Source organism: Netta rufina (assembly GCF_964035555.1).
Source record: "Netta rufina genome assembly, chromosome: 2".
NCBI classification, from domain to species: Eukaryota; Metazoa; Chordata; class Aves; order Anseriformes; family Anatidae; genus Netta; species Netta rufina.
The window spans coordinates 49,139,455-49,195,707 of NC_140124.1; the positions used below are offsets into that span (position 1 = coordinate 49,139,455).

Genomic DNA, 56,253 nt, shown 5'->3' on the forward strand with positions numbered 1-56,253 from the left:
CACTGCTACAAAACTAGCCAGGGCTGTTACGCCACTAACCGTGGTAATTGAGATGTATATAAATTTGTATCCTGTACTCCGGTCTTCTTCTCAGAGGATCAGTGGGGTTATGAAGGTTACCTAAAATAGCAAAAGCCAACATTATGTCGGTTCTGCTAGAGCTATAGAGAGCAGTATGTGACTGCAGGTTCCATCTTAATTTTCAGTTTAGATCAGGAACACGGAAGGAACATTTGTAGTGTTTTTTTCTCTCTGAATGTGATTCATGACTTCCTTTTCTAGGGTAGTGATCATCAGATAAAAACATTTGTTTTTAAAAGAGGTTTGCAATCTAGCAGTTGTACTCAGCTGTAAACTAACGTGACAAATCTGTGCCCTGTGGGATGCAGTGTTCTCTGTATTTACATGAAAGGTATGATGTCTGCAGGGAAGTCCAACCTTAGGTTGCTTCTGTAATGATGAAAGTACTTCTACTTTTTAACATCTAAATGTCTTTTAAAGACCTCCAGGGATGGTGACTCCACCACTTCCCTGGGCAGCCCATTCCAATGCCTCACAACCCTCTCAGTAAAGAAGTTCTACCTAATATCCAACCTAAAACACCCCTGGTGCAACTTCAGCCCATTCCCCCTCGTCCTGTCACCAGGCACATGGGAGAACAGACCAACCCCCACCTTGCTACAGCCTCCTTTAATGTACTTATAAAGAGTGATGAGGTCGCCCCTGAGCCTCCTTTTCTCCAGGCTGAACAAGCCCAGCTCCCTCAGCTGTTCCTCGTAGGACTTGTTCTCCAGACCCCTCACCAGCTTCGTCACCCTTCTCTGGACTCGCTTGAGCACCTCCATGTCCTTCTTGTAGCGAGGGGCCCAAAACTGAACACAGTACTCGAGGTGCGGCCTCACCAGAGCCGAGTACAGGGGGACGATCACCTCCCTAGCCCTGCTGGCCACACTGCTTCTTATACAAGCCAGGATGCTGTTGGCCTTCTTGGCCACCTGAGCACACTGCTGGCACTTGGACCCTGCACTTAACCTTGTTGAACTTCATGAGGTTGGCTGTCTCTTAATCACCTCTGTGTCTTCTGTATATTTCCACTTAACTTCCAAGAGGATCTGTTCCATGATCTTATCAGGCACTGAGGTGAGGCTGACCGGTTCCAGTAATGTGATTAGTCCCACCAAGTTTCAGCGATAGCAATTAGGTCACAGCTTTCCATCTGCACAGTGGCTGCCAACTCCTACTTTTTGTTACCTATGCTGCATGTATTGATATACAGGCACTTTAGTTGTGCTGTTGACAATGTCACCTTTTTAGAGGAACAAGCCCTAATTCCATTAAGGCATTTCACAGGTGTTTCTCTGTTGGTACATAAGAGTCAGGGCATGTTAATATGTTCTCTTTTACTCGAAACTCCATCCCCTTCCCCTGCGAAGTCATGCTGCCAGGGGTTGCCCTGCTGGGCAGAGAAGACATAGATAATTCTGACCTCTAGGTATAGAAGTGAGGTATACGGAATTAATTCTTTGCTCAGAGGGTGGTGAGGCACTGGCACAGGCTGCCCAGAAAACTATGGGTGCCCCATCCCTGGAGGTGTTCAAGGCCAGGCTGGATGGGGCTTTGGGCAGCCTGATCTGGTGGGTTGGAAGGGACCTCTAAGATTGTCTGATTCCAACCCCCTGCCTCTTAAGCTGTGATGCATGGCCACCATTTTCTTTCAGCAGGTCACAGTCTCCTGGAATTTCAAACTTCTTAAGAAACTTTTCTGTGTTCTTTGAACCTGAAGGGCATTAATTGCTTCTGTTGCAACATCTTTCTCATATTCTTTGTGTTTCTTCTGCAGGAGCTGGGAACCCGAATACTTGACTGCAGTAGATCTGATCTCCCCACCAAATGCTGAGATCCAGGGCTTCACACCACATACAGGCCTCTCACATACTACAGGAATACATTCTTCTTACAGTAAGAAGACTCAACGGGACAAACTTCAGACAGCCCTTAATATTATGTTCTATATTCTTTACAGCTTTTTCTTCCACAGCATCTTTTCTTTACTGCTTCTGCTAAATATCTAGTGTGCCTTTGTCTATGAACTTAACTTTTAGTACATGTCAGCGCAGTCAGCATCCTTCAGTTTTATGAAGTCAGTCACTTGTGTATTGGGTTTATTTTATGTTTTTAAAGCCTGGTGCTGAAGCCTAGGAGATGATTCTTTCAAGGAATTAAAAAAAATTTCTCCCACATGGACACACTTACTGTGGGCTTCAATCTTCAGATCAGTGGCAAGCTCATGTACCGTGAGAATGTCTGCACAATTTGTCCAAATATTTCTCACTCTTCACAAGTAAGAAGCTAGTCTAATGTTTCTTATTGCTTAAAGCCTTACCAAGTTGAAGCTGCTTACTGAATTCTGTTCTCTAGATGACACTTTGACGTTTTAGTGGCTAACAGTATTTTTAGCTGTGTTTTGAAAGCTGGATTTTTGAGCAGCTTCTAGTTCTACTGGTTTAATTCTTCCATATCCTTGGAAGGAAAAGTCTTTCATCATACATAATACCAGGCTTACTATTAGTATGAAACTTGCACCAAAGTTTAAAATAACAGTTTCTGGCTCTACGAATTTGTGATATCACATTAGTTTCATTTGGCCAAGCATGATTTTGTCAAGAATTTAGGAGTGTATAAAGCAAGCCTTTATCTCGATTCAGTGTAGTATTTATTTCTAGAAATATTGTTTTCCTAGACTTTCCTAGAGCATGTCAGGTAGAAGGAAGGGGTAGGAAAGTTAACTCTTAAGCTGAAAACACTATGGCAGAATTCAGGACTGCTGCTAGCTATCTGTTTTGGGTTATGATGGTTTAAGCCAATACTCAGTCCTCACATTTCCACACAATTTTCTTTTATGCACAGATTGCTGGCATCCCCTTTCTGAAATAGGGATGTACTGCATCCCAGCAGTCTCCTCTGCTCTTCTGAGATACAGCTCGATATGTAGGGTGCAAAGTCCATTGAAAATAAAGAATAAATTGGCAATTTAGCACTGGTAAGATGCTCTCTTAGTAGGTAGTGTGCCAATACTTAGAGTGCATCATAGCCTTGGTGCAAGTACTTGATTTTCACTTGCGTCTTTGTTCTGTGTTTATAGGTGCTGATACATGCACAAGTAGAGGTTGTCCAGCTATGTAAAAAGGCTGACTTCATTGCATTTTCAGAAGGGAATATATTTGGAAAAAAACTTCCTTGCCATTACTGCCTGACGAGTTAATCATGTTCAGTACTCAACACTGCCATGCTGCAGTTTTGTGTTTTTAATTTTTCTTAACCAAAATACAGCTGCTGTACAAACTGAAACTTACTTGGGCAAGTCTGCTGAAGTGTACATACAAAGCCTCTTATCCTCTGGTTCAACCATTCATTTTAACTGAGTAGACTGCTGAGAAACCCAAGCAAAATGTGAAGTCTAGTTATAGAGGCGTTTACTTGGGGAGGGGAAAAAAAAAAGGTTGTTACAGTTTCATGTGTGAGAATACACTTTCAGCTGCATTCTTTCAGGTAAACAGGAGTTGAGCATCTCCCTCTGACAGACATACAGCTACTCATCAAGTACCTGTTCTGTGCTGTCGGATGTGGTTGCTTTTATGATTTTTTTTTCTTGTTTTGTTGCAGCAAACAAAAGGTTCAAGTTCATCATGTGTGTATTTCTTAAGACTGTAATAATGTTCTTGAAATAATTTTCTTAGGCAAATTTCCTATTACTCTTTTAAGTCTCACGTGAAACTAGTTTTGCCCCTCAATATACTGATAATGGGCTGTAGTCAGCTGGAGCATTCAGATGGCAGTTACAAAATGACAACTACTTTAGTCTTTTGAGCCATTTTTATGAGGATTCAGAGAGGAAAACCTTCCTATGAAAGAAGGGAAACAGGGTAGAAGTGAATTAGTTTCTTAACATCAGCTATGGCCTAGTATTGGTCCATAACTAGAATACTACTCCCCTGCCTCTGCAGCAAAAACAAAACAACAAAAAAACCCTATTTCATACAATTTTTAGGTCCTGAACTCCCTGTGGCAACCTTGAAGCTGAGAAATAAAAATGAAAACAAACAAAACTTTATTTTGCATAGGTTGCATATCAAGTGCAGATGAGCCACAAATCAGTAGTTTGTCTCTGTATGGAAGCACTTCTCCCTGTGGGTGGATGGGTGAGCTATTGCAGATTTTATATGAAGAATCTGTTTCTAGAAAGTGTTACTTATTGCAAATGAGAATTTATTGTAACTGGAACTATTTCTGAGCTGAAACTATTACATTTATGTAACTATTAGTTAAATAAAAAATAAAGTTTTGTCTCTCCTTCTGAGAACTTGTTTTAGATGTGGTGTTGTGTATTGGACTAAACACTCAAGCTGGGCTAAGAGAGACAAGCTTCATAGCATAGGTTAAATCTGTATTCACAAAAGCAGTGTGATATCTGATCCTTTGCCTTGCTATTGACATATAGGTATTGACATATAGGTATCCTTTTGCAGAAAGATGGCATAATTCAGTACATCAGGGAGCAGAAAAGTTCTTTTACTGCAGCTCCCAGAGTTCCCACGTTCGGCTCGTCTTTGGTGTAATTGGCTGTACATGAGTATTCACCAGCTGTCTTGAAAGTGTGGCAGGTTGAGCAGTCTTGCGGTTTATTCTGTAGCAAATGCAGTGCTCCACTGTAAGTACAGTGGCTGCTTTGTGGTAATCTGTGGTGCTAGCGTGCAATATAACCCAAAATATCCCTGCAAGCTAGGGGTAGATTATGCTGCCTGTTCCTGAATGAGAAAAGAATCTATACATTGGTGTCTGTAAAGCTTGTGCTAAATCGTGATGATACAAGGTACTGTGAGATTCAAGTGTCCCTCCCTAAGGAGAAACACAACATAAAAGCAACTTTTATAGTGCATTTGGATACATAGTGTCACATTGCATTTCTTACATTCATAAACTTGACTCCTACAAGGGAATACCAGTTGCTGAATAGGTTGAGATGCATCATGTCCTTTACTGGAGAATGGAATCTGTCCATTTGTTATTGGGGTGTAGGTTTTAGTAGTAGCAGCAGCTTCCCCCTTCCCCTGAAGTAGGCTGGTGAAGGCCTCGAATGTGTGCAACAGAAAGCACAGCAGCAGCTCTGCTAAGGTGCTTCAGAAGTCAGTGGCACAATGAAAAAACTGTTTGCTACATGCTCACACCAACTTCTTGTGACTTCTTGTGTCTTGGAAGGCCCTAGACAGAAGTTCTGACAAGGAACACTAAACAAGTGCTAAAATTTTACTTAAACCTTCTGACAGCTGTATGTAAATCTTTGTAAGCTTTCTATAAGCATTAGGGCTAGGATAAAGGACACGATCAGTTACACACAGAACTGCCAGTTAGTGAGATGGTTACTTCAATATGAAGTTAACTGGATATTATTTTTTTTTTTAACTTGCAGGATTGCCTGACTCCTAATACTATGTGCCTGTTGGTTTTAGAACAGTATAAACTATTTTACAGTTTGCAAACCATTGCATTCTGCAACGCTTGATTATGATAACATTTAATTATACAAGCATAAAATGTGTTTTTAAAAATTGCCAGGGACATTTAATGGACCACACGATGCCAGCCTGCTTAAGTGTTTACTTAAATGCCACAATCTTAGTGATAAGTGGTAATGAAGAACAAGAACCAGCTACTCAAAATTAAATACTAGATATTGGTCAAACTTTAAATACTTTTGAAGTACTTCTGAGTAGCACTGGGTTTTTGTTTGTTTTTTGTTGTTGTTGTTGTTGTTTTTTTACCTCTACTGGCTTGGTGTTACATCTGAAGAACATCTGGATGCTAGGAAGTCTTTTTTTTTCCAGTGCTAAAGTTGGCACAACAAAACTTCTGTAGAAATCTGAGGGTCTAAATGTAATGTAGCTATTGTCACTGTCAGTTCAACAATAAACACGGTAATGAGCGACACAATCCAGTGCTTTCACAGAAGTTATTTATTAACTGAAAATATTTTTCCATTGCAGTTTTAGTATCCAGAAATTGCTGAACTATCACAAATGTAATCAACATAACTGAGGTGTAAGAATTCAAGTATACGTTTTGTTAAAGAATCACAGCTTTTGCTTTGAAGACAACTTCAAGATTATTCTGTGCTTACTGATGTAGACGTTACTGACACAAGGATGCTATGCTGGAATCCTACCACAATTCAATCTAGACAAAGGCTTTTTCAAAGCCTATATACATTATTAATTACGTTTTGTGCTTGTTATCAGGCATAGTAAAAAAAAAAAAAAAAAGCTAGGAAAAAAGTAAACATTTACTCATTAATTTTAACAGTGCTATTCTTAGAAATACATCGAGATTTTAAATGCACCAACGCATCAGATCACTAATTTTTACAATTAATAGAGCAGCCAGCTAAAAAGCTTATCCTCCAACTGCACTGTCCCAAGAAGTACACCTACATTCAGAACTGCACTGTCATATAGCATTAAATGAGATTTCTTTGCCCTCATACTGCAGATCACATGCAGACAATTTTAAGTCTGTGCAATTAAAGTGGCAGATATTCCAACCTGTGTAGAACATCCACAACTTTGCCTGAACCATTGTGTTATTCGTACCCAGACACCAAGTTATGGCCTTTTTCAGACTCGTTACACTTTCCAGTAAGAAATAAAAAATGTATTGGCAGCCAAAGCTGGCGAAGAGCTCCCCGTCCCACATCCTCATATTCTCTAAATTCAGGTAGCCTATGTGCTCAGTAGTGTAGTCTCAGAGGCTGGGTGGACATTTTCTTGCAATTAGTGTAGGTAGAAGTTGGCTATCCTTTTTTGTTCTTGGAAAAAAAGACAAATGTACTGCAACTGGTAACAGTATTAAATCCTTACTATCTTAAACATGCATTTATTTTTGGTGCATTGGAAATGCTTGGAAGGGCAGTAAGTGTTCTCTACCTGTCCTTCAACCGGCAGGATGCACATATACTCATTTACTGACAAGTAATGTCTTACATACAAACATCCACCTGGTCTCAAGTGTTAGATAAATATAAACATAAAAAAATATTTAGAAATAATAAGCACCAGTCAATGCTACCTCATGTGCGCTTTAAAAAACCCTGTGAAACTCAGCTCTGGATCTTCTTTCATCAAAGTCTTATTTTTGCTTCATTGGATAAAATATCTTAAAATAGCCCGTTTCATAGGGTACATTCATTAGGAAGAAGTGGTATGTCATCTTCCATTTTTTTCAGTAATTAATGGTTAAAATCACACCCTATAATTTAAGTACAGGAAACAAAATTTCTTCTCCTTAGTCTCTGCAGCATTGATTTATTTGCCAAATTAGCATTGCACTTTTTTTTTAAATCCTTAAAGTCTCATTGAACTAATAACATTTAAACAGTACTGTTTGTTTCATATTAAGGATTCTTTAAATTATCCTTAAAGATAACAAAGTAATGAGGTTATGGGTGAAAGTTTCACCTATAGTCATTTTTAAGTCCTCATTAGACGACAAGTTAGCCAATTTTAAAGGTTTTTGTACCTACCTCCTTAAAGGTTATTTTCCTGTGTGACCACAAATCTGATTCAAGGCACAAAGCCCAGAGGAACTGAACCATCTATCTGCTCCTGTCCTTTGGAGGTGGTGGGTAACATTCTAGACACCGAGCAACGTTTACATCAGTGACCTTCCTTTTACAAAAGGACATTCTTTTCACAGAAGGGAGTTAAGTGTATCATCATGTCACCACTTGGAATTCATTCATACAGCCCTTTCAGTGTCCCCTGACAATTCTGTAAGTTATTCCTGCAACCATGCATCCTATCTTCCTCCTACTAGTTACTAACCCAGCAACTCTTTTGTCCTTTGCTGATGTTTTCCCAGGACAGCTAGAACACTCATACATACCCGACAAAGGCATTCGATCCCAAACCTGTAAGCTGTTAAGCACAAATTACAGCTCTTTGCTCAGAAGCCCAGAGCTTAACAGCTGGCAGCTCTGCAGCCAGCATTAACACGCACTGACAAAGCTGTACTTTCACCTGCATGAACTCCTAGCAGTAGCTAAAAGACGCTCCTCACCTTTCAAAAGCATCAGATTATCCCACAGTTAAAAAGAGACATGCCTGCTTCTAAAAGAAAGTTACATAACCACATTAGAAAATGCTGGTGTTTACACAAAACTCTAAAGGGACTCTGCCATCCTCAACGCTTCCCACATCCTACACACACTCAAGCAGGCAACAACAAATGGTAGTCAGCTTTCCCCTTGACACACAGGCTATGATCTATTTTCATAACGCAGAAGTCTCCAAGTCCTGCCAACTACACAGGGGTAATCTAAGGGTAACAGATGTGCATTCCTCCCTGCTCCTTGTTAGAGATAATGGGCACTGTGATTACATTGCTGAAAAACAACGTAGAAACCTGTAAAAACGTGGCAGCACAGAATGTTGTATCTCTACACATACATAACATGGTTACTTAGTTTTGAAGAAGGTAAATGTTGCATTCGTAACATATTTCTGGTTCAAAAAGCTTTTAAAACTACAAGGCTTTTCCAAAATGTTGAGATTGTGCTTTCTGAAGATTTTTATAAGCCTCCGAAGCAGACGTATTTTATTTCTAAGTATTCATCAATGCCATACTTCGAACCTTCTCGTCCTAAGCCAGACTGCTTTACTCCACCAAACGGACTCTCCACTGAGGAGACTATGCCTTCATTTACACCAACCATTCCAACTTCCAGCTGCTCAGCAACTCTCCAGATCTGAGCTGGATCTTGGGAGTAGAAATATCCTGCCATGCAGAAACAGAGGTACAGAATAAAAAAAAAAAAAAAAAAAAAAAAAAGTCAGAAGGAACAATTGCAGAAGACTGAAAAAGATACTTCTTGACACTATGTCCAGCATTTCATTAAAAGTTGTTACCCCCTTAACATTGAATCTTACCAAAAACCTCGATAGTGTATTTATCTAAAAGAGTGGCATACCTGCTAAACCCACATTGGCTGCATTTGCTATGGCAATAGCTTCTTCTTCAGTCTCAAATCTGTCAATATAAAGAAAAAAATACAAATGAAGCCTGCAGTTCATCTACCATCTTGCTCACTTACTGCGAAGAAGCAGCTTTATCAGAAATAAGTCAATGTGCAGTTTTTTCCAAAAATGTATTTTCAGTATCTATTTTAATTTTAAAGCAATGGAGGAGTTTCTACCACTTACTTTAAATTAAAGTAGTTAAATAATTAGGATTGCCTTTATCCTCCATAGATACTGGTAGCTAAACCTTTACTTCCTATGGGTTAGCTCACTCATTTCCTCAACTACATAAGCACTCTCAGCTACGACAGATGACCTACCCTATCATGTTCTTCTGTCATATCCAATCATTCTGGATGGAGGCAGGGAAGGTTTTAAGGAGCAAAAAGAGCTACAGAGCTATGTCATCCTCAGTCAGAAAAGCAGGGCTAGCAAATCATGACAAATTGCAGGCTCCTGCCTCCCCCTTCATTCTGCAAAACATGAAATTTGTGAGAGTTCTGCTGTTACCTGCCCCAGCTTAATTGCTGATGCAATTTAAAAGAAAACCATTTTTGAAAAGCTGCAGAGACTTAAATCAGGTCAAGAGAAAAATAAACAGGCTAGGTGTGCACAGTAAGTTTCCACATATTTACCACAGTCTTACATTACATGACTTAGCTTAGTGATATGGTTTAGTGGAGGACCTGTTAGTGTTAGGTCATAGCTTGGACTAGGTGATCTTGCAGGTCTCGTCCAACCTAGATGATTCTGTTATTCTTATTCGGCCTCAGAAAAATAACTTGTGGCAAGCAGTCATTCAACTCTTATTCATTCAAAACAATATGTCATTCTTTCTTATTGCTGTATCTTAATCTGGAAAATGAATGGTCTTACTTGATAACCGGTGCTAAAGGGCCAAATGTCTCCTCTTGCGTGCAAAGCATTTTTGTTGTAACATTACTCAGTAATGTTGGCTCAAAGAAATTCTTCCCCAAGCTGTGTCGTTTCCCTCCAGTCACAATTGATGCTCCTTGAGAAACTGCATCATTAATATGTCTCTCAACCTGAGGTATGCAAAACAAAAATTTCAATGCTAGGACTTAAAAATGAATATCAATATATTTTACACTGAATAAATAATACTCTCCAGTATTAAAGAGAAGACTTTGAAGAGAGGTTTATACATTGCAGAAGACTATTTGCAATGTTACTTAAAATTTCTCTTGAATTAAACTATGAGTATGGCCCAAGCGTCACATACATTCACCTCTTCTACTGAAATGAAAGGGTTACAAATAACGTGAGAAAAGTCTTTGCAGGACTGAGCAGTACACCTGATATCCATGATCAGGGACTGTCCAAACAGAAGTACATGACTGTCATTTAAAGAGAAAGACAACAGAAGTAAACTTTCAAGATGGTACTGGCAAAATCATTTTCCACTCCTGTACATCTACAATTGAAAAGTAATGAGAAAACTAAATAGTCTCAGTGTAAAATACAGTCCTTTGAAGTAACAAAAAGGCAGTTACGTGACTACAGTGCTTGCTCCGTGTGCACAGACATGTGATATACACAATACTTTTGTGATGCACATAGGGAAGGAATTTCATTACATCCATGTGTTTTATCCTTTGTCTAGCAAACAGTTCTGAGTATTTTCACATCCCAGTATTTTATGCACAGGAAGAGTCTGACAGCATTCATGTATAATGGGATTGAAATCAAACCAGCATATAAGCAAGCCATAGTATCTTAGCAAGTATGAACCACATAATTCAATAATCTTTAAACTTAGGAAGGGTGAAATATTATAGAAAATGTTACTTATTACTGGAGTCATGAGTCATACAAACCAGAAAACCCGAGACATGCATAGAAGATTTCAAATGATTACAGCATTGAGTGCTCTGGTATTTTTAACCTCAGTGTGTGATTTTGCTTAGCTTTTGCTAGAGGCCCTGGTCTCCAAGGCCAGTTCTCAATCACAATGCTTCAGAATTGTAGAATCACCACCAAACTCTCATGGTGTATCACATTTCAGTAAATGTTCTTCCTGAGAACAGACAGGAAATAATTAGGAAGAATCATTCCCTCCTAAAGGAGGAATCTCTTTTACATTAACTGGCCACATCTGTTCCTCTACATACACACGTGGGTTTGGAGGAGGCAACTAGCTCCCAGCCACACTGCTAATTCTTTCTAACAAAAAACTTGAAAAAAGTTAAATACAGTTCCAATGTTACCTTATGGATCATGAAAAGGAAACAAAAGTATCAAAATGAAATCTTTTATTTGTACCTTTTCTACTGCTTTTTCATTAATTAGTGGCCCTTGGGTAGTATTTGCATCAAATCCATTTCCAACACGTAGCTCGCTCCTTATGGCTTTAGCAAACTTTTCCACAAATTTGTCATGGATTCCCTTTTGCACCAGGAAACGGTTTGTACAAACACATGTCTGAAAATAAACATGAAAAGGAAAAGCAAACAGTAGTTTATATTGTATTTCGTTATGAATTCATTCTGGCCTTCATGCCACAATGTCGGGTTACTACAGTTACTGCAGCCTATTTTGATTACTACAGTCTCTCAAAAGTAACAGCCATTTATCTTTCTATGTCCATGAAAGTATGAAAAAAAGGGATTTTACTACATTGTTATTTGGACTTAAGTGCCCAGAGCCATGTGTGGCCCCAAGCATCTCTCTCTTCACAATGAATTGTTCTATGCTTTCCCTTTACATAAGATAGTTTATTTATACAGCTTAAACTATATGTACAGCTCTTCTCCTTCCAGAAACAAAGACAAAATGGTTACTCTTACCTGTCCTGAATTTCTAAACTTAGAAGCAAGGGCTCCTGCCACAGCACGGTCCACATCGGCACTGTCAAACACTATAAAAGGAGCATGCCCTCCAAGCTCCATGGAAACTCGCTTCACGGTGCCAGCTGCATGCTTCAGCAGTATCTGAGGAAACATGGAAACCTGTACCTCTACCAGAGGTAAACTATGGAACCACAGAGCTTACAGATAGAAGACAGTGAAAAGCTACCTCTGGCAGGAAGTTAATCTGCATCTTCTCTTTAATGCTAGGCCATCTTTTTTGTCCCATCACAAATACAAGGACTAATTTCACTCATTAAAATCTTGAGAGACCACATTCTGGCCAAGAAATAATGAAGAAAAGGATTTTCATCAACTTCAGGTCAGGCTTTTATACACTAATATTGTCACTTGTTTGCTTGTTCACTTCCTTTTCATGAATAGAAATCTTGAGTACTCTTACAATTTTCCAATATATGACAAAATTTGGGATTAAGATTTGCCTTAGGTATCACAGTTTTTCTTACAAGAGATGCAAGGATGCAAAGATATGATATGTAACGCGAGCATCCTATACAGAACTGTTCAGGTTATAATTTAATGAGGGACAATTATGCAGAAGTTGCACATAGACATCCTTCTATGAAGTACTGACACCAAAATAAATACAGTATCTCAACAAATACACACATATTTAGACTGTCTGCATACAGTAGCCAGAGGAGAAGGCTCTATTGGGAAGCACACATTTTACCCTACCTTTCCAGTACAACCACAGTAATAATCTTCAAGGATATTCTGCGCACTTATGTACCTTTCCTGTTTCAGTGGAGCCAGTAAAAGATATTTTGGCTACCAATGGATCAGTGCACAAGACTTCCCCTACAGCTGCTGCCTGTTGTCTGGAACAAGGAACAACATTATACACTCCTGCAGGAATTCCAGCCTGGTTTGCAAGCTGCAACAAGAGAAACAGAATTTGCATTATCAGTGCATTTTGTATTAGGAAGAGTTCCTTTATGTTTATTGTTTTGATGAAATCAGTCTGCAAGCCAGTAAGAACCCAAGGTGCACAGCACAGCTAACAGACGCCACGTGGTTAGGAGCACAGCTTCACTCACGTTTAAGCCAAAGGAAGGATATGAAGATGTTTCTTGTGGCTTAATGGCCAGGTACGCGTTTAGGCTCTAGACCACATTAGAGGCAACTTCCAAAGATTTCTAATGAACTAAAACCTCTGAATCAATTCAGCCAACTTGTCTTTTCTTCATATATGCAGTTGGCTACAGTTACCAGCAAAGGCCATCTGACTCCCTGTTTATGGGCTCTTATTTACAGCTTCAGTCCGTTATTAACGTAAAGCCTAGCATAAAAAGCTCACCTCTCCAAGAGCTAATGCTGATAAAGGTGTATCCTCTGCGGGTTTCACTACTACTGTACATCCAGCTGCCAGAGCTGCACCAACCTTCCGGGTAATCATAGCACTGGGGAAGTTCCACTAGGATGAGAGAAAAGAACAATCAAACTTGGGGACATCTTTCCTCCTGTTTTTGTGGAAGTAATAGGTGTTTTATGCAGTTAGATGGTTGCCTAAACAGACCTGCATGATGTGCTTTGTCCTAGGTGAACATTTGAAAGTACTGCCAATTCAGGAATAAGCAGGCACAGGGATAGAAATGAAACTTTACAGGGATGTTTCCTGAGGCAAGAGGAGCCATAAAGCCCCATGCCGTGGGCTGAGCTGAAAACCTCTGTATGATCTGCAAAAATCAGCTGTACTTACTGGGGTGATAATAGCTGCCACTCCCACTGGCTGTTTCAGCACCAGGATTCTTCTGTCTTTTGCAGATGCTGGAATGACATCACCATAAACTCGGCGCGCTTCTTCTGCAAACCATTCCAGAAATGAGGCAGAATATAGGATTTCCCCCTGTGCTTCTTTCAGAGGTTTTCCCTTTGATTAAATCAGATTGAAGATACACTGTAAGTGGCAGACTGAAGCAATACAAATAAATTTAGGTCATTGCAGAGTTCTTTTCAGAATGCTTTATAATCCTGTGTCATATATACTGCAGTCTCCGGAAAGGACTTGATATGATTTCACCACCAATAGTTATGTGGTTTCAACATACAGTCATTACATAGCCAGTGCTTTGACTGTGGTGCCCAGATTTGTACCTGCACTAGATGAGGAGCTGGGACAGCACATTTTACAACCTTGTGAAGTGTTATTTACACACTCTGCAGTTAGCTGCTACCACCATTCTGAAGACGATACAAATCATGGCAAAAGTTACAAGTTTATGTCAGGGACCATTGTTTTGGAGTGTATTACTTTGCAGCACCCACCTCCAGGTACGGTCCTGTGGACTGAGCGAGCATTTGCTGTTGGAATGTAACAGAGAAGCTGCTGTGGTACCTTCCAGCATGGCTTTACTCAAAAGGATGCCTGCCTGTGAATTTGCAGACTGCTCTGTGATGCAAAACAAAACACGTTAAGTGACCGGGAGATTTGCTTTAATGGTACGGTCACTCTGATACAAAATAAGATGCTGATGCAGACATAACTCTTGTCTTACAAGTTTCAGTGAAATCACTTTCACTTGAAGAGGCCAAGCCACAGACGCTGTGCATGTTTAACAAGGGATATTGTCATTATTGCAGTTATTAATTACTTGTCAGATGGCTTCCCGGTCCTTAATAGAGAATGCAGTAAAAAGAAGCCTCCAAGAACCACAGCCTATGATCCCCAGCAATCCCAGCAATGCTTGTCCTGCCTTATTTTCAGGACTGTATTTCTGGACACATCCTTTCTAGCTACTTAGTAACCTTGTTTCGCTACATATGATTAGGCATAAACTATAAAATCTAACCATTAATTTCAAGCAATACAAGAGAGAGAAAAAAAAAAAAAAAAAAAACCTTTTATTTCACATACTAAGGGACAAAAACAGTATTTATGCTACTTTCCCTTTTTAAATGCATGAAACTGAAAAAACAAAACAAACAAAAAAAAACAAACAAACAAAAAACCAAACAAACAAACAAAAAAAAACATGATGATTTCTGCCCTGAAGATGAGAGTTTAGGTTTCTGTATGCCTCTGCACAACGTAGGTCTGATTCCAGCCACGTTTCTAGGTACTGTTATTTATCAAAACGTAAGTGTGGTGTAAAAAAGGTGGTGTTTGAAACATTATCCATCGGCCTAAGAGAGCAGCGTGAGTGCACAAGGAATAGTCTCGGCTCAACTAAAACTTAAAAGCAAATAAGGCCTTTGGGGCTGTTTAGGGGCACTCATAACCTAAGGAGAAGACCAGAACCGCTCGGCTGTGCGGTTGTAGGCACAGCTGTAGGGCAACGCGGCCCCTCTGCAGAGGGACCCCGCGGCTCCCCCTCCCTCTTTCCTTCCCTCCCTCCCTCCGTCCCTCCCTCGCTCACGTTCTCCGCCGTTATGATCGCGGCCAGCTCGTCCTTCCTCTCCACCATCAGCTCGTACCACCTGCGGAGGAGGCCGCTCCTCTCCTGCGGGGACACAGGGGCTGCGCTGTGCCGCGGCGGGGCGCTCCGGGCCGAGCCCGCTCCCCCACACAGCGCTCCCCCCCCCCCGGCCCTCCCCGCTCACCTTGGCGGCCAGGCGGCCCCAGGCGGCCCCGGCCCCGTGCGCCGCCCTCACGGCTTCCCTCGCCTCGGCCGCGCCGCAGTCGGCCACGGGGCCCAGCTCCTGCCCGCTGGCCGGGTCCCGCACGGGGAAGGCCGCGGGTGCCTCCAGCCAGCGGCCGCCCACCAGCCCGCCCCGCCGCACCAGCCCGCCGGGCAGCGCCCCGCCGCCGCTGCCGCTCCGAGCCGGGACCGGGACCGGGACCGAGGACACCGGGGTCCGCAGCAGGAGGAGGCGGCGAGAGGCGAAGGCAGCGGCGCGGCGGGGCAGCAGGCTCGCCATGGCCGCACGGCTTCGGGGGAGGAGCCGCGGAGCAGCGGGGCGGGATGAGGGGAGGCGAGGGCAGGACGGGCCCCACAGCCTCGGCTCCTGGCCATGGCAGAGCTGGTGGCGAGAGGCAGGTGTGCGGTGAGGCGCACCTCCTCTGGGAGGATGCCCATCAGCGCTGTGCTGCACAAAACTTGCCACTGCTGTGTGGTGGTGGCAGCTGCACTGCCCAAACCCCCAGGGAAAGAGCAGAACACCTACAACTACCTCGTATTTATGTATAAATTACTTGAAGTAAGATATAAAACGGCCTTCCCGCTACTGCAGTAGTTTACTCGCTGTGTCAGCAATGTGTCTGAAAGACCAGGCATGTGCCGTAACCTCTGTTCCAAAGGTCACAGTGCTGCTGCTCCAGGCGTCCCAAAAAAACACAGCCTGAGCCAGCGTATCAGCATCATGGCTGGTCTGCAGGTCTGGTCTGTTTTGGTAGTTACACTGTGCAGTTTCTGCCAAAGATGTATTCCAAGTGGGATCTCAACGCATGTTGAAATAGGTAAGGCGCGTTCAGAATGAATTTTCATGTGCTTTCATGAATTGCTTGGGAAGAAAAGTAAACTCAGTTTTGTCAGGAAGGCAACGGGAGGGAATAATGTGAAAGTAATGAGCGTTCTACATATTTTTCTTTATATATTTATATATAAAATATATATAAACACATGGCATGAATGAGTAGTTTGGTTTTGGTGTTTGAACCGCAACTGTACAATTTTTGCAAGCAGAATGCTTGAATCAGTTTAGTTGCGTATTTTTCTGTCTTCTAAAACACAGACATTATGTAACTTGAATGTTTGTGTCTCCAAGTCTTACACAAATGTGTTTTTGTCTGGAGAAATAAGAGAAATATTTGTCTTTGTTAAAATTAATGTTTTGTTTTGTTTGTTTGTTTGTTTGTATTTAAATATAAACTAGAGAATAACACAAATAATTTTTGGTTGCTCTGTTTTCAAATATCTGTGTATTATTTTTGCTGTACCTGCATAAAATAAATAAAATACTATATTTGTGTCTGTGACTAACGTCATGAAAATTTTGTTCCATGTCTCTTCTTGGTAGGTTGCTATCTGTAGCCTAAAAAACCTAGGTTTGTAGAAAAATTGAGAGAATTGAATCAACGTCAAAGTGGGGAAATGTTTCTGTTTTGAATTTCTTATTTGCACGTGTTATTTTTAAAACCTGGTTTCTGCAGTAATTCTTGAGAAAACATTCATAGGTAGCTGGAGGTTGTTCTCAAATGTTTATTCAGTAGATTTTAATTGACGGCTTTACTTGGTCATTCTTCAGTTTCTGACTCTAAATCCATTGCTCAAAACAGATAGAAAGTAAAACATATAATACTGTATGTATTCAGGTAATCTCAGACTTTAATTACTGAATACATGCAAATTTGAACAAGTGAAAAGCTGTAACCTAGAATTCATGGCATTTGTTTCAGACCAAGAGTATGCTCAGTGTCCTGTACCTTTGGTCAGTGTCCTACAAACATTTGCTTTTCCTAATGATATGTCAAGAAGCACGTAGTAATCACTAAGAGAAGTCACACTGCCTGAAGATAGGCAAACGCATACAACTTTGTAAGCCTTGAGCCCTAATTATTGAATGTGAGCTTCTGAAAACTTGAAATGACATATTTGACAGAGTACAGAGTGTTTTCAAGAAATCTGCAAAGAGAAACAATCTTACGGATCTGCCCCAAAGCAGTCGTTTTAATCTAATCAGGGAAGCATATTACAGAAAACCTGAATTTATATAATTTAAAGATCTTGGTTGTCTGAGAAATCATGTGTACACCTAACTGTCGCATCAGCGTTTACAACAAATATTGTCCATTTGTCTTAAAATGACATTAAAATGGGTTCAGTTCTGATATTGCTAAAAACTGCACTTTTATTACTGTACAAATAAAATTTCACAATGATAAGATAAAGGAAGTTATTGCCAAATCCAAGCACTGAATATTCCAGAAAAAAAAAAAAAAAAAAAAAAAAAAAAAAAAAAAAAAAAAAACCTCCTATGACTCAAAACTAACACCAAAGTCTATTCTGGACACACTCCTGAAAGTACTTTAAAATGGTGAAAAGTTCTGCCTGTTCAAAATGTTGATCATGTGCAATGTGCTCGGCAGTGCTGTGCTGTGTCCTACTTGCCATGGCCTCGTTCTGGGAGGCAGGTTTAAGCAAACGGGCTTTTTTTCCATGCACAACAACAGGGTTGTGTGGGACTGTAAAGATCCCTCCACAAAGTTCATTGTAAAGGCGAGCTGGTGGGATCTGGGCCATCTCAGTAACAAGTCAGGGATGGTAGGGGACAGGAGGGGAAAAAAAATGCAAAACCGAGATTTTTTTAATTATTATTATTTATTTATTTTTATTACATAATTCCTGGCTTGTTGCAGGAACAAGCTTGTTGCTTGGTCCTTAAGTAAGTATCTCTTAACCTATTTGCATAAGCATGGTTTGAAACAGCAGTGTGTAAGATTCAAATAATTTGAACGTTTGGTTTTGTCTGTATCTTATTCCAGAATGAGAGTAGATTTTTTTGTGGTTTAATTATTTTGGTAAGGATTTCTTTAAATTCAGCATATTCTGGGTTATACTGACAGGGAAATCAGTCTTGGTTTGTAAGTAGCGCAAGTGGGGAACAAACCTTGAGTGGGGGAGCGTAAAGAAGATAACCCATGCATGTGGTTTCAACTGAATAATTTTAGAGGCAACGTTGGGTGTTTTTAGGAAAGTGCTAATTGATTGTCCCTGGCATTTAACATTAATTAGAATGAAATTTCATTAAAAAAAAGTGATAAATTTGTTTTATTCTTTTATTTTGCTTGCCTAATAAACAGTTTGGCAGTAAGAATGTCTACCTATTCAGTGAATAAATAGCATTATTTATTTTGCTGGCTCTAGATATTGGTTGTTTTTCATACACGTTAAAAATTAATCAAACTGGTAAGCATGTTGATTCCTGAGGGCAGTGAAACTTAAACACAATTCATGTGGGTCCTTTACAGCTAGAAAGTTATGATACATATTCCATGTGTATCCATGTGTATTCCATGTTCTGCTGTCAGTAGCCCAATTCAGGACATAAAGAGCTCTTTTTTACTTGCCGTGAGACATTCTCATCTTTGTTGGTCATCTTGAGAACTGGGTTGAGAAAGAGTCTGATGAGACCTCTGTCTCCAGATGTGCCACAGAAACAGCGTTCCTGTATTCGGTCCCTAGACCGTCTCACATACACAGATTTTTTGGAGAAGAAATATTTCCTATGCCTGTGCCAGTTGGCATAGATATGATAATGCGGTATAATCTATTTTTGATAATGCATCTAAGAAACCATTGGCCTGGTTACAATATGTATCAATCAATACTTCAATATGTTGTTTTTCAGCACACAGAGCTCTGGAATTTTTCATTTCGCGTGAAGGGAATGTTAATTACAGACAGGTAGGAAGCATTGCTTAACTGTCTAAGCTTTTCTTCTGAGTCTTTTTTTCTGTCTTCTTACCTTTCTTTATTATAAGTTGTGAGTAATATGTGTGTAACTACTGTGCCTAAACTGTATTTGTAACTTTATTGTTGAAAAATCCATCAGAGCACTGTAAACATGTCAACAGTTTTCATAAAAACATAAACAAACACATATGTTTTGTGTTTAAAACACATTTAATGTTCTTTAGGACAATGTAAAGAAGACCAATTTATGTAACTTGATATTTTATGAAAGTAGGAGATCACTCAAGGGAAGTATTGACTTTGTCTCTAGTAGACAGATATGGCGTGGTTCAGAGAATGGAAGTTAGCAGCTTAGGCTTTGTGTCTAGCCAAGAGGAAGAGGGCACCTTCAGAAGGTGACCAGGAGTTCCCAAGTTACATTATATAAGTACTTTCCTAAATGGCCTTTCAAGTTACAGCGTGTACGGATTAGTTTGGTTTCACTTAGAAGGATTGAGGGTGGGGTGGGAGTAGGGGTGAGGATGATGATGACACTGAAATGATGTATTTTACTAAGGTAATAGTCGTGTCTTGCTGGCAGTATTTAAAGTTTATCTTTGACATTGGCATTACACAGTGTTTTTGTGCTATGTAATAGCATTCTGATTCCTTTTCCCAGTTGTTACTAAACCACCAAGATGCATTTCAGGCTGGGAGCATTTATCCTGATGCCTTTTATCCTTCAATCTGCAAAAATGGTAAGAAAAGATTTTTGAGTCCAATATTGTAACAACTGTATCATTATGTGAAAATGCTAGAGAATTTAGTAGGGTTGAAAATAGCTGTGTTGTAAAAAAAATGAACTATGGCCAAAAACATCCTGAAAAAAATCCACCATTTTTGTTAGCATTTTGAGCCTTTTAGTAGAACTTTATAACGATACCTTTGAAAACATTTTCAGAAAATAACTTCTGGGTAATTTTAACTGTTTAATATGTACAGTAATTTGATGAAAGGATGCTGGTTGAATAAAATAGGTTAGATTACTGAGTACTGACCTGGAGAGGAATTGAGAGGATAAAAAAATATTTTTTCTAAGTCATATGTAAAGTGTAGAGCTAACTTCTGTATTAGGAAATATTAGCTTCTGCCAGACCAGTCACAAAGATGACAGGAGAATGAAAAAAATAGAAATAAAAAAGTGACACTAATGTGTTGTGATCTTTTGACAAGAGGCAATGTACCAAGATGCACCAGGAAAGGTTTTGTCTTGATATTAGAAATAATTTATTTTTTTTTTCAATGGGAACAGCCGGTTGCTGGAACAACTTCCCTAGGGATATGGCAGAATTCCCATTGCTGGAGATTTTCACGATGCAGTTAGACAGTGTGCCAAATAATTTTACCTTTCCTCAAAAAGGTTTGACCTGATGGCCTTTTGAGGTTCCTTCCAACCTGGGCTATTCCATGATTCTGTGATTCTATGTCAGTTAAAAGTCTTTCTGTTTCTAGAATGCATACTGTCTTTTGCCTTTTACTGGTCCCTCTTTCTGTCAGGCTTAGTTTTCGTGCTTGCAGATCTAAAGACTGCACTACAAAATTAGCCTCCCATTACTGTAAAGAGTATATCTAGACTTGCAGCTAGTCCTGATTTTTCAATTCTCATACGTCAGCTTGTGCTCATAATCAGCAACATCAGAACTATAAATCAGCCAGCTAGGTACTGGATATTTGCTACCAAAATGTTAAATCTGGATAGTGAGAAATTGGTAAATGGGGCAAAGACAGTCTGTCCTCCAATAAACAAGCTATCAGGATGTGTATGCAGACATCAGAAACAAGGCAGTGACACATAGTTTGTGTGAGGTTATCTGGCCAATTAACAAATTGATGGTTAATATATTGAGGGTAGGTGGTTTATTTGAGTGGTTTGTGCAAATCCAGATCCATTAAATTCAGAGCATTCTTAGGATCTTTTTTCTGTTTACCTTATCTTTTACATGTTTTTCAACTGATTGCTAGTGTATCTGTTTATCTTTGTATCTGTTTTTCCTGCCTCAAACTGCAAAATCCTTATTTGTCTTTCCAAGGACACTTTTCCCTCTCTTTTCTCATCTCTTGATCTACTTGGAGTCTTAAATCAGGAAGTGGCAGCTAGACTTCTCGTTAACTTTCAGTCATAGGTTGTTGACCCTTAGCTATCCCAGCTACTGCTGGGTGTATATCCTGACAGGCAGGTTGCTCCATCCAGCATACTAAAGGGGGATCTTCCCTTTCATAGTGTTCTTTTCACTTTCAGATTGCCCCTCTGCTGGTTCTGTCTCATGTCACTTAACCAAGTTGCTATTACTGGTCATCTACCAGGCTCTGCTAACATTTTGTCCCAGACTTTGGTCTCCCTTGCCTTGTTTTCAGGACTGATGTTTTCCTAGGATTTCCTCAATTTATTTCTTAACTTGATTATTTCTATCTACCTCTTCTTTCCCCCCTGGCAGTTTTAATTTCTGCTTATACCACTTCAGTGACCAGAGCCTCTCTACCTGCAGCCTCCAGTCTGTATTGCTTCAGTAACGCTGAGGTCCATATTGCCCAGTTTTTTGTTCAGGCCATGTTTGGACTAAGCAATCTCCTTAGTCAATGTGGAAGAAATAGGTATCTCTACAGTGCTGACTTGCTTGAACTGTGTGGCTCTAGATCAGCATCATAGACATCTAGACTGCCTTTCCAGGCAGGAAACAAACATGGATGTAGAAGTCTATTCTGTGAATATTTAATTTTGGTCTAACAAATATCATCCTAAATTCCTTTATGTTATCTAGTTCAGCTACAGTTTAAAATGTCAAGAGGCCAGGAAGTGATTAAATCAACCAAAAGGTCTGCTCTCCCAGTTCTAGCATTTAATATACCTTAATCTTCTGCAGCTTCACAGTTCTGTCTGAACAAACACACTCTGTTCCTCTAAGATGGCCCAAAGAATGTCTCCTTCCTACCTTCCTCCCCTTACTCATTTATATAATTTAATATTGTGCTGCTTGGTTTTATCACTTCAGTACTACTTTGACCTCCATTTTATATAAGGTACAGAAAAAATTTTAGGCAAGGTCATTGGCAGATCCTACAGAATCTCTGATGTACAAATCTAAGTGAGAATAATAATTGATGCTTCAAAGGGAGACCTTTGGATTTTTCCGCCTCCTTTCCTCCTCGCCTTTCTAAAACCACACAGAAAACTTGGCAAGTTTTCAATTCTGTCAAAAATGATCATGATGACTTAGCCTTCCTCAGCCCTGTGCAAACTGATAATCTGTCCCAAAGGTATTGAGTTAACTGCTATGCTCATCAGCTTTTCTCCATAGGATTTGATGTATTAGTTTACTCAACAGCTTCTCTTTTTGTGCTTTCCACTTGAGAAGTGATATTCCCTTGGCACAGTGAAAGGGAGCAGATACAGAATTTCCAGTTCCCTCAAACCAAGATCACATAAGATAAATCTAGCATATCTTTAGAAAATATAAATCATACAAAATATGGCTGATTCGTCTCTTGCCATATAAGCAGATTGCAAAATGTGTCACCTGCTGTGGTGATTTTACCCTGCTGGGCAACTATACCACAACCTCTGTGATTCCACCTCTTCAAAGAAAAAGGGCAAGAAAATAAGAAGGAAAGAGCTCAAGGGTTGAGATAAGGACAGGGAGATCACTCAACAGTTATCATCACAGGCAAAACAGACTCAGCATAAGGGATATTAATGTAATTTATTGCCTATCACTAGCAGACTAGAGCAGTGAAGACTAAACACAAATGAAAAAACCTGCCCCCATCCACCCTCTTCTACCTCCCCCTAAGTGGTGCAGGGGAACAGGGAATGGAGGCTGTGGTCAGTCCCTAACACTTGATCTCCACCACTCCTTCACAGTCACTCCTTGCCCCTGCTCCCCATGGGGTCCCTCCCACAGGATGCCATCCTTCCCAAACTGATGCTGACGCGGGGGCTGCCCACAGTCAGCAGCTCTTCAAGCACTGCTCCCACACAGCTCCGTACCACTGGGTCCATCCCCCAGGAGCAAACTGCTCCAGCATGGGTCCCCCACGGGTGGGCGGCAGCTCCCCCCAAGACCCCTGCTCCTGCGGGGGCTCCTCTCCATGGGCTGCAGCTCCGGCCCGGGGCCTGCTCCTGCTCTCCATGGGCCGCAGCCTCCTCCAGGTCACATCCACCTGCTCCACCGGGGGCTCCTCCACCCATGGGGGGGCTGCAGCGTGGAGATCTGCTCCACGTGGGACCCATGGGCTGCAGGGGGACAGCCTGCTCCACCAGGGGCCTCTCCACAGACCGCAGGGGAACTGCTGCTGCCTGCCTGGAGCACCTCCTGCCCTCCTGCTGCACTCACCTGGGGGGCTGCAGGGCTGCTTCTCACCCCTGTTTCCCAGCTGCTGTCACACAGAAGTTTTTTCCCTTTCTTAAATCTGCCCTCACAGAGGCCCAACCACCGTTGCTCCCTGGCCAGCAAGGGGTCCCTTTTGGAGCTGTCTGGAGCTGTCTCTTATCTAACATGGGGCAGCTGCTGGACTCTGCTCACAGAGGCCACCCCTGAAGCCCCCTGCTACCAAGCCCTTGCCACGTAACCCAGTACACCTGTACAATATGAAATTGAACAAAATTCTGTTTGTTTGTTTTTGTTTGTTTGTTTGTTGTGTGTTGGCTTCTTTGTGGAGAAAACTTGTTTGTTTGTTTGGTTTTTAAACAAAATGATAAATTAAATACTTACACAATTTTTTTGCAATAGGAGTATTCCATGATGTGTCTGAAGACACTCACTGGTCACCATTCCTTAATGCAAGCATTCACTACATCAGAAGGAATTATCCTCAGCCTTGGGAAGAGGTAAGATTTTTTTTTTTTTTTAAAACTTTTTAATTTGCTTTCTACTGATTCACTTGCCAGCACTTTTTGCTGCCTTCTTCACCTTCACTTGTTGCAGCTTCATTCTTGGGGAAGTACAGAAAAAATACATAATATTTTTGAATTAAAATGTCTGCTGATACAGGAAGACTTGAAATCCTGTTTCCATCTTTACCAGACAAAAAAAAAAAAAAAAGGTTACAGTTTCCATATATAATCTATTTATCTTCAATGTGTTCTGGTGCTTATGATATAATTCATAGGTCCAAATTTTCAAATGCAGTTGGTGGTTTTGGGTCCTTGCATTGTTGCCAGATCCAATTGAATGTTTGCCATTTGAAAACCAGGCCTGGTTTAGAATTCACGCTTATGAAATCTTGGAATTAGTCCTGATCTGCTCTTGTTTATGGTATATGAGCTACTTAGAAGGAGAGGAAGAACAGATTGTCAGAAGTGAGAATGATTTTAAAGGTCATATTGTTTTCTTTCCCTTATTGGAGAATTTGCCGTTCTCCCCGTGCACAGGAAAATCATACCGTTGGAGCAGCATTTGTGAGCATGCACTCCTTAAAATGTAATGAAGTCTGCCTGCCTTTTGATTGGCCCTTAGTGATACTAAAATGTAAACTATTAACCTTCGGGAAGTATAAATTCATCAAAAACTGTGATTCAATTACAGATTTTTAAAAGGTCTCTGGAACTGATAATGATTCAATGCAGATAAATCTTTTCTGAGGAAATGAATTTTCTGTTGCTTATAAGTTTATTCCAGATAACTTTTCAGTTTGTAGGAATAAAATGAGTATCTTCATATCTGGGCTTTAATCAGGTGCTTTTACAGTGAAAAGCACTTGCACAGGAATGTCTTTCTCTTCTACATGTGTCTTTGCTCTGTGCTCATGGCAGCAGAGGAGGTTCATTCCTTGAAAGTGGCAGAGTTTGTCTCCAATGCCAAAAAACACATTTAACTTGAGGTAGACAAGTTGTCCTGACATCAGCCATGTAATTCTATGTTCTTGGACTGTATATGTTGCATAAAGGTTGTCAAGTCACAAAAAAGTTCTCCAGTATCAAGAAATGAGTGCTCAATGCTTTGTTGTGGTAATCTGTTGGACAGTAAGAGACTTCATTATATTTTTGTATAACACACTGACGTAAAATGCTCACCTAAAATGCTCATCTTCTTAAAGACAGGAGTAAAATTATTGATGTTATGACATGTATGTTGTTGTTGTATAGGCTACAGAGAAGCTGGTGGCTTTCCTGTTTGGAATTGCCTCACATATGGTGGCAGATGTTAGCTGGCATAGCCTGGGCATTGACCAAGGATTTCTAAAAGCCATGGGAGAGGTAAGCTTGCATTATTTTATTGATGCAACTGGAATTATTGGAGTTGATAGCCCAGCTTTGGAGTCTGGTGCGGAAAGGAGACAAAAGCTGGAACCCTGATTCAGGGAAATTTTCAGAGACATGTAATGAATGAAGTAGGTCAGGTTTGGGACCTGCACGCTTTAGAGTTGTTTGGACAATTTGATTCTGCTCTCATGTTTGTATGGAAGGATGAGTAAAATGAACAGAAAGTTCTTTTTTTTTTCTTCCTCCAGATTGATTTTCATGGTTCATATTCAGAAGCTCACAGTGTTGGTGATTTTGGTAATGTTTCTGTTTGTTGATCATAGATCCTTCTGTTGGGATAACTAGTCCTCTTCAAAACCACAGTGGGTGATTCTGGCTCTTACCCTGTGCAATGGAGGAGCCAAGAATTAGTCATATGGACACTGGATTCTCACTCTGTCCCATAGTTTGTAAGACCCTCCTATCCCTGTCTGTGTGTTCCGTGTTTCAGGAGATGCAATAGGGCATATGTACACCTGTACTGAAAGCCAAAAACACAGGGTGAAGGATGCTAAAAGTTAAATGGAGTCACTTCTCTAATTTTAAATTTGACACCTTTTTTCTTATTCTCTGGAAGTACAAAATATATAGTACACTTTCAGGTGAACCATTCATGTATTCTAAATGACAAAGCATTATACAGCTGGATACCATATAACATAGATAGCATAGCCATAGATAGATCCATTCATATTGTTATCTATGTTAGATACTCTTGTGTTTGGTTTCTTGACTTTTTATTTTTATTTTTTATTCCTCCATCTGCAGGAGGAGATGTACTAAGTCAGTTTGAGCTGGACTTTGGTTATCTGGCATCAAATTGGTAAGAAAATAAGCTTCAGTAGATGTTAATTTCTTTAATGATTACTTCTGCTTATTCTATATTGTCACTATGCTTTAATAAAATGCTGTCCTTCTATATCTTTCATTCCAACCCCTTGCAACTGTTGGAATTTTCCTCAGTTTGGTATTCTTCATATACGTATTTGCTATTCCCTGACATAAAAAACTGGGAGGACAGAAGAAAAAATAGTTTTACATGTAGAAACACAGCAAGAGAGACTGATTTGTTTATTTCTGAAGGAAGTTATAGGTAATTATAGGTAAAATAATCAATGAAAAAAGTTTGCTGGAATGTCCTAGCAATTATTTAAATAACTCAGTGGTAATACCTCAATCAGATTTCCATTTTAATTTTTGGACATTGAGGATGTTTATGGCTACAGATGCTGAGGAATTCAGACAGATTATAAAAGCATAAAAAACAAGCAACAGTTTTAGATATAGATGGTGTTTTTCTTATAGTTTTTAACCAAAATAAAAAAAAATATTATTATTTTTTTTTTTTCTGCTGACAAAGTAGGTCATTTCAGTCTTGTTTTGTCTAGGTAGCATGTAGCTCATCTATGTGCAGAAGGCGTAGACAGTTAACTCATCAACTTTATCAGCTCTGACACATTTCTGAGAAATGTTGAGATAGGAAGAATCAGCAATGTCTGTTTGGCTAGGATTAGATTTGGATGGAAATAGGTTTGGCAACAGAGGAGAGTTGGAGAACATCCACCAAGATTATGTGATCACCAAGCCAGGTGATCAGTGGAGGGAGTGTGGAAACTCACGAGCAATAGCCAGGTTTCTGACTGACCCAAATAGCAGGAGAGTGTTCCTGCAGAGTGCAATTCTATGTGCAATCCTGATCTTTCTGGCATTTGTAAATCTTGATCACCTTACGGAGTCTTCTGAAATACAGAATATTTTAAAACTGGCTGTTATTATAGAAGCTGAATTGCCTTTTGCCAGATGATGTGAAAAAAAATCTGGTTACAATACCTCAGTCTTGTTTTTAGGTATGTGCCTGTCAAAGACCTAGCCTCTATCTATGAGGAATTTTATGGAAGAGAGATCATAACCGAAAGCACAATTACTGACTGTACTTACCTGCTGTTTCTTGAACTGTAAGTTGGATAGCTTTGTGTGGGTTTTCATAAGTGAAACTTATGTAGGAAAATTACGATAATCCTGTTTGAAACGCTAGCTTACAAATTTATACATTGAGGCCAGCAATACAGCCTTCCTCCTAGACCCCCAAAATCATAAGATACCTGATTTTTTCTAAAGGTTAGAATACAAATTTGGACTGCTTAAATTAATCATTACACCATAGCATCTGTCTTAGCTATTTAAAACGTTTATACGTTTAACATATTTAGGCCTGTTATTTAAGAACAACTATGTCTTCAAGTATTCTTGCATTGTGGCATGTTAGCAATATAATTTTCATGTATTGAAGGAGTAGCATGCCTACCTAAATTGACATTTTTACTACACTTTATTTAGATCCTTTCAAATCCAAGAATAATACATGGAGATAAGAACTAATATATTTTTTTAATATCTGTCGGTGTATGCTTTTGAAGATCCTAAACAGCCTAGTTCTATTCTTTATTTCAGTTAATAACTAATAGCCAAGCAGTATTTAAAAACACTGTGAATCCCTCCAAACTGAGAGCTGCATTAAAGATAAGATTATCACTTCTCATGTTGCAGCTTTTAAAAATGTATTGATAACCAACAAGAAGATGTAATGACTTGCATAGTATTTACTATACTCGGGAGTATAGAAGCCTCAAAAAGAACCTTTTAAATAATGAAATATCATTAAATGAAACTTGCTTGTTTCTGAAGAATTGTTATTTATTTTCTCAGACATGGAGAAAGGCTTGCTGTTGCAAAGGTTGGTTTTCTTTTCTTTTTTTCTTTTTTAGTAAAAATGAACATACAACATGAAGACAGTGCAATCCATCTTACTTAGTATGTTGCTTGTCTTTTAGCTTTTTCCAAGATATGCTAGTAAATCTCCATTTCTTGTGGAGAAGTTCCATGAGTATTTCCTTGGAGGAGTGGATGACATGGCATTCTGGACAAACAATATTTTTGAGCTCACGAGCCAAATGCTAGAGAATGGAACCAGGTATAATTGTGTTTCCTGCAATATGAAATGTAGTACTCAAGTTCAACACATTTAATTCTTCTGAAGGCAGGTACTTTCCTAGAATAGGTGATGAACTTTAAATCCTCATGTGGGCAAAGGGATTTCTTTCTCTCTTTTAACCAGGTGCATAGGAAGACATAGGCCTTGAGTTTGCACTTGTGACATGTACACATTCCTTTCCCCAGGCAAGGCTCTGGCATGCCAGCTGATACTAGACAGGGAAAATCTGGGACATTCTTTAAGACATACCCAGGGGCATGTTAAAATGCTGCATGGCAGCATAGTTTTTTTTCCTGGACTGGTGATGTGAGCTGTGCCTGCACCCTGTGGCTGCACTCATCAGCCAGCAAAGATGGCCCATCCCAAGAGAGGTCAGATAATGCCTTCAGACACTGCAGGCAGATAGGATTAGAAGGAGTAAGAATACATGTTCCAGTGTTGGATGTTCAGGTTTGCACTCAGAATGTATTTTTTATAGGAGTTCTGGCCCTTTACTGCATTTGTACAAGTGTAACTTTACAGTAAATAACTTTATGACAGCAGTAGTGGGAATTAATACATGCGTTTATATGGATAATGTCACCACACATATTTTGGGAAATAATGTTTGAAATATGATATGGCATAATCTGTTGAGTTCTTTGTTCCAAAATGTCACTTTCATTAAAAGATCATCAGAATTAATTAATTCTATTCTATAAATTCTATTAATAACATTAATAGAATTGTCAGGGCATGGTCAAGGAAGTTTCATTTAAGAATTATATAGAGACATGCAAGATTCATATAGAACCTAAGAAATTAATTAAGGTCACTTAGATAAATATCGGAGTTTCTAAGGATTATAATGTTGCACTGAATTTGATTACTCGGGGTTTTATGAGAGAGGTAGTGCCTTCTAAAAGAGGAATCAGTAAGGATAAAAGTTGAATTTTTAGTTCCACTTGTACTGCAAGAAGATCTTCAAAACACATTCTGAATATTTCTTTAGTGGCTGCTTCCTGCCTGAGAATCCTCTGTTTATAAACTGCACAAGGGAGCACAAGGACGGCTACATGTAAGTATAGCTCTGAAGGTTCAAAGACTTACTGCTGGTGAAAGGAGAGTTTTCCACTGATGGTGGATGGTGAGCTATTGAAAAGTAGAGATGTTCTGATTTATTTATTTTTCCTTTTTATGTATGAATTTGCGATTGTCTTAACATGGATAAACAGGCTTCATAACAGGAACTGTGTAGAACCTGGGATAGGCTTTTACCTTCCAGCCTAACAACAAGAATGCTTACCTAGTACCTGAAGCGCAAAATCTTCACATTTTATTTGGCAATATAGAAATCACCTGTTCAGAGCACAAGGAGTGTATGTATTCCTCTAGCAAACATCTTCCATGACTATGTTCTTCCCTTGAGAAAGCACCTCTTGTGCTGATACTGGTGAATTTAATTTTCATTGAACTACAACTGCAGAGTTCTGTAAGGTTGTATGGGGATGCTAGATTGTAATTTGTTTACAAGGGATCACTTTCCTCCCCTTGAAGACTACAATTTAAGGAGCATGTTTGTTTGACAAGGTTTTTTTAGTGCATAATTATAAAACCACAGGACTAACATGAACTCTTCTGAATTTTATTTTGGTAACAGAAATCAGAATTTTCTTAGCTTTCCTGCAATAAACATTAATGGCTCAATTTACAATTTCTATTTCAGTTGGATTGGGACAGTGGAATCAGTTAGTTAGATCCACAGGGAGAGAATGATAGGGAAGGAAATTAAGAACAAAAAGAAGAGATAAAAATCACATTGTCAGAGACAGCACTGTATGCTTGTAAATTGCCATGCTGAGAAAGAGAGGGCACGGGAGTGGAGAGATAACCATTAAAGTCTGTATTTTATTTTATGATAAATATTTTCACTCAAAAGAAATAAAAATAATGCCTAGACATAGGTGAAAAGAGCAGCAGTGACTGGAGCTCAATTAGTAGATGGGTTGTGAAATGTAATGTTATGTGGAAGCCTCATGGGTTGAGAGCTTAATGACCTTCATTCTATTGTTTTCTTATTGTGAGAAATTAGTTTTTAGCTTCAAGTTTTTACTATAGCTGTGCAAAGAGTTCTTGCCCTCAGATACTGTCTTCAACTAACACTATTATATATGAAAATATTTTGTACAAACAAAGTGAAGTCAATAGGACTGGAAGGACCATAAACTGGAGCAGAATTCTGGTCAGTGGACAGATGGTAATAGACTCATGTGTTGGGAAAGAATAATTCTAGGGAAATACAGGAAATAGTTGAAATGAGTGCAAATGACTGGTAGAATGTTAGTATACCAACAAATTAAATTTAATAATTTATGTGTGTGAAGTTAAGAAACAGCCACATAGCTTGAGTAATTTTGTATTCAGAAGGTTAAATTGTTTTTTCTTGCCCATTTTTCAGTGCCTCGAGAATATTACTGATAAGTGGAACGTTCCAAATAAATGATGACAATGAAGTTAAAATATATAAATGTCTCAATACTTAGCCAGTATTAGCTACACATAAAACCCATGACTTTACTTGAGCTTAACTGCTATCTCTTGAGACCTCTCTATCAATGGGAGAAATGGCCATCCGATTTCATGCAATATGATTGCTTCTCCTACCTTTGTCGTAACATATGCATGTCATTAATTCAGTTGCTTTGTTATTACTACCTTCTTTATTTTAACAGAAACAAGCAATCAAAAAATGAACATCGCAAGAACACAACCTCTTTGCTTCCAAATACCCTTGAAAAGAAAATAAAGTATACAGAGAGAGGAGTTCACTTCGATATACAATCTTGGGCAACAGTAAGTGAGAAGTGACACGTCAGGTAAAATTCAGCTCTGTATAAAACTGTTTTAATTTCTGTCTGAGATGCTGTGTGATGGAGCAGGGTCTCTGAATGTAAACAGAAGCCTCTGACTTCACTTCATGGAAATTCCATCTGCCATTGTTAATCTGTATATAATGTATCTAATAAGTACATCATAAATACTAGTTTTTTTACACTTTCCTCATTTTATAGCAAAGTTACAGTGCCAAAAATGACAAAATATATCTTTAATTTTTAGTTTTTATGGAATCATGGTAACTTTTGGGGGCTAAGAAATCCCAACAAAGAATAGCAGTGAGTAGTTAGGAATGTTCCAATTAGGGCATACAGATTTTTGTCTCTATCTAAAATACTGCTTATGACCCGAGTCAGAGTATACTTTGATCACTGTGATAATTTCCACTGATGGTGACATGGGTTTTGATGTGGTATGTACTGTTATGGAGTTTCAGCCTGTGTTTTAAGAATTCTTGTGTCTCTTTATTATTTCTATTTCAGAATTCCCTTCAATACATAAACCGTGCTTTTGCAAAAAATGTCTGGAGAGTGTTAGCATCTACACATCAAGAATCCTCTAAGTACATCTCCAAGCCAGCAGCTTCATATTTTCTTACTTCACCATATGCTAGACTTGGATGGTTGGTACTTTTTTTCTTCCTCACATCCCACTCCTAATTTCTGAAAATGTTGAGTACTGACCAAAATACTGTTTTTTATTCTTTGGATGCTCTTTAAAGATGAAACTCCAAATCAGTTGGTGGCACAAATCTGTCAGAGTGGCTTATGTTGACTAGACAGAGCTACAAGTGAACAGACAGGGCCCTTTTTTCTTTCTAATGTTAGCATAAGCCTCTTTGTGTCGGTACTGAATAAAACTGTAAAGAGCGAAAGTTCCATTCAGATGTAAACTCTAGTCAAATAAGTTCTTTCTTTGAAAGGAGGGTTTTCTTGTCATTTTATTCAGAATGAAAAGAAGCAAAATTAGGACCATCATCAGCTCTAGTTCTGAACAGTATAGGAAGGTTGTTACCCTTTTTTGGTTATTGGTTGGTCATTACACCAAATTAGTCGTCTGTCCTGAATCGTGCCTAACTGAGTGTTTTGGAAACTCCAGAAGACTAATGACGAGTTCAAAGGTGCCACAGAAAGAGGCACGTTCTCTCTTCTTTCCAGAGAGGTTCTATCTTTACATGCAGCAGAAAAGAGGAACTAAATAAATGTGTTTTTGCTGCTCATCTTGCTCTTTTTCTTCTGACTCAAACATTGAAGACTTTATTCTTGAGGTTACTTCAAACCATCCAAATGAATGGTAGTTACTTATTTTCTCTACGCTTTCCCTGTCTAACCTCCACCACATTACCGAGACCCATCTTCCATTTGCTTATCTACTGTAATGTCCACTGATTAAATCCAAGGTTCAGCTAAAATGGTAGTTCATTTCACCTTTTGTATTCTGTCGTATGCAAGCAGCCCTTTTTCATGCTTCTTGTTCTGATTGCTCTTAGGTGCCTTGTGTCAGTAAGTAAAAAAGCAGTCCATACAAATGTGAGGTGCGTTAACGGAAGATTAACCTCTGTTTTTATTTAGTTCAAGAAAACAAAAATAAACTACACAACAGGAAAAATGCTATGTAGATTCTTACAAATATGTAAGACACATCTCAGTTTACCTGGAAGTAAAAATATTTATTTCCTGATAATTTAGTGGTAGTCTGGCAGCTAATCTTATGATTTTGTTGACTCTCTTGGTGTACAGGGCAGTGATTTCAGCTGACCTAAACCAGGATGGATATGAAGATCTGGTGGCTGGAGCACCAGGGTACAGCACCCTGGGCCATATTCAGATAGGACGGGTGTATATAGTCTATGGCAATCACTCAGGTTTGCCACCAGAGGACATGGATCTAGATGGGAAAGCAGATGAAGTACTGGAGGGTCATCAGGTGAGGGGTCAAGTCAGATACTTGACACCTTTTTTTTGTTTTTGACTGAATGTGGTAAATTCTGGTAAAAGGATATATTATACATTTCAAGAAAAATGTAACTTCAGTCACAGGAACAATTAAAGCGATATTGATCTGTACATTCAGTTATTTTACTCTGCCAGATAAATGCGTATGAGAACAAAATAGGCCTTTGATTAAGAGTGAGATAGATTCTCTGTAAGACACCATATAGCTTGTTCAGTTCCCTGCATATAAGCAAGTAGTGTGAATTTCTTTTTTCATCTAAAACTATTAGTTTAATATGAGTCTCAATTCCTTTGAAGCTGCATTTTTTTGTGAATTGTTAACTTCTCACAAAACCACTATTTATCTTTAGTAAGACCATATGATACATAAGAAAACAGAGGAAACTATGATTTGGCAGGCTGGTGACTGACTTGTAACTGAGAAGCAGGATCAAAAGATCTTTTTGAGTAATAAAGTTGATCCTCTGTTGAAAATATAGTTATTTGAACAGAAGAGATTAGAGAGAGGTGAGATAAATTTCCTTGTAATCTGTTTCTGTGGTTATAAACTGTGGTGTAACAGCTGATGTCTTCTTACAGCATTGTAGTGGTTCACAGTTGTAATACTATTAGCAGCAAAGATTGCAAGCATAAAGTCAGTGGTGCACTAGGCTCAGAAGAGGAAATACCACAGCAGTCCCTCATTGTGTGAGTTAGCTTATATTCTAACACCCCCATAACCGCAAAGAGAACAGCCCATTCCCAATTAATGAATTGGAATGGTGGTTATTATTTGAGAGAACAGTGATACTAAGAAAGTCTTAAGAATTTTGGGGATGGGTTTTTATTATCTCTGTTTCCATTTTTTTCTTGCACTGTGATTGTAAATGTGCATTATACTTTGATGGTTTTGTCTTTAAAGCATGTTATTTTCATGAGAGCAATTCCTCTTCTTTTAGCCTTCAGGCAGATTTGGGTCTGCCTTGGCAGTCCTGGACTTTAATGAGGATGGAGTGCTAGATCTGGCAATTGGAGCACCTTCTGTGGGATCTCAGTTTCTCACTTACAAAGTAAGTCATGCACATGCTTTATAGTGAAATGACTGAAAGAATTTCTATTGTGTCTCAAGGTGTAATATAAAAACAAAGGTTTGTAGCCTTTGTGGTACTGTTGAGTAGATCAAGAAAAGTCTATCTCCCTTTCAGTGGTCTTTTGGCACAAATCAGATTGCAGTTTTGAAGCACTGATGTGCTGGAAACATAAGGAACCATTCATGGCATCTGAGTGTACTATTTGTGTTCTAAGAACAAAGAGTCTGGAAGGGACCTCATGTCAGTGAGCCTTGTCATTCACTGTCACAGGTCAACAGTTGATATCTAACATATGATATGGACACAGACACATCCTAAAGTAACCAAATTAGAGAGTTTTAGTGACTTGCAGCCAAATTAGCCCATGTAATGGCTTGAGTGTTTTCAGCCCACCTGAATTGAGAGGCAAAATACATTACATTCATTACATTAAACTACTTCCATTAAGTTTAAAACTCTTCAGAATTTCAGATACTGACTTAGCTTCGTATTCCTAAGTAGGAATTTAAATGCTTGTATGTAGGCCCACTAGCATGGAAAATTACATACATCTGTTGTGGCTGGCAGTGCCTCTGATTACATTAACTAATTGTCAACAAAATTAGAGCCACATGAACATGCGTGTAATGAACATAGTATATACAGTATACTGACCTTGCTCCTAAATTACAGTATGATGAAAATGTACTTCTCTGTACTTAGTTTTTTGCCTGGTTATAGCAGTGTTAATTACAACATGAATATTTTTAGGTTTGGGGTGGAAAAGACAAATTTATGAGAAGGCTCTAAGAGAAAAATGCAGTTGTATTAATAGTCCTTGCAGACTGTTTTGTTTTGTATTTCATACTTGGTGCTGCCTTACAATTCCTCTCATATTGTGTTTGCTTTTCCTGCTGTTTAGGGTGCTGTGTACGTCTATTTTGGAACTAAGGGAAGAGGCTTGCCATCTCAACCAAATGTTACCATAACTTGTCAGGTACATTAATCAGGCTAAAACAGGGCTACAAAAGCAGGAGGTGAGGTAAAGAGGAAAGGAGCCTGTGAGCTTAAAGAAAGAATGTTAAAATCAAACTTCTAATTGCAAGGGAATATAGACATGTAATTGGGGATGGTGAAGCAGGTGTTTGCATAGGTTGGTTGTATGTGGGAAAGACATCTGTACTTCAGTGCAGGAGAGGGTGCTGGGTGAACAAAAGGATGCACAGCCCTCTGGGGAAAAAAAAAAAGTTAATGGAGGGTAATTTGATCAGAAGCAGACAAAGTTAGCCCTTTAGTAGTAAACCCCTCTGTTTTGTTACAGAATTGATGGTTTAAGTTCCATTTCTGTGTTAAACTAACTGTTTATTACAGTATTCCTACTGTAACCTTGGTTGGTCCCTCCTGGCAGCTGACATTGATGGGGACGGAAATGCTGATCTGGTTGTTGGCTCTCCATATGCACCTGGTAGTGGGCAGCAGAGAGGATTTGTGGCGGCATTTCATTCTCATTTCAACAGGAGTGACCAAGGTAGTATTTACTGAGTAAATTAATCCTCTTATGTTATATGACTTCATTTTATCAAGTTGTGCATCACCCCTGGTTAGCTTTTCCAGTGCCTATAATGAGAAGTTACTCCTGACACCTTCTAGAAATGATGTCTGTGTGCATCCTGCCATATTTTCAGCACATGTGAGGGAGGATCAAATCTTTCATAAGAACTGGAGTCTGCTGCAGAGAGAATTCTGTAGTGCTTTTTCAATTTCAGTTCTCTGTCTTGAAGAATTTAACAGTTGTCTCACATTCTTGAGTGCTTCAGTAGTTCTTCTCATGGAGTTTATTTCAAGAAATTTCACTAAAAGGTTAGTCTTTAATTAAATGTCTGGTGATTCAAATGAAGAAAACATAAAATTAAACTTAACTGTTTCTGAGAAATTTAGTTTGATGCCTAACTGATAAAGGTAATCAAAAATGCTGAAGTTCTTTGTGTAGTAAGCATCAACTTTTTCCTATACTACTGTCAGTATCCTATAGTGCTCAGCATATGCTGATTGTCTGATCAGTGAAAATTTATGTATATGTACATCATAGGAAGGTGAATTCTTCCTTCTAGGAGTGCAGTCCTGGATTTTAGTATCTGAGGTGGATAGGCCTGCTAAAGTCATTAGTTTGGCACATGGATGAAACTACAAACTAGTGAGACAAGTGTAAATGAATGACTATGTGAAAGCAAAGAAGCAATGGATTCAATTGCATCTTGGTGATACCAAGGAGAACTTGAAAGATCTTCCTTAGAAATTTGCATATGTACCTTGAGAGATGAATTTTTACTATTGTGTGCTCCTTCATGTGGACAAAAGGGAATGCTACAGGTGAATGCATTTAGTGAGTACAGGTGATGGAGATTGTTGTGAATGAGGAAGGCCACATAAAGAGGTAAATACAGTTAGCAGTGGTGAGGCAGGACATGCAGATATTTAAAGCTTCATCAGAATCACATAAATGAGTTTTCCAATAACTCCTACTAAATTTTTAGTGTATTTTACTTCATGTAAAATTAGAAACCATAACCATTTTGGTTACATTTCAATTTTACATTTCAAAACACCCCTGACATTTTTTTAATAACTAAAACACAGAATGAATGACTTGAATTAAAGCCATAATTATTGATGCTCCCTCCCCACCTGGGAAGAATTACAAATTCTGATAAACAATTTTAATTTTGCCCGATCCCTAAGAAGGACCCATCAGTTCATGGCAGACTTGACTGATAGCCTTTTTGTAGGCTATTGCAATGCTTTAGAAGCAGGCTATACTGAGTGAAGGCTTTCACCAGAGAGTACAATTGCAGACTGAGTGTTGCTGTGCAGTGAAGTTAGCAGTAACTGGTGCCATATCACAGGTGGTAGAACTACTTGTAGAAACTTCTCATTGTAGGGTGAAACACTGAATGATTGCTAATAGAATTTTGTATGCCAGGTTACACCAAGATTTCATTAACATTTTTCTGGTCTGTCAGGACTTCTGTCTGTAGAGGATGCTGACTGGATGGTGAAGGGGGAAGAAAACTATGCTTGGTTTGGATTTTCACTTGACAGCTGCCAACTGGAGAATGTAACATTACTGCTGATTGGTAGCCCTACATGGAAGAGCTGTGTTGGGTGTGTTGTAAATGATTGCTTTATTTCTCCTCTATCCCGCCCTACATTGGTAAAGATTTGTACTAGATTAGACTTCTTGCTTTTCAGGAACTTTCCTCTTTGTCCTTCTTAGACTACTTTTATTCGTATTTTTATGCCTTTACCCTTCCTTGTGTATTTACAGAGGGGGTCTTTGCTTTTAGAGACACTTAGGAACTTTTGGGGTTTTCTTGGCGGGAGGGGTCACAAAAACGCCAAGTAGGAATGCCTAAAATAATCCTACAAATAGCACTGATGTTTTTAAAAGCAAGCCAAATGCAAAAATGTATTGGATGTTAAGGAAGTGGATGGACAGACAAAGTCTGTGCCCAAAATGTCTGGTAACTCATTAAAACAAGCATGGGATTACTAAAATAGATTTCTAGGATTTAGCTGCCACTGTTATTCCAAAGTAAAAGGGGAAAATATTTTAAGATGAACGATCGTGGCTGAATCCACAGAAATCTGAATGTTACTATATACAAATATATTTTACATTCTAATTCAAGCTGCGATCTCTTCTCATCGGATGTCAGGCAGAGTGTTGGGAAGGTGTATGGATACAACCCACCAAGCACAAAGTATCGGTTTGCAGTAGCTGGAGACAAGGTAGGGCTCCCTATATAGTATAGTGCTTTATACACAATTTGAAATAAAGTGACATTCTGTGAAAATTACATAACTGTTCTAAAAATCTAACAGGCAATGGGCAGAATGGGTTTGTCTCTGGCCAGTGGTGTGATGTCTGTGGCTGGAATCAACAGAAAAGTTTTGGTGGTGGGTGCACCTACTACAGGTATGTCTTTCTGAAAACTGGAAACTGTTTCTGCTTTGGGATATTCCTTTCTGTATGAGTGAAGAATAGAAACAAAGTTAAAACTTGGAAAAGAGACATTTTAGCTGCCATAGAATTTTTAAATATTTAGAAAATTTAGAAATAATTAATGTAATCACCTACAGGTGACTTGCATTTTTTTTCAGAGACTTCTATACTGTGCCAAACTTTAATTTATTTCTTTTTCCTTTAAAAATAGCTTCTATTAAAAGCGTCTGTTATCTTGCATTATTTATGTAGCAGTGATTTGCTAGTAGACTGCATATTTCTTGGAAGTAAAACATAGTATTTTGCGCTTACTCTAGGAGTAGGCAGTAAGGAAATGCATGTCAAAATGTAGAACTCTAATATCTGTCCTTTCAAATGAATGCCTATTTTCCCTGCTCGTATTGCTAAGAGATTGTTTCTGTGCAAACTGGCATTACTGTCCTGTAACATTTGATGCTTGGTTCTTAAATGATACTATTTGTCCATGTTGCATAATGCCAATATTACCTTCTTGCAAGGTATTTCAAGTACTAAACCTGAGTTCTTATGTCTGATGGTCAACTTCTGTTACTTTTTTTTTTCTTTTTTTTTTTTTTTTTTCCCCTAGACAGCCTGTCTAGGATTTCATTTCTATCTCCTGTGCTGCACCAAGCTGGACTAGCTCTGGTATATGATCTGACAGACAGCACCAAGCCTTCTTTGCTCAGCACATTCAGTGGGGACAGGAGGTTTTCTTGCTTTGGAGGAGATATATGCCTAAGTGACCTGGATAATGACGGACTGGGTAAAGTTAAATGAATCTAGATTACAGAGGTGAAATGTTTTATTCATTGCAACAGGAAGACCAGTCACCTGCGTATTTGTACAAGTGCTAAGCCCAGTCTTCTGCCTCAGTTAACTTGCACAAATATTCTACCCTATCTTTGGAGGAGGCATCTCTAAAACCCCAAACAATGTAGACAGAAATTGAAACATTTTAACTGGAATTTTTGCATTTAGAGATATACAAATGTCAACTCTCATGTTTTGGCTTAGCATTATTTCACTTCTGATGTCCTGTATCATCCTTGTACTATTTGCAGATGAAATGATTGTGACATCCCCACTGCGAACTAATGATATCACCACGGTACTATTTGGTGGGGCAGCTGGCCGTGTTTACATTTACAACGGAAAGCAGGCATCCTCAGGGAACGTAACAGACCACTGCAAATCATGGATATCTCCCTGTCCTGAGGACTGGGTAAGAAATGATAAAAGTGAAATCATGGCCTAATCATGAAATGTGAAATCATGTATTGACAGGTAAATTAATACCTCCCATGCAGATAACCAGCATGCTGTGCTTGGTTTCAGAAAACTGAAGGTTACTTGTGTTTCCGAACCTGTGTAATTTGGTTCCTCCTGTTTGTTGTCAAGTTTCTTTCCTGTTTAGGATCCAGGGTTATTGCACTGAGCTTTTACTCTCCTAGTGCAGTTCTCTCCACTCACTTTTTTTTTTCTTCTCTTCAGGCACAGTATGTGCTAATTTCTCCTGAGGTGAGTAAATGGAAAACAATTTGCTGCAAGAAATTAAAAAATTCCACTTTAAAAACAGCATTATAACAAGCAGCATTATCTTACAGGAACAGTCAAGATTTGGGAGTTCTGTCATCACTGTGAAATCTGAAAGAAAAGTAAGAAAAACAATTGCTGCTGTTGCTTCATTATGTCTATCTCACCTGCATATACTGGTCAACACCTCACATCTTACTCATTTGCAGAAGTCCAAAGTGCTTTTACATCATGAGTTAAGTTCTCCTTTAAGTCACTCTCTGCTGATAATTAAAACCATTTTATAGGTGCACGAACTGCGGAGTTGTCAAAATTTTGGCACCTGAATTGAAAGGGTGCCAAATTTGAAATTACCTGAAATCTGGCTACTTGGGAGTTTCCTGAAAGGTTGCCCTAGCACAATGAGCACAAATGCTAGTTAGCTTTACTGTTCAAACCAACCTGTATGCAAAGTGGCTGCTGAGCTGTACTGTAAACAAGGCACCCGCTTTCTTAGTGCTTGTTCAGCTCAGGGGAGTCCAATGTTCTTCTTAGTCTGATGCAACCTGTGTAAGAACACCTCAGCAGCAGGCTGAGATGTGCAATTGGTCTTCAAGAAATGGTGTTTGACTTCTTCCTCTTAAATCATACACTGGAGAAACACCTAGAAACGCAAATGCATCTAAGCTAGGTTAGGGTGTGTAATCCAACACTCACAACAGACATCGCTGCTGGTTGTTGTGTGAATGCATGTGAGGAAGTTTTCCAAGCAATTGTGTTCCTTTGCTATGGCACCAATCCAGTCCACACTCCAGCTTTATCTGTATTGATCTTGCTCCTGAGAAAGTTTGTGCTGGCAAAACATTTGACTAGTTCTAGTTTTTTCCAGTTCCCCAAGTAGAAGAGGTCTGTTTGCCAAATTGTTTTGTTAACTGTTATTCTGATGAGGTGGTTTGCTCTCCCGTTTCTCCTCATCACATTTCTATACGACACTAACAATAAATAGACAAAATCCAGTTTCTATGAGGGAGGCTTAGAGCAATCATGAACCAGTATTTGCATTTTGCTAACTGTTCTCCCATATCCATTTCTACAGAAAGAAGTTGTAGTGGCAGCAGAGAGAAGTTCAGCGAAAGCTCGACTTGGTGGAAGGCTTTTTGTCTACTCACTCTGAATGGTTATGGTAATCTTTAAGACCAGGGCAAAAATGGTGTTTTAGTGAAGAATCTCTATAGTATCTGTGATACTTTCCCTTAACCCATACAAACCAACAAGACCACAACAGCAAACTTCAGTAGATACACAGCCTAGATAGCTAGGTAGGGTCCCAGATAGTATGGAGTGAGGGATGGTCACTGTTTTTAAGTGATGGTGAATCATTGAAGCTGAATTACTGAAATGAATTCTTGTGAAGTAAAACAAAAGATCTATTAATCAATGTTTAGCAGCACTGAAGCGCTCTACTACTTAGTACACACCTAATAATTAAAGTAGCTTGATGTATATATTGAACGCATATAGAAATGTTGCTTACCTCACCATAAACATCAACTACCAGGCAAGTGATCTCTCCTAACCTCTGGGAGTAACTTTGAGAGGCATCCCTGCCGAAGGGGAGATCACTGCTGCAGCCCACTGCTATGCAGGAGAGCACAATGGGCTGTAGTGGCTGCAAATATTCATAGCGTAAAGTTGTTGACTTGTAGTCAAAATTCTTCCTTTTACTGTCACAGGCAGTTTTTTCTCTTTCATATTCGTAGTTTCTCAACTATACTGGCTCTGCATAGGAGTTCAGGTCTTTGACTGTACGATTTTACACTTGCATCCAATTAGGCCTGTTTACTAGCAATGCCTGAGCCAGAGTGCCACCAGCATGAGATGGAGGGAGTGCAACCATCACAGGACTGTAACCGTCACAGTGGTTTGACTTACAAAACAACCAGAGCTAAGTCAGTCATGCAAGTGGATAAATTAACTCTGTTGTGAGTGGTAGCAACACTCAACCTAATAAGCAAGCTGGTCTGAAGCCTTTTTGGAGACTTGAAATGAGCAGAAGGCTAGATTCTGGTGGCTATATTTGGCTCTATAAATTATATTGAGGGGCTGTGTCAGCTTCAGCTCTAATTATCATGTCACCTCCTTGACTGATCAGGTGTGAATATTTTCTTGACAAAATCAAGATGGAATCACGCATAATTTACATTCCTAGTACACTGTGATACTGACAGGGGTTCTAAGACATTAAAAGTTGCTGTCAAAAGAGTAAGTATAGAGGAAGGGCAGCCACCCAGAACAGGTAGATGCCAATAAGGATCATCTCTGTCACTACCAAGTCTCAAGGCCCACATTGAGGACGTAGAACAGCTGGGGTCTCCCAGGGAGAAGAGCGCAAGCAAAAGTGATTAAGTTATAGGAAATACTTTTGCTTTTCCACTCATGGCTGAGACTACTCTGATACCCTTTTTAAGTTTTTATGTGAAATTCCATGACCGTGGTAACTTAGAATTGTGCTTTTATTGCTAACAGTATTGGATTCAGCTAACTCACACTAATATTGTATGATACATGTTAACAGTGTGCATCAGTATCTATTAAAAAAATTGAGCAGCGAAATGTGATGCTCTTATTATCAACACTAATACACAGACGTGTATGTATTTGCATTTCATCTTTCTTGCCTCTGTCACAAACATAAGGCATTACTTTTATTTTAAGTAACACAAGTCAGTGGAATAACACAGATTTCTAAATGCCATACTCCAAGGATAACACATCTCAACTTACCTTGTTAAGAATTCTCTCTCAGGAAGGTTGTCTTTGAAAAAAGATGACAAGGTAAACATTAGCTTGATGTGTTCTGCCATCTATTTTGGGGACCTAACTTGCTCAGATAATAGAAAAAATAACCACACAGCTGTTACTTAGAAAACTGAACTTTACGAAAGCAGTAACCAGATGGAACTGGGAGCACTGAGCACAGTACTTACCTTGCAAATCTATAAATAGTGGTATGAGGCAAAACAAGCAGTGCATTTATAAGGGCAGAAAAAAAAAGTTTTTTTTTTAAACTAAAATTGTTGATACCAGTATGTTCTGGAACAATTCTGTTCTTAACATACGGTCTCCACTGGCTTTATTTTTTCTATATATGATCTCTGGGTAATTTTGTTGCACATTAACTCATTTCGTTACTCGAATTGCATGAAAACCATTAAAAGTTTGTATAGGTCTGTAAAATGAAAGGCAGTCTTGTAACAGAACTGTCTTTCTCTCAGTGCTTTTATTCTGCTTTAAGTCACTTATGTACAGGAAAAGGAGGCAATATGCTATGCAGAGGTCTCACTGTACAGAGGAAAGAGCTTGGAAAGCATACGTGAAAGACTCCCAGACAGCTGTATCAACACATTTGAGTTCTGGCCTAATGCAACTATTACTTGCTTGAAAACATCACATCCGTATCCCTTCTCTCACTGCACTTTCTTGGAGGTTATCAGCAATGGTATGAGAGCCACTGTTTTTTCCGCTACATTGCTCAGTTTAGGACCTGTGCTCTTTTTTTTTCTTTTTAAGCAGATCTATCTGTTACAACTAAAGGCTGCAAAATGTTCACCTATAATCTTAAAAGCATTACAAAGCCCATTAATTTTCTCACCTTTTCATGCCTTTTGTATCTGTAGTTGAAGTCTCATACAGAGCAAGAACAACCATTTGAAAATAATTTAGTACAACAGATTTAAACCATACAAAGACCATGGGCCTGCATAATCCTGATCTTTGTACTCTTTATTTCTATTCTGGACTTGTTTTGAGTTCACAGCTATGGTTGTCTTTTCAATCCCTGCAAGTACAGTGATTTGTCTGGTGGCACCCAAGGAGCAACTCACTGTATGTTACTGAGGTTAAAAAATCCCAAACAAAAAACTAGACAGTGACCTGATTTGGAAGACTTTCATACTCCCTTTACGGACTGAGAGAAGCCAGTAGAGAACTATGCCCTGAGAGTTCAGAGGTAAAGTAATTGTTACAGAATACCCAAAATAAGTAGTCACGTTTCAAAGCTCACTAAAAGAAGAAGAAAAAGTATTATTTTTGGTTACTGTCAATTTTGAAGTAGTGCTTCACAAGGGATGCAGGTATACTTTTTGCTTAGGAAAATTAATTCTCTCCAATTAAGTAGGGCTTTAAAAAAAGAAAAAGAAAAAAAAAAAAGGGCACTTTTGGGGTAGATTTTTTCTTAGATAATTGAAGGCAAGTTGCTAAACCTGCAGTTCAGAACGAGAATTACTGATTAATTAGCTGACTGCTGTCATCCTTTAAGCTTATGCTTAATGCTGCTCTTTAGAAAGACCATTACCTGAGTTTAGTGTTTGACAGAAACACTTAAAATGAGTATGTATATGTGATACTGAAATCTAGTGGAACATACATGGAGTGGAGGTGAAACTATTGTGGAAAACATGTCGCTCTTTCCCTCTTTTTGTGTGTAAGTATTGAAATCTCACCATAGGTTTTTGGCACAAAATATATATTAAATTAAAGTTTAGAAATTCTTAAGGTTTTCAGTAAGGAAGAACAAATATAAGTGTCCAAAGTCTGCCCCGTAACAGTAAAAGTCTCTTTCTTCCTGCTGTTCTTATTGGTTTGTCAGCGTGCTTCTGCTCAGCCCAAATGTTTCTGCTTTAAGGTCATTCTTTATCTCCACTCTTTGAGCTGCTGGCTGTGATTTTCTCAAAACTGCAGGAACCTAGGCAAGATACAAAATAGCCTTTAGTCACAGGAGAAGCTGCTTTATATATAGGAGAAGGAAATCAAGATTTAGAGAGGTCCGAATCCTACTTGTTCTCTTATGTTCAAGGACAGTCTCTGGCTCCTCCCTCCTATCCCTTTCAGTACATTTCTCCAAGCCAGAGTCAGTATGTCTTAGTCTTGAGCAACACTTGAGAATAATCAGTCAATTGTAGCCATAGTCAACAATTAACAAACTACTTCCATCTGCCTCTTAACAAGCAAGAGAGTGGAGGGAAAAAGGGGAGTTTATCTTGGTCTCTCTTTCTTTGGTCACTTGTAGGAACTTAACTTTTGAATCCACTGATACTTCTCTGTTATAATTATTCAGAACATAAGCAGACAATACACTCCTGTATGTTTTGGTAGCAAAAGGTAGTGAACATGGAAAATGACTCATACAAAATTTTGCTAATCTGAAAACTGCCTCCTTAGAAATTTTCATACAGCTTGGTGACATGGCTCTACAATGCCATCAGCATCAGTGGCAAAGAAGATGGCTATTGCAAACTTCTGATTGGGAGTCAGGACATCGCAACCATGGCACCATTCTTCAGAGAGATGCTGCAGCTAGTACCTGTCCTCATCTTCCTTTCATTTTCATCTTCTCTTTTATGAGAGGGACCACAGATACAGAGTTAGTATGCACATGGAAGGAGGAGGACAGCATCCCTTACGTCCCTCACCACAAAGGGACTTCTGCAGGAGCTCAGAGAGCAAATTAGGGCTGCTTCTACCATTAGTCTCAGCTTCCCTTGGGCTGCTAGGTGAAAGTGAATATGACATCTCTCAGAGAGCCTGCAGCTTCACTTTAGCAACAGCACACAGTATCTTACTGCTCAAATACATCTTTGCCAGAGTTGGGCTTCCTGCCTCCTTCAGTCCAGCTAGGGAGAACCTTCTCCTTCGTCAAGTCAAGAAACACTGACTTAGCTTAACTCCCTGCAAGCTCTATGACGCACCCCTCTACAACTGTTTATTTGCTGCTTTAGAGATGAATTGTACATACAGAGTATGAAGCAGAAATCCTAGCCAGCCATACGTACATGAGGAGGTAGTGAAGGTTCTAGGTGCCGCCCAAGGAAGGAAAGCAAGCGCCGCCATATCAGGCCACTTCCCAGAAACATAATCCCAGTCACCAGCCAAAATATTCTCGGGTCCTAAAAACAGAACATCCCCATTAGTTAGGCAACTCTCACTTCAGGGATTTATCCAAACATCATCTGTCACTCCCCACCAGTTTTCTTGTCCTTTATGGCAGGGAAGTGGTAAACCCTCCACTATCAACAGACAAACCCTACCAGGGAAAAGGACTGTTTTATAGCAAAACGTTTTATTTAGGAATCACCTTAATGTATTCTGTTACTGTCCCATGCAGTTTTCCATCCTTCACCAGGAGTTCGGAAATTCAAGCCTTCTATTTAAAGGACTTCTATTTAATAGACTTTAAAGGAAGAGGTCTTTCTGTGTGTTTATTTATTTAGTCATTTTAAGACAGCACGTCCAATTATGAATACTACCCTTGATATAGGAATAACCATGTCATCAACAGTAGAGTATCTCCTCTGGTGTGTAGGGAACACCCTCTGGCTGCTTGCCAGATAGCTTTATATTTGGAAGACAAAGCTTGTTTTTTCAGAAGCACTGATGATTATTAAAGAAACACGAACATTGTTGTACAGGTAGTCCTTTTTCAACTATACTGTTGTCTTCTCATTTCTTTCCCTTGGACATTACATAGACAAAAAAAGCCTCTTATACTGTGCAATTAGCCATGAAGTAATTTGCTCTCAAAAAGGTGACACATAGGGCCCCACACTACATTATCTTGCTTCACACATTAATGCAAGTCTGGAATGGAGTTGTACTGAACGTAAAATGCACTATAAGAGTGCCCATGTTTTATGTCACTGATAAAAGCAGCACTCATTCCTTACCTCTTCAAGAGATGACTCCAGGTTCATACCAAATGCAACTCCTATGAGTCCAAAGAGAGAGAGAGAGAAAGTCCCCATAGTCAGCTGCAAGTTCAGTCTCATCATCACATTACGGTGGCTAAAGAAGGGAGAAACATCTGTAAGGGGAACCCAAAAATTGTTCTGCTGCATAAATTCTCAAATTCCATCCGGTATGCATTAAAACCAAACAATTAAATAGAGGAAGTCATGACAGAATTAGTAAGCACACGAAACAACAGTATAAAAGAGACTTGCTTTGAAATTGCTGCATGAGTATACATTTAAGGCAGTAGGTTCTGCATAATCATCAGCTGACAGGGGTTACTCACTTTTTAGAGGTATATGCACATACTAACAGTTAAATTCCACGGAAATTTCTCTCTCTCACTACTAATTTACTGAAAGTTATGTCAATAGTCACAGCCAACAAAAACTTACTGTTATCTTGCAAATGAATATACTTACAAAGCAAAGTCAGTAAAGACTGAAGACTATAAACTTAAGCCTGTTTTGTAGAATTCTGTATTTCTGGGAAGAGCTGAATAATTTCTGTGGCTTCCTGATACAGCATTCACCAATTGCTTATACAGATAATTCCTCAGTAAAGAGCAGAAAGAATATTAAATATTCACCTCAAAGGCAAGGTGGCATGTGCTTGCAAATGCAAGCTACAATTACTTTTCAGTTAAAAAGACAACTTGTGGTGAAAACTGCAGCACACATAAATAAAATACTTGCTCCAAAATTCTTTGTTTTTGAATCATGGCATAGGGTGATAATGCAACTTGTACTGAACAGCTGAGAAGCCTAGCCAGACTCTTATTTAAATAAACACTTTTACTAAATTAAAATTATACTCAGAAAAGTTTGCTCTTATTTTGGCCCTAAATTTGCAGACATTTTCTTTAGTGAGTAGTTCCCCAAAAGGATCTCAGAGTGGCTTAGTTTCACCTGCTGGTGAAAACCATTACCTAGGCTACAGAGGTTTTTACATATTACTAATTAGGGTGTTTTGTTGCTTTGCTTTATCTGGTTCAGTGATAAAAAAGTGCAATGCAGCTTCTTCTGCTGTGACTGCAAGTCCATTCAAACCCTCATGAAAATGGAAATCCCCAGCCTTCCTTTATTGGCAGTGATTTGAGAAAGAACAGGCAGCATTAGATTCTGCTCAGCTTTTGACACTACAACAGACAGCATAGCTTACCTGTCCAGGTTGATAAAGATTATGCTTTCCGAGTCATCAATCAATACCCTGAGTTCACGAGCTTCGTTTGCAAGATCTTCTGCTTGTCGGTAATAGTTCTCCAGCAGCAGTTCCATTTCTTCTGCATGGTCAATCCCAGATGTGCTCTCCTCACTGCGTGCAACAATTTGTATTTTTTTGGTTATATACATGTTGTATTAACATGCATTGCTGATGCGTTAAAGACAAGGCACATAGAAGAGTTGCAGCTGACAGCCAATAGAGTACTGACACTAAATCTCAAAATCCAATCTTTTAAGTTACAAAGGAGTCCTCCATCAATACCGATGGCATAAAATAAAAGGCATATATTTTTAAATTAGCTGATCAGTACAGGCAGTCAGTTATTTTGAGTTAGCATTTGATGTGCTCAAGGCATGCATAGCAACACGAATTCTACTTTTTCAGCTATTAAAACATTATCAAGTAAGTGCTGACATTTGGGGAAAGATAAAACTTAATTTTTTGGTGCCCTCAAGTGGTGGAAGTTGATAATGGCGCAGTCAAAAACCACAAGAATAAAACAGAACCAAAAGTCAACACATACATAATCACATGGTTAGGGATGTGTCTTAGGCATATATTAAAAAAGTTTAGTTGTAAGGTGCTTCAGCTATACACAGTAATTACTGCAAAACTTTTTGGGAGCATGAAGCTGCTTAAGAGTGAGTGTCAAGTGGAAGATGCTGCTCTCCTAAGTAAAGTATGTCTGAGACTTCCATCTCACTGCATTGTCCCAAATGCTGGATCACCAGCCTTCTCTAGAACAGATAGGTAATTTTTTAGGGGTGTGCCGGATTCTTCATTATGTAGACAAAAGGTACCCAAGATCCAGGAGAACACTGAAACTAGCAGCAAAGCCAGGATGATTCTTCAACCATTTTACTTTTGTGGTATGATCTCAATTTCTCTAGACAGACTGAACTTTCGACAGAATCTCCTTGGGGCATTGCTGACTGTTAATGGAACCTCTCTGAAATGGTTTCTCATGGAAGTTAGTGCTGTATCTTAAGAATCAACCCACTTAAGGTCCCCAGGGACATTTAACAGTGATCCTAGTTTCTCTCTTACGGGGCCGAAACTGAGTTAGCCAGCCTGATTTCAAAGCCCTTCAAACCTAGAGGTTTTTACTTCATTCAGAGGAGCAGGGTTGGGGATTTGAAAACTTTGAACACTATCTATTGTATTACAGATTCAGCTCCTATTTGGATAGGATCAAATAGGATCAAGATCCTATTTGATAAGTATCTTTATATTGGCTCTTCAGTAGGTACTAAAAGGGAAACAACAGGCATAAAAGCTTAAAAACACCTGCCATCTGATTTGTTTTCATTAATTGGCCTCCATCTGTCTCCTGAGTCTTTGATTCTCTGCTGTTCCTTCACACAAAGATAGAATGCCTGCCTCATCTTTTCTTTCTGGTCTCAGCTCACCATTCCTGCATCAATGTGCCTCCTATCTGGGTTCTTCCAGATAGGCTTCTTGAATTCATCACTTGTATCCTGGGGTCAAGAGAAATGCCCACACTGCCAGCCTGTCTGCAAACACGCTGCCATGGCTAGCATTTGCCAGTATGCCTCATGCATGGACTGCCTCACAACATCCTGTTGTATGGCTCCAGCAGTCTTCACAACCTCCCATCACCTCTTGCACCTTTGTGCAATGGTGGCAGCTTGAAGAGGTGACTCCAGGCTTGTCCTGATGTGAGAATTCAAGAGCCCTCCCAATACTGCTCCAGTAGATGCACTAGAAATGCAAACTGCATCCCAATTACGGAGTACAGAGTTTATATCGTACATTTAGACTAAACTCTGCAGGGCAAGAAACTTATTTCCTGACTTCAAACACACTACTGTGTGAACAGTATTAATATACCCACACATAATGTGGCTAGGCATAAGTATTATGCCTCACAAAGGACCTAAAAGGTATTTTTTGTTCTCTGCTTAAAAAGAGAACACATTTGTATGCCCAAGATCTAAACACGGCTCATCCTAAAGCACTAGGATATGACATACATTATATTTTTGCTTTTTAGTTTTTGTTTAAAGTGACCAGTGCTTCTAATGATGTGTGTGATCCTTCATCAGGACTATTTCTTTGTGTATGTTTTTACTTAAATGCCACTCTTACAGGTGCACTTACATTGCCCCAAAGCTTCCTTCCTACGACTTCTGCTGGTGAGCAAAAAGCTGGAAACAAGGCATTCAGATCACTTCTGACAAAAGGAAGTGTGGTGTCTGACTCATTCAAGACAAATTTTAAAAACTGCTGCTTTGTTTTGTTGGTGAAACTGAAGAAAATTCTCCCAGGAAGCGTTAATTTGTACTGGAATTTACTGCATTTGCTTTTTTTCCTGCTGCCATCCTGCTCCCACCCCAATGCATACTAGATGAACTGGTCTACTACGCCAAGAACTATTTGTAACTGTATACATGACTAGTGCTACTGAACCTCCTCTCCAGAACGGTGGATACAACCATTTGTGAAGTGACTAACATCGGGGCTTTAAAAATTTTAAGTCTTTTTCATTCTGCTTTTTAGAGGGGAACATCCAGATTAGTGTTCAAGTTCTCCTTAAATAAAACACGCTTTTAAAAAAGTATATGGTTTCATAATATACATACAATACTTGTGGATCAGTCCATTTAGATAGACAGAGCTCTTCTATCAATTCTTCTTCATCTAGAATCTCCAGAATTGTTTCTTTGAAAACTTTAAGATCTGTTTCCAGTTCTGACAAGCTGAAGAAAGAACAGGCAAGAAGTCAAGTAATCCCACTGGCACCAACGCATAAAGGTAATCTTTAGATGATTTTGCCAGCACCCTTGCCAGACTGACTGCCAGGGAAGAGTTCTTTGAAGGGTTCTGAGAGGTGCTTTAAATAAAACTCTCTAGAGGCCACACATTCAGCAGTGGTGGTAATATATCCATGAACTAGCAAGCAATGCACAAACACTGAAAGGGATTCAGCTGTGTTTTCTGGATATATTTACAAGAAACTCAGAAAAAAAGTAAGCACTCATGCAGGGAGTGCATTTTTGCACTGTCTTGTAAGACAGGATAATACATGAAGTAAACTTAAAGGACAGAACCAATGGCTAACCTTTTTTGATATTATAAGGAACGTTTTGTTCTATCAGATCTTAATTTTATCTCTTAGATGTTATTTTGTTCTATTAAGTGCTATTTAAGAAACCTGACTGTATTTCTGACAAATCACGACAGATTTTCTGTTTTTTTTCCCATATCACTAGGTATTTCACACACTGATTTTAACATTCATCAATAAGATACACAACCCAGCATGACAGTAATCTATGAAATTCATAGCAGATACCATTTTTCTAACTTTTCATTGCGTATAATTTTCTATGGTCATCTTGTAGTCTCTTCACAGCTTACTCTTTATTTACCTCTTGCCATTTTGAAGGAGAATGTGTAGTTTACTCCTATCCACAGACAAAAGCTTGGGGTCCACTAGAGCTTCCAGTGTCTCAAGGATCTGAGGCTGCAAAGTGTTAAGTCTCCCCTGCAGTTTGCTGATCTAGATAACAACATGATCCTTCATAAGAATTAAAGCAATACCTTTAGAATGGCCAGGGCAACTGGTTCCTGTCTCCAAACACAGAATTCATAGTAACAGGCAGTTAACACAGTTTCCTTTCAAGTACCCTGAAATATGGTGCCACTTACAGACAGATAAAGCCAGTGTGAAATACAGTATTTTATAATAGTGATTTGAACTGAACTGAAAATCATTCATAATCACACTAACAAGAGACAAAATATTATTTATTTAGAAATGTCATATCACCATTAGCTAGCATAGATTAGCTGTAACTCATTATCTGACTCCTACCCAAGAGCCAAAAAAAACTCAGTGCTTCTGCACATCATTCTATTTCAGTCTTTAGAAAGGTAGGATAATTTGGTATTGTATCTCCAAATGATGGTGAAGCCACCACATCCTTATGTAAGTTGTTGCAATAATGAATTTTCCAATTAGCGTTTTTTTTGGGGAGGGGATGAAAACACACACAAACACACAAAAACTTAAAAATTAAACCAACGAAACCCCAAACCAAAAAAGAGCTTCTATAATAAGCGTGGAATACATATCAAATATGTATGTATACATATTAACATAAGAATAAAATCATACTATATTTTCTATGAAGCAACAACTTTGAACATACATAAAAACAACATAAAAGCCAGACAGCTCACCCGGTACTGCAGGATTGCTTCTATGGCTCGGAATTCAAAGGGCAGGGAATATGTAACTAGCTGACCTTCTCCTGAGAGCTGAGATGCTAGTTCATTGAAGAGCCAGTGTTCCAGATTTAAATTACGATAATCTAGTATCAGAAGAAACTCTGGTGTTATGACAGCCTTCAAGAACTGAAAGAGACAGCATACATGTGGTAGTCCGAAATAAAACCTCTGAAGATTTCTGTCTGTTCCTGACTATGTAGTACATTAAGTAATTTAGGCATTGATAAAAGCCACTCTTCAAATGTCTTTTCAGGCACAAAAACTCTGGAGTATTCAGAGGTAGCCCTGTGATAATGGGGGTAAGGTCAAGAAGTGGCTCCTGGTCATTTTTTAGTCTTTACTTCTATGATCAAGTTCATACTGTTTCTCCTGTGCCCAACTAGCAAAATGCTCATTAATAAGTATTTCTCGTAAACCCATTCCTCTGATTGCTAGCCACAGCTTCAAAGACACATTTATTGTTAGGTTACATGTCATAGAAAGTTGCTATTAAAGTTTATAGGGAAACCATTACCTCCATTCGCATGATGATCCTGTTGTTCCTAGTTGCAATGCTCATGAGGTGTTGAAATCTTAGATCTCGAGCTTGAAGACCCAATTCCTGGTACAATTCTGTTTTCTTTTTTTCTATCATAAAAATATTATTAGATGAAGACATCTAGGGGACAAGCATGTATGTCCTGAAATTACATTTTAGTCTTTTACTCAGTCTCACAAAACAAAAAGAGCTATACTGTCTTTAAAACTGTTTTCCTCGCATTCATTCCTCAATTCATTCCTTATTTGTTATGAAGTTTAAAAGTTTGTATCTTGAGCAGAAAGAGAAAAATTCTAGATGGAAGTGAAGAAGTTGGCCATGGTAATTAATTTAATGTCAGAAGCCAAGTGGCTGATTTGAGCAAGTACACATAACTCTACAGGAGGGTAAATAGCAGGGTGGGAAAATGATATTAATTAAAATTATACAAATACTGTAATGATGAAGATGCTATGAAGGCCTACAGAAGGCAGCAAAACAGAGGAGACATTGCAACATGGCAAATTAATAAGCACAGTGAAGTAGACTTAAAACAATCTTCTACCCCATGTAGATACTCAACTGGGCTTTTCTGTATTGGACAAGAGAAAAAAAAAAAAGGAAAATACAATGGAAACTCACCAAAAAAGGTAGTATTCCCCTCTTTGTCGAGCTTCATCTAGAAAAGTGAAAAAAATATATTTTTTTTTCCCCACATGATTACTATTAAATAAGCACAAACCATCTGAAATTGCTTGCACTTGCCCAGGGGTCAAATGGAAAATATATGATGAGGAAATAGTAATTTTTTATACCCTCTCTTCACTGTTCATCCAAACTATGAAAAAGTTTGCCCCAAACTGCCATATATTTCACTGTGTTTGTCCATACACCGACCAAAACTAGTGTCATCTGCACGATGATGTTCCCACGTAATCCTTGGAAAGGAGGTGATTTCCAGAGGATCAGATGTGTTTTGGCACAAAAGGGTACCCTACATTCTGGATTACCCATTTTGCCATTTCCTCTGGTGTTGTCAGAAAAAAATATATGTAAAATTTTAAAAGAGTAACACAAGTGGGGTAGTTAGGCCCTGTGTCCATGCCAAGTATTATTAGAACAGCATTCAGATGGTAACTAGCATCCTTCTTTTCTTAGCATTTGCCATCCTGATTAATTGTAACGCTTATCTCCTGGCAAAATTAATTCACTGGAAAAACTGCAAGGTCTGGTTTAATCAAAGTTTGCCCTTTTGCTTATAAACCACGCAGTTTAATTCCGTATCGCTGGCTTAAGAAATAACCTTCCGTGAACAAAACACACCTCGGCATGCACTCCAGTGGAGCTGCAACACGAATTGCATGCCCACACGCGCCCAGCTGCATGCACTGTGCTTGTCATTGCCAACAGGAGGCCTTGCATCCCCTTGTGGCATTGACACAGTCAAACAAGCAGCCTGCAAACAGCCTCCAGGCTCATTTGAGAAGGGTTATGTGGACAATCTGTCCCTAGGTCCTACATACATGTATGTTTAGGAGTTGCTGTTGCTGTGACCCAGGAATAACAACTGCGGGAGCCACTAGCAAGCCTGCAGCAAGAAAACTTCCGTCACATGCTTTAACTTAGAAAAACACCTTGATGAAACCCCTGCTCCACAGCCGGCCCTTAAGTCTTGAACTGACAACTCAGAGCCAGAAACACCCCCCGGGGAGGTAGGGGGGGAACCGCAGGGAAGCCGCCCCTGACGGACCCGTCACCCCGCACAAGCCTGCGCGGCGCTTACCACGGCGAAGACGGGCGACACGCTGGCCAGGGTGGCTTGGGAAGCCTCGGCGGCGGGGTGCTGGTAGAACGTACCTGGGAGAGAAGGAGGAGGAGGAGGCCGGTCACCCACACGGGTGTCACGGACCCGGGTGTCGCCCTCCCCTGCCCCCTTCCCCCGCCCGCCCGCCCGCCCGCCCCGCCGCTCACCGGCCCCCCGCAGGCGGCGGTCGCAGGGCGGCAGCCGCAGGGCCGCGGGCCGGGCCAGCGCCGGGAGCAGCCCCCGGGGGCCCCGCGGGCGGGTCCCGCCGCCCGGCCAGCCCCGGGGGCCGCAGCTGCAGCTCCAGCCCCGCACGGCCCCGCGGCGGCGGCACAGCGCCACGGGCAGCAGCGCGCTGCGGAGCATGGGCACGGCGCGGCCCCGAGGAGCCCGGCCCGGCACGGCCCGGAGCGCCCTCAGCGCCTCGCAGCGCGCAGCCGCGGCGGAGGAGGAGCGAGGCCGTCACCCGGTGTGTTTACACGGCAGCTTTCCCTGCAGAGGGGCAGTGCGGGCAGTAGGGGCATCTGCCGTGGTCGCTTGGGCCTGCTGAAGAACGGGGATGGGCGTGAATCTGAATCCTGGGTTCAAAGCCCTGCGTCGGTGTCGCGTGTCAAAATAAAGCGCTCGTCACTACTCAGCCTGGAAATAAAACTAGTGATTGTGCTGCTCGTGAAGGGATTCGTGCAGTGTGGCAGCCCCAGCTGGACTGCACGCATCCAAACGCTGTCCTGAACTCTGCTCTCAGTCTCAAAGACGGGCGTCGGGGCCAAATTTTCCCTCAGCTGCACTGTACGTTAAGGGAATTGGATGGAGGTGACCAGAGGACACACGCTGGTCCCTCATCTACCTACCTACCTACCTACCTACCTACCTACCTATCTATCTATCTATCTATCTATCTATCTATCTATCTATCTATTTTCTGCAGGTCCTGATTTCACCAATGTGCATACATGAGTATGCACGTGTGGAGTCAGAAGGATGTCTTACACACACTTTGCACAAAGACAGATGACTTAGTGAGGAAGTAATTAAATAAAAATGTTCCTTAGTGATTATATACAGCATACATGCACAAGCTGAAGCCAACATACTTTTTCAGTTTTAAGGGTAAGCCTGGCTCAGTGCAAACGCCTGCCCCGTTTGCTTGATAAAAAAAATGAAATCCACTGAAATGAATAGTAGTGCTTCAGATGTGGTTAACCACAGCAGGTGGCAGTATGTACATGACTCATTTAATGCTCTTGGATATGATAGATACTTGAACAAAACAAAATCTGGAAATACCGGACAGCACAGAAAACACTGCAGGAGAGCAAGAAGCTAAGATGTATGATTGCTGGCAACTACTTGCAGCTTCTGTTGACTGTATGTTTAGAATGCAAAAGCTAGGGAAGCATCTGAAGGATATCTGCCAGAAATTTACATTTAATGAATTTGCAGCAAGTCTTACACAGCTGATGCTTCACTCTCCTCAGTAAAAAAGAGAAAAAAAGATACTGGTTTGATCTATTTGTTTTCCTTTGTCCATCTGTTATCCTGGCTGCTGACACAACACAAGTGTTAGAAATAAGATGACATAACTCCACATCAAATATATATTGGTGTGAAACCTGAAATGTATGCAGTAATAGGCCAACATACCACTAAGTACTGGTATTCTGTCTCATTATGTGT

At 39.6% G+C, this 56,253-nt stretch overlaps 3 protein-coding genes across 3 annotated transcripts; 1 reads left to right on the forward strand and 2 right to left on the reverse strand.

Annotated features, from left to right (window-relative positions):
• Positions 1–5,993: 5,993 nt before the first annotated feature.
• On the reverse strand, positions 5,994–15,817 carry ALDH5A1 (aldehyde dehydrogenase 5 family member A1; the record flags this gene model as incomplete). The annotated part of the gene is made up of 10 exons (XM_084283234.1): positions 5,994–8,826; positions 9,020–9,078; positions 9,945–10,114; positions 11,352–11,510; positions 11,876–12,019; positions 12,690–12,833; positions 13,257–13,373; positions 13,659–13,829; positions 15,316–15,399; positions 15,500–15,817. The coding sequence occupies 10 exons, from the start codon at positions 15,815–15,817 to the stop codon at positions 8,621–8,623; spliced, it is 1,572 nt and encodes a 523-aa protein (XP_084139360.1). The 3' UTR covers positions 5,994–8,620.
• A 441-nt stretch (positions 15,818–16,258) lies between these two features.
• On the forward strand, positions 16,259–41,168 carry GPLD1 (glycosylphosphatidylinositol specific phospholipase D1; the record flags this gene model as incomplete). The annotated part of the gene is made up of 25 exons (XM_084282725.1): positions 16,259–16,355; positions 19,247–19,302; positions 19,970–20,048; positions 24,078–24,175; positions 25,433–25,543; positions 25,798–25,846; positions 26,357–26,411; positions 27,436–27,543; positions 28,295–28,322; positions 28,420–28,559; positions 29,572–29,637; positions 31,292–31,412; positions 31,937–32,076; positions 33,194–33,380; positions 34,348–34,458; positions 35,381–35,455; positions 35,830–35,986; positions 37,479–37,620; positions 38,148–38,247; positions 38,341–38,434; positions 39,069–39,245; positions 39,544–39,704; positions 39,974–40,000; positions 40,087–40,137; positions 41,091–41,168. The coding sequence occupies 25 exons, from the start codon at positions 16,259–16,261 to the stop codon at positions 41,166–41,168; spliced, it is 2,508 nt and encodes an 835-aa protein (XP_084138851.1).
• A 1,457-nt stretch (positions 41,169–42,625) lies between these two features.
• MRS2 (magnesium transporter MRS2) lies at positions 42,626–54,985 on the reverse strand. The gene is made up of 11 exons (XM_084281521.1): positions 54,747–54,985; positions 54,559–54,632; positions 53,418–53,454; positions 52,773–52,885; positions 52,211–52,384; positions 51,397–51,527; positions 50,608–50,724; positions 47,942–48,094; positions 46,717–46,834; positions 45,826–45,939; positions 42,626–44,738 (listed from the first exon to the last, which is right to left on the reverse strand). Exons 1-11 carry the CDS (start codon positions 54,940–54,942, stop codon positions 44,628–44,630), a joined length of 1,338 nt encoding a protein of 445 aa, XP_084137647.1. The 5' UTR covers positions 54,943–54,985; the 3' UTR covers positions 42,626–44,627.
• Between the last annotated feature and the right edge of the window lie 1,268 nt (positions 54,986–56,253).

What these genes read in the sequence shown, in the direction of transcription:
- MRS2 (XM_084281521.1), bottom strand. Translation starts at nt 54,942, where the DNA reads ATGCTCCGCAGCGCGCTGCTGCCCGTGGCGCTGTGCCGCCGCCGCGGG. An exon ending in GGGGAATACTACCTTTTTTG is followed by an intron (nt 52,886 to 53,417) that starts GTGAGTTTCCAT and finishes TTTTTATGATAG; the next exon opens with AAAAAAAGAAAACAGAATTG. An exon ending in TGGACTGATCCACAAGTATT is followed by an intron (nt 48,095 to 50,607) that starts GTATGTATATTA and finishes TGTTGCACGCAG; the next exon opens with TGAGGAGAGCACATCTGGGA.